This window comes from Salmo salar, chromosome 01 (genome assembly GCF_965601325.2).
Source record: "Salmo salar chromosome 01, fSalSal1, whole genome shotgun sequence".
Lineage (NCBI taxonomy): Eukaryota > Metazoa > Chordata > Actinopteri > Salmoniformes > Salmonidae > Salmo > Salmo salar.
In genome coordinates, this window is record NC_138291.1 from 45,853,476 (window position 1) to 45,914,423 (window position 60,948).

The window sequence follows — 60,948 nt, forward strand, 5'->3', positions numbered from 1 at the left end:
TTGGCAATTTCTGGTGTTTTGTGGTGGAAAACTGAGTGGGTTGAGCATAACACATCAACCCTGTTTACCCATAGATTAACCTAACGTATCAGGTGTAAAAGAAACACCTGAAATTAGATTCCCTACATACACCTGGCCATAAGTATGTGGACGCCCCTTCAAATGAGTGGATTCAGCTATTTCAGCAACACCCATTGCTGACAGGTGTATAAAATCCAGCACACAGCCATGCGATCTCCATAGACAAACATTGGCAGATGAATGGCATGTACTGAAGAGCTCAGTGACTTTCAATGTGGCACTGTCATAAATTGCCACCTTTCCAACAAGTCAGTTTCTGCCCTGCTAAAGCTGCCCCGGTCAACTGTAAATGCTGTTATTGTGAAGTGGAAATGTCAAGGAGCAACAACGGCTCAGCCGCCATACAAGCTCACAAAACGAGACCGCCGCGTGCTGAAGCGCATTAAAATAATCTGTCCTCGGTTGCAATAATCACTACCGAGTTACAAACTGCCTTTGGAAATAAAGTCAGCACAAGAACTGTTTATTGGGAGCTTCACGAAATGGGTTTCCTTGGCCGAGCAGCCGCACACAAGCCTGAGATCACCATACGTAATGCCAAGCGTCGGCTGGTGTGGTGTAAAGCTTGCCGCCATTGGACTCCGGAGCAGTGGAAACGCGTTCCTGGAGTGATGAATCACGCTTCACCATCTGGCAGTCCGACAGACGAATCTGGGTTTGGCAGATGCCAGGAGAACGCTACCTTCTCCAATGCATAGTTCCAACTGTACAGTTTGGTGGAGGAGGAATAATGATCTGGGGCTGTTTTTCATGGTTCGGGCTAGGCCCCTTAGTTCCAGTGAAGAGAAATCTTAACACAACCAAACACAATGACATTCTAGACAATTCTGTGCTTCCAACTTTGTGACAACAGATTGGTGAAGGCCCTTTCCTGTTTCACCATGACAATACCCCCGTGTACGAAGCGAGGTCCATAAAGAAATGGTTTGTCAAGATTAGGTGGAAGAACTCGACTGCCTGCATAGAGCCCACAGAGTTGGTTGTGCGTAAATTAGCTTTTTTAAGGGGGAAGGTGTTACAGGCTTTGGTTTTTCCATTTATATTTAGAGTCTGGACGTTAGCGCGTTGGGCACACCGATTGGTGTCACCTCGTTAGTCAGTATGTGTTACACTTGTGCTGGCTTGTCATCTCAGAAGGTGAACCTGCCAGCATAGGTGATATTTAAGAGCGGCTGGCCCAGTGCGCCAGTTGGCTTGAGAGACATGGAGGGTTAACACCTTTTAGTTGGCGTCTCCCTATTTTGATTTCTAAAAAAACAATCCTTTAACTGATCTTCCCTGTTTTTGTTTTGCTCCACTTTTTGGTTTGCTTCCTGTCTTTAAGTTTGCTGTGGTTTTTATTTTGTTTGGGCAAATGTAGTGGGTGCTTATGTTTTTTAGGGCCCAGTTGTTGCTAGTCAACTTTCAGTGGCCACCCTCATGTCTTTCAGAACCCCTACAAAACGCTCACCTGCTTCGTTTTAGTTAGTGACTTTTTGTTAGTTTCCCCTTCTGTTTGAGTGACCATTTTTGGTTTCTTGCTAGGAGACAACTGGAGGCTGTATGTGGGAAGAACAGTCAACTGACTGGCCAAGAGCAGTATGAATACAATTTCTTTCAAACAGGAAACCAGCTGAGATAAAATGCGGAATAAAAACATTACAAATCTGACCTTTTACAGTAATGATGCAGGAGTCTAAACTGACTTGCTTAGGCAGGGAATTAGAGAAATTACACCAGCTTCAGTGAATGAACAAACGGCTTTCCAGAATTTAGAGGGATCACTGTCAGTAATAGTGCTAAGGAAGTAGTTTGTTTTAGCCTGTTTAACTGAGGCACCTATATCTCAAGTGACTAAATAGCCGCCAATCAGCTAACTAGCCAGTTGGTCGTGGCCAAGGCTCGATTTCTTATCAAGAGGTCTGCGAGTACAGCAGAGTACCATGGGCTAGTTTGGTTTATCAGCCAGAGGTAAAAATGGATGAGAAAATGTAGTGTCAAAACAGGGTCTAGTATGCAGCTAGTAGAAAAAATCTGAATAATGTAGATCACAAAGGAACGCCTGGGGCGAGAATATTTATACATTTCTCTTCACAATTATACTGAGGGTAAGAGTTTTTAATTTGGTATCTTTAATGCAAGCAATAGGGCAAGGGTATGGGGTCAATTTCACGCCATATGTATTGAATTCAAAATAAAATAAATCGTGAACACGAAAAATAAAGTTGAGAATGTAAACATATTTTCGAGGAAACAAAACCCCAAAACTTTTAAAGCAAGAGCAAAACTCTATGACAAATGATAAAAAATATATATTTGAAAACAAAAAATAATTTTTGGTTAAACTTTCCAAGCAACCAATCCTATTGAATACATTTTGCCTAGGCTCTTGCCTGCATGTACAACCTTTTGGTTGCGCTACTCATATCTTTGCTTTCGATGTCTGTTTCTTTGCTTTCACTGAGTCTTTTCGATTGCGAGTTTTGCCATTATTTACCCGTGAAGGGAGGCGTAGACAATGAGTCTCCATTGGTCCGCTAGTTTTGGAGTGACGGTTCGTCTTAACCCAATCAAAGAACATGATACACAGGCTTTTTTTTCTATTGCCTACTTAAGAAGACGGTCTAACGTCACCTCGTTTTAACTAACGTACTTCAAAATTGTCAGTCATGGGTGAATAATGTACAGCTATGAGAAGCATGTCTATCTAATACATTTAATGACAAACCATCTAACTACTTGGGTAAACATATGAATTACCTGTTGCACAAAGTTCGGCACAGGTGTTGGTAAATGGTTCGCCATACACCTGCGCTGAACGTTGTGCAAAGGGTAATTCATATGTTGGCTGTGGGCTACACACACCCATATAGCATAGCCAGATCAGGGCCTTACATACAGTTGAAGTCGGAAGTTTACATACACCTTAGCCAAATATATTTAAACTCAGTTATTCACAATTCCTGACATTTCATCCTAGTAAAAATTCCCTGTCTTAGGTCAGTTAGGATCACCACTTTTATTTTAAGAATGTGAAATGTCAGAATAATAGTAGAGAGAATGATTTATTTCAGCTTTAATTCCTTTCATCACATTCCCAGTAGGTCAGAAGTTTACATACATTCAAATAGTATTTGGTAGCATTGCCTTTAAATTGTTTAACTTGGGTCAAACATTTTGGGTAGCCTTCCACAAGCTTACCACAATAGGTTAGGTGAATTTTGGCCCATTCCTCCTGACAGAGCTGGTGTAACTGAGTCAGGTTTCTAGGCCTCCTTGCTTGCACACGCTTTTTCAGTTCTGCCCACAAATTTTCTATAGGATTGAGGTCAGGGCTTTGTGATGGCCACTCCAATACCTTGACTTTGTTGTCCTTAAGCCATTTTGCCACAACTTTGGAAGTATGCTCTGGGTCATTGTCCATTTGGAAGACCCATTTGCGACCAAGCTTTAACTTCCTGACTGATGTCTTGAGATGTTGCTTCAATATATCCACATAGTTTTCCATCCTCGTGATGCCATCTATTTTGTGAAGTGCACCAGTCCTTCCTGCAGCAAAGCACCCCCACAACATGATGCTGCCACCCCCGTGCTTCACAGTTGGGATGGTGTTCTTCGGCTTGCAAGCGTCCCCCCTTTGCCTCCAAACATAACAATGGTCATTATGGCCAAACAGTTCTATGTTTGTTTCATCAGACCAGATGTCGATATAGGACTCATTTTATTGTGGATATAGATACTTTTGTACCTGTTTCCTCCAGCATCTTTACAAGGTCCTTTGCTGTTGTTCTGGGATTGATTTGCACTTTTTGCACCAAAGTACGTTCATCTCTAGGAGACATAATGCATCTCCTTCCTGAGCAGTATGACGGCTGCGTGGTCCCATGGTGTTAATACCTGCGTACTATTGTTTGTACAGATGAACAATGTACCTTCAGGCGTTTGGAAATTGCTCCCAAAGATGAACCAGACTTGTTGAGGTCTACAATTATTTTTCAGAGGTCTTGGAGGATTTCTTTTGATTTTCCTATGATGTCAATTAAAGAGGCACGGAGTTCGAAGGTAGGCCTTGAAATACATCCACAGGTACACCTCCAATTGACTCAAATTATGTCAATTAGCCTATCAGAAGCTTCTAAAGCCATGACATCATTTTCTGGAATCTTCCAAGCTGTTTAAAGGCACAGTCAACTTTGTGTATGTAAAATTCTGACCCACTGGAATTGTGATACAGTGAATTATAAGTGAAATAATCTGTCTGTAAACAATTGTTGGAAAAATTACTTGTGTCATGCACAAAGTAGATGTCCTAACTGACTTGCCAAAACTATAGTTTGTTAACAAGAAATTTGTGAAGTGGTTGAAAAACGAGATTTAATGAGTTTTAATGACAACCAAGTGTATGTAAACTTCCGACTTCAACTGTAAGTACAACTCAGAATATGTTATTCTGTTCTTTTTATTTAACCAGGTAAATTGACTTAAAACATATTCTCATTTACAGCAACAACCTGGGAAAAAGTTACAGGGGAGAGGAGGGATGAATGAGCCAATTGGAAGCTGGGGATGATTCGGTGACCACGATGGTATGAATTTAGCCAGGACACTGGGGTTAACACCCCTACTCTTACGATAAGTGCCATGGGATCATTAGTGACCACCATTAGCCTCATGCAGCGCGACACCTCTCCTTTGTATAGAGTTGATCAGGCTTTCGATTGTGGCCTGTGGAATGCTGTCCCACTCCTCTTCAATGGCTGTGCGAAGTAGCTTGATATTGGCGGGAACTGAAACAGGCTGTCGTACACGTCGATCCAAAGCATCCCAAACCTTCTCAAATTGTGACATGTCAGGTGAGTATGCAAGCCATGGAAGAACTGGGACATTTTCAGTTTCCAGGAATTGTGTACAGACCCTTGCGACATGGGGCCGTGCATGATCATGCTGAAACATCAATTTTCTGCAATGTTGCAAACTAGCTAGCATATGGAACAACTTTCTACATAATGTGTCCTACCTGGTCGGAAAACAGTGACTAACATAACATGTACCACCCCCTTCAACGGGCGTGTGGGGCACAGGAGGCTGCTGAGGGGAGAATGGCTCATAATAATGGCCGGAACGGCGCAAATGGAATGGCATTGAACACCTGGAAACCATGTGTTTGATGCATTTGTTACCATTCCACCTATTCCGCTCCAGTCATTAGAAAGAGCCTGTTCTCCCCAATTAACGAGCCACCAACCTCCTGTGGTGTGGGGGGAGTGTTCTTGAAATGTAACATACAATCAAAATCTTGCCGCTAGGAGGCAGCGGACCATTCAAACCGTTTTTGCAATACAAAATCCTCCAGACCCCCAAGGGAGGCGTGACAACGATGTGATTTTGGAGGTATGGCAACGTGAGACTACACCTATTTTACCTGCCACTGGTAATAGAACAATGACTGTGTACTGTATGTGTTCACAGATGCATCTATGGACCCAGAACTTGGAGACATGACCGAGAGATAGGCACTTACATCCACAATGTAGGACTGAAGGTAATTACTAATAATACAGGACAGCAGAAATGCCCAGTATTTCAAACTTCCACATAGTACCTGTTTGTGAGTCAGATATTATCTATCCTTCCTGCCATTGGTGATAGAACTGTGACTATGTGTGTATGTGTTCGCAGAAACATGTATGGAGCCAGCACATGGAGACTTGCAAAATGATGTGATGAAGTCCAGATTGACAGACGGGCTTGATACTGATGTCTCTAAATGGAGAGACCTGCCACTAGGCATGACAATTTTACTAGACACAACTTATACTTCAATTATTGAATTGATTATTGATTTGAATAGTATCAGTCAATATTGGGAGGGAGAAACCCTGTGTATTCTGCACCAGGATCAGGGAACTCCTGTTGTATACGGGACACCACACAGGAAGGTATGACCACTCTGACATGTTTGCCAAGGTAGCCCCATTACCACCAGACAAAATGCCGATAGACACAGTATCTGTATCTGCTGGGAATGACAATGAAAGGTGAAAGGTGGACATTGTTATATTAGCTGAAAACTGCTTCTATGGTATTATGTAAAGGGTTGTTAATTCTGCACAGACCTGTTATTACATTTGAAAGTTATCAAAACACTTACTTTAGAATATCTAGATAAATTACACAACTGCATTCTTCTCATATTACTCTGTAGGCTACTGACCTATTCAAAGCTTCCTCTGGCATCTCACCATACATCTTAATTTTTTTATTTAACTAGGCAAGTCAGTGCCAAACCCTAACCTGGACGACACTGGGCCAATTGTTCGCAGCCCTTTGGGACTCCCAATCACGGTTGGTTGCAATACAGCCTGGAATCAAACTAGGGTCTGTAGTGATGTCTCTGGCACTGAGATGCAGTGCTTAGACCACTGCGCCACTCGGGAGCCCCAACTACATCTGCCAGTAGTTATTGAACTCAACCTATATCAAGCCAACTCACGTTCTATGAAAAATGACCTATAATTACTTACAATATGACTGACATTTTTTCCTTAAAAAAAATGGTTTTCCTCATCCTCCTCTAGACCTCTGATTGGCCAGCTCATCCTCCTCATGACATCATACTATATTAGGAAATAGCAAGCATTTTAAAATGGTCTGTTTTCGATACAAGTTTGAGGTGGGGGTTTTTATGTTTTTTCTCCAAATTATGCTTTGACCACACATACGGATGAGTCAACAACATTATTTGGGTATGAGTTAACAGAGTATTAACTTCTAAATGTTAGATTTTCACAGGACAGTTACTTTAATTGTTTTTATCGAGTGAAAAACTAGTGAGATTTTCTATTTACATGAGTGTAGCCAAGCTAAGTTGCTAGCTAGCTAGCTCACTTTTGTATGCAAGTCAATTAGAACAAGATGGCATTTTGGAAGATTTATTATTTTCCATTATAAATGTTTTGGCTATCAAATGTTTTTTTATTATTATTATTTTTTACAAATGAGGGCTCATATTGAGTGTATTTACATGTGTACATATGAACCATGCTCATGATATATATTTTAGAATGCTACTTTTTATGACATTTGTATCTAATGGTCGCATGCTATTTGCTAACTGCTAGCTAGCTTACTAATAGGCGATAGTTAGCCTTCCATTTTGTCCTAACTAGCTATTTTTTGCTTCTGTTATTGTTAGCTGTCCATTGGTTTTTGTTGCATTTAATACACAGGCTGAAAATGAATTTTAATGTATTTGAAAATGTATGAATGTTTGCTATTGGAATAAATGTAAACAGATACTTTAATTGTATGGTCTGAAAGTATTAAAAACACCCAGAAAACATCAAAAATACATTATCTATACAGCTAAAAATGACAATGTCATGCCAAAACAAATTGACATTGATAAAAAAAGTGTGCTTTATCAATTTACCAGATTTTGCTATCCGTTACTTTGAAAAAAATAAAGATGTCAATATTCTTGTAATGCTTTTTATATAAAAAAATATATGAAATTACAGCTCAATTTGAGCAGAATTTTGTATATGCGATTAACTAACATTTTTAAACGTTTGATAATTGAACAGTCAATATTATGAGATTGAGAGAAATGTATAATAGAAAAGAAACCCAGCGTTGGCCCTCTTGGTTTAATGGTCAAGACATTGGCTTCTCCCATTGGAGACCCAGATTGGGTACATGGTAGGCCACGAGATGCTATGCGAGCCAGTCCAAGAGGTGGCCTACCATATACCCATTCAAGGGGTCTCACCTGAGCCTGCCCAAGTGGCTTACTCTGCCATGCCCACACCGCTCCTGACCAACAAGTGGTCCTAACATGGAGAGGCGGCCCACATATGCCAGCTTATCATTGTAAACGCCCACCAGGGTCGCACACCAGAAAGCCACAGAAGGGCCACTTTAGCCATTAGATTAGTCAATAAAGAAAAGGACTGCATTGAGCTTTTACCAATTAGAAATGTGCAACACACATTAGGGACGGCTGTACAAAATCCCTCCGAGTGGAGCAGAATACTGCTGAGATGGACTTGATCAAGCAAGTGGATTTCACCTGTTGACTCTCATGCAATTACACACCTGTCATTAATTATCAGGACTGCCCTGATAGGCTCACCTATTAATAGAACGTCTGATGGGCTGGCTCAACTTCAGAGAGAGATGGATAAAATTGAATCTTAATGAGCACATGTGAGGAAAAGAGAGCAGAGAGGCAAAGGGATAATGGAGGAGAGAGCGGTGAGAGAGATAGGAGAGTGAGAGGGCTATGGAGCGGTGAGAGAGAAGAGTTAAGCTTCAGTTATGTGGTGATGTCTCTGAATGGAATTCCACTGAATGGCTGAGTTGGTTTAGCTCAGCCTATCCAGTGAGCTGTGTGTGTGTCATAAAGTGGAAAAGTGACAAGTTATTTTGGATCTGGGTTTAGCAGGCAGAGTGAAGTAGGCTGAGTTTACATCAGCAGCCCAATTCTGATTTTCATCAATCACAGATCTTTTTCAGAGCTGATCTGATTGGTCAAAAAAACAATTAGTGGGGAAAAAAGATCAGAACTGGGCTACCTGTCTAAATGCAGCCATTCACAGACATCAAGGACCAGTTTCAAACATTTAATAAATGAAGGCATGGTTTACGTAACTGTTCTCAGTCTCAGAATGTGATATGTAATCTTTAGTTTTCTTTTCACACATCAAACCCAACCAATAAACCTTGCATATTAAAGTCTAACCAAAACCAAAGGCACAGGAGGTGGTGCAGCCCAGGAGGCAAGAGTTTGTTCCTCAAACTCACAAGCCTCCATTACAACATGCCCCCTTGAACAACCATACCTCTGGTGTGCGTCACCTCCCTTGCGCACCTCAAACAGAAAACAATGGGGTTAAAAAGGGAAATTAGTCACACCTGATGTGTGTGTTTATGATGAGTAGAATTTCACCATTGTTCAATTCTGTGAGGAAACCGTTCCACAAACCTTCCCATCAAGCACGCACACACACACACACACACACACACACACAAACACGTGGCAGTTTTCAAAACGCTTCTGCGATAAGGAGCTGAGATACACTTGTGCTTCTTTGGTAGGAGGAGGACACTCCTTTGTTCGCCTACTATAAATTGGCACTCTCCTCGACCACTTATCGGTTTCCAGGTCACGGAGCAGAGGAGGACGGAAGAACGGGGAGAGAACAGACTTTTGCCCAATTGGGATTATCCCTAGGAAATAGGCACTCAATTTTGACCCCAATGCAACCTGGGAGCAGGAAATTAGACAACAATGGCTCTCTCCCCAAGAAGCCATTATGGGGTCAGGAGGTTACGTCTCCACAGAGTAACTGATGAGTCCTAGAGGACCCATCTCTCATAGAGGACCAATCTCTCATAGCAATGCATGGGTTGACACAACCTGCAGTCCCCATGGTTATATCCGCAGGGTGGGCGGGTTTAGGGCCCTGAAATATTGTGTGGATAAAGGGTGGGTGGTTTGAATAAAGAGAAACCAATGCATTCAAAATCCATAAATGTATTATTCTTGTGCAGTTCATATCTGTAGGCTACATTGAGGTTTATCTTTTACTATCTGGCGTTAGTGTGTAGCCTTAGCTTAATTTTCAGATTTGTCCTGTTTTTCAATTTTTCAGATGTTAAATACCTTTTCTAAACTTAATTTTTAAGCCCACATATCATAATTATTTATTAAAAAGATCTGTCAGCTGTAGCCTCCTGAGTAGCGCAGTGGTCTAAGGCACTGCATTGCAGTGCTAGCTGTGCCACTAGAGATTCTGGGTTCGAGTCAAGGCTCTGCCGCGACCGGGAGACCCATGGGGCGTCTGGATTAGGGGAGGGCTTGGCCAGCAGGGATGACCTTGTCCCATCGCGCACTAGCGACTCCTGTGGTGGGCCGTGCGCAGTGCACGCTGACACTGTCACCAGGTGTACGGTGTTTCCTCCGACACATTCCTCCTACCAACTGGACACCACAAAATTGGGGAGAAAAAGGGGTAAAACAATAAATAAGAGTATCCCCCTTATCCTCCCTACTAGTAAGTGGTCCTTCCAAGGTGCACCACAGAGCAGATATTCATGTAGACAGTATCATGAGTGGAGAAGGAGAGAGAGTGTTATGAGTGACACACAGCATTTGATTTGATTTTAGCTGCCAGTGATGGCCAGGACTAGCAGGAAGTAAGTTTGTAAATTCATTTGATCAAGCTATGTAGCCTATTGATTCCTTCTTGATGTATAAATACCACATACTGTACATGTTTTGTTGTTTCTTTGTAATACTAGCCACCTAGCAATTTTATGAAGTTGGCATTAGCTGGCCAGCTAGATAGATGGAAGAAGTTTGGAACCACCAAGACTCTTCCTAGAGCCGGCCGTCCAGCCAAACTGAGCAATCGGGGGAGAAGGGCCTTGGTCAGGGAGGTGACCAAGAACCCGATGGTCACTCTGACAGAGCTCCAGAGTTCCTCTGTGGAGATAGGAGAACCTTCCAAAAGGACAACCATCTCTGCAGCACTCCACCAATCAGGCCTTTATGGTAGAGTGGCCAGACGGAAGCCACTCCTCAGTAAAATGCGCATGACAGCCCGCTTGGAGTTTGCCAAAAGGCACCTAAAGGACTCTCAGAGAAAGAAGATTCTCTGGTCTGATGAAACCAACATTGAACTCTTTGGCCTGAATTCCAAGCGTCACAGCTGGAGTAAACCTGGTGGCAGCATCATGCTGTGGGGATGTTCTTCAGTGGCAGGGACTGGGAGACTAGTCAGGATCGAGGGAAGATGAACAGAGCAAAGCACAGAGAGATCCTTGATGAAAACCTGCTCCAGAGCGCTCAGGACCTCAGACTGGGGCGAAGGTTCACCTTCCAACAGGACAACGACCCTAAGCACACAGCCAAGACAACGCAGGACTGGCTTCAGGTCAAGTTTCTGAATTTCGTTGATATTTCCGGGGGGTTTTCAAAAAAAAACTGTTTTTGCTTTGTCATTATGGGGTATTGTGTGTAGATTGATGAGAGAAAAATTTAGTTTTTTATCCATTTTAGAATAAATCTGTAACGTAACAAAATGTGGAAAAAGTAAAGGGTTCTGAATACTTTCCGAATGCACTGTATACGGTATATTTATAGTTTGGGTATAATGTATATATTTATGTTGTATTGTAATGTAGACGCAGGGCGTTAGGAAGCAGGTGCAGTTGGAGAGTTTAATATAAATGAACATGTAAAACAAAAACAACAGAAGCGTCTGGACATGAGAACATAAACAGAGACAATAACGCATGACGTGAAATGACAACGGAGCGCTATATATAGGGGGAGCAATTAGGGAAGTGATAAGGTCCAGGTGTGCCTAACGATGAGGCGCAGGTGTGCGTAATAAAGGGTTGCCAGGTGTGCGTAGTGATGGTTTGCCAGGACCGGTGGTAGGTAGACAGGCTACGTCCTGCGCCGGAGAGGGGGAGCAGGGGGAGCGGGAGTAGAAGGGACAAGTATATTCAGGGCGCATTTGTGAGAGGTCTCAGTATGTCTGCCCTGTTAAAATAAAGGTTAAATAAAAAAATAAAAAATAAAGTAAAAAAATGGATGTAACAACTGCTTATTGCTGTGATAAGAGTTCACACAGCAGCTCATCCTTCTCAGTACTAAAGTCCAGACTATCAAACCTAGAATATAAAGTGCATTCGGAAAGTATTCAGACCCCTTGACTTTTTCCACATGTTGTTATGTTACAGCCTTATTCTAAAATGTATTACATAGTTTTTCCCCTCATCAATCTACACACGAATACCCCATAATAACCATGCGAAAACAGGTTTTTTGACATTTCTGCTGCTAATTTCTTACAAATAAAAAATGGAAATACCTTACTTACATAAGTATTCAGAGCTCAGGTGCACCGACGGCAAAGATGAGAACCGGAGGTAAACTTTGTTAGCTTGCTATTACCATAGCACATTTTGTTAGCCCGTGATGATGTTATTCAATTATTGACCTCACAGTAAACCAGATTTGAGTAATTTATGTTTCGACGTGTTGACTCAAAAGCTGCACTGACAGATAACGTTAAACTAACTAACGCGAGGGACTACCCAGTCTAGCTAGCAACAGTGTTGCTTCATTAGCAACCTAGCCAATTTTATGAGCAGGGTTTTGACAGTTGCTATCTGGACACTGAATCCAACTGCTGGAACTCTGTTCACCACCAAACAAAGTATCACTAACTAACCAATTATTGTCTAATCAAGTACTGTCCAACTAGTAACAAAATGACTAGTAAAGACAGCTAGCTAACATGACGTTAGCTACTTTTGGTAACGTCAGCTCAATTAGCTAGCTAACGTTATCTGTTGAAAAAAAAATGCTGGATAGCAGAGTTAACAATGTTTCCGATTTATAAAAGATGGACAAACGGAAATTATTCTTGAGAGAGATGCAGCTCAGCAAATACAGAGACGGTTGTTGTATTTGCAGGAGTAAGTGAATATATTTTGTGTGTGTGTTTACAATACAATTATTTAACATCTGGCTACATAGATGGGTTGCCAACTGTCCCGTGTTAGCCGGGATGTCCCTCATATTGGGCTAAATTGGTTTGTCCCGTATATTCATCCAATCACAGTATCGCGTAAACGCGCCAATTCCTGCAAAGTCATTTCTGTTGTTTTTCGGTCGGTTTGACATATCAAGGAAATATGGATAAACCCGCAAAAAAGAAAAGACTGTGCGGCTACAACAAACAATGGGAAGCCAAAAAGACGTGGGTTAAAACCGTCGGTGGTGACTCGACGAAAGCTTTCTGTACTTTATGCCGTCGGGAATTCTCAATAGCCACGGAGGGGAAAATGACCTAACTCAGCATGCATCCACCGAAAGGCACAAGAAGGCCACGCTAGCTAAAGGTGCTAGCAACATCGGTGATTTCTTCGTGACGTCAGCTGCGGAAAATGATGATATGCGTCCTACCGTATGCGTCCTACCGTAGGCGAGCCCGTGTATTTCTCATTTGCCAGTGATGCCTCAAACAAGGGAAATAGATAAATGTTTCCAGTGTGCTTGAGATATTTCTGTGTCTGATGGAGTGCAGTACAAGTTACTTGACTTTTATGAAGAGAGTGATGATACTGCTAATGGCATACATCAAGCTCTGGTGAACTGTCGGGAAAAGCATGAACTGGATATTAGACACATCACAGCCTATGCAGCAGATAATGGCAATGTCAACTTTGGAAAACACCACTCCGTTTACCAGTTATTGAACAGTGCCAACATTCGCATTCTGAAAGCTAATTTCCCATCTCACATTGCTCATTGTGCCTTTTGCCTTTCCAATTAAATAATAATATGAATATACACTGTATATTCATTCACACAACACCATACCCACACCGCGGTAGCACCGTGCACTGGCACGCCACCTTTTGCCCCTTATTTCGTAGTACGTCACGAAAACGATGTGCGCGTCCATGGGGCAGAAGTCAGCCTGTCGTGAGCAAGAATGACACTGCCATGTGGGGAATAACTGGCTTCTTTCAGCATGTTTCATCATGTTATTGATACCATGTCTTATTTTGAGGTGTTTTGGCTGATTTGGCAATTATTTTTCATGTCAATGCAAATATGGCTCAAATTCGCTAGCTAGCTAACCAACAACTGTAATGATGTACAGTACCAGTACTATTTTCTACATTGTAGAGTAATAGTGAAGACATCAAAACTATGAAATAACACATGGAATCATGTAGTAACCAAAAAAGTGTTAAACAAATCTGTCCTTTGGTCTGATGAGTCCAAATTTTTGATGTTTAGTTCCAACCACCGTGTCTTTGTGAGACGCAGAGTAGGTGAACGAATGATCTTTGCATGTGTGGTTCCCACCGTGAAGCATGGAGGAGGAGGTGTGATGGTGTGGGGGGTGCTTTGCTGGTGACACTCAGTGATTTATTTAGAATTCAAGACACACTTAACCAGCATGGCTATCATTCTGCAGTGATACGCTATCAAATCTGGTTTGCGCTTAGTGGGACTATAATTTCTTTTTCAACAGGACAATGACCCAACACACCTCCAGACTGTGTAAGGGGTATTTGACCAAGAAGGAGAGGGATGGAGTGCTGCATCAGATGACCTGGCCTCCACAATCACCTGACCTCAACCCAATTGAGATGGTTTGGGATGAGTTGGACTGCAGAGTGAAAGAAAAGCAGCCAACAAGTGCTCAGCATATGTGGGAATTCCTTCAAGACTGTTGGAAAAGCATTCCAAGTGAAGCTGGTTGAGAGAATGCCAAGAGTGTGCAAAGCTGTCAAGGCAAAGAGTGGCTACTTTGAAGAATCTAAAATATATTTAGATTTGTTTAACACTTATTTGGTTACTACATGATTCCATATGTGTTATTTCATAGTTTTGATGTCTTCACTATTATTCTACAATGTAGAAAATAGTAAAAAATTAAGAAAAACCCTTGAATGAGTAGGTGTGCCCAAACTTTTGACTGGTACTGTATTTGAAACAACAAGTGTGCACTCATCTGTTTTGCCCCATGGTTGCACGCATGTTTATTTTTGTTACTAAAGCAAGAACACAAGTATTGTGGACAGTGAAGGGTAAGACAGTTGAATGTTAATCAGGTTTAAGATTGAGTGAACTGCTAATATCATCAAGGAACAGAAATGATCCCAGATTTGACCTTTAGCTCAATTCAGGTAAACATTATTTGCCTGTTGTGTGTGTGTGTATATTACTTCTGTGTGTGTTTGTCTGTTCAAAATACTCCATATTGCTACGATACTGATATTGTGCCGTCTCTGTAATAATATAGGAGATCCAGGAAACAGAACTTCAGACTAGTGATGGGCATTCTGGCTCTTTTCAGTGAGCCGGCTCGTTCGGCTCAGCTCACCAAAAAGAGCTCCCAAACGGCTCTTTAAAAAAAATATGTTTTGTATTTTTTCAAATCAAACAGTTTGTGATAGTTTGACTATGATTGGTGTTAAAACAATTCTAATTAAATTATTACATGAAATCATACTCTACCTTAACCACAATGTATTTAAAAATGCATTTGTTTGTTATGAAAAAGAATGCTATTAAACATTTGCATTTAAAGTATAACGTTTTTAATGTATTTAAACAAAGTGCATATAAATGTAACCATTCCAAATGAATGCAATCTGAACAGCATAATAGAATATTGCACCATATCAAAGAAAAATAAATAATGTTCAAAACTGCAGCATCCCATTTAAAACATTAAACTGGTCCCTCTTTTCTCTCTCTTCTTTATTGCCATGTTATAACCAGCAGCACACAGCAATGCTGACCATATTTAGCTTGTATGAGAAATTTGCATTCAGAAATGCAAGCTGCCTCACTTTCGAGGGGCTGATGTGGTTTCTTCTCTCAGTAATTATTTGTCCCGTTTTCGAGAAGACCCTCTCAGAGGGAATGGATGTGGCCACTATGCAGAGTCTCCCTGTCAGGACTTTAGGAAGTCGTGGGTAGACAGAGGCCTTGTTCTTTCACCAGCTCAGAGAATCTGCAGATCTTTGGAGGAGGGACTCCTACAAATAGGATCGGACCTCCATTATGGCATCTGCTGAGGGATTCCTTCGTGCTGCATCCCCAGTTGCTCTCTTGTCAAACAGCATCCAAACAGCAGACGTTTGTGGCACTACTGCTGGTGCTTCTGCTCCATCTGATCCCTCTTCTTCCTGTTGCCCTGGTGCCTGAGACAGCTGACTGCTGGGGCTGTCCCTCCCTGCTGCTGAGGTTATTCTTTGAAGAGCCTCATCAATCGCTCTGGCATCACTGAAGACTAACTTCTTAAACCTGGGGTCAAGTGCAGCGGTTTCTGATAGCATGTGATTATATTCCATTCTGTGGAACTTTCTGAACATTGATGAACATAGGGTGTCTGTCACATGTTCTGTGGTTACATTTGCATTTGCTTCTCTCTGGCGGCTGGCTGAGATTCGCTGCAGACCCTTACACAGGAGTATCATTTTTGAGGCTGTCACATAGCTGAAAAGAGAGAACAGTAACTTATTAGTTCAAGTTCATGGTTTGTCTACTGATACTACATTCTCATCTACTGCTCATATACATATATAATACTGGATTAAATAATGATGTAGTAATAACTGCTTACTGTACCTCTCTCCACTGATCGCCACAGTGACCTGCTCAAAGGGTTCCAGGACTCTGCACACCTCCTCCACCACCTCCCATTCCTCTTGGGACAGAGCATCAACAGGTGCATTGACAATGGCCAGGGTAGAGATGATGGCATCCTTTGACTCAAGAAACTGCTTCAACATATAAAATGTTGAATTCCACCACGTAGTGTAGTCTTGTTTAGGCCTCAGCCATCTGGCGTTGTGTGGACTTTAGTTTTTCAGCACATACTGTGCTCCTGTGGAAGTATTCCACAGCTGCTTTCACTTTGTCCACAGTGGGCTTCATCACCTTCGGAGCTTCTCTTACAAATCAGGTTGATTGTGTGGGTAAGACATGGATGATGGGTCCATTTTAAAATGTTCATGGCTTTGGTTATGTTAACTGCATTGTCGCTAACACAACAGACCACTTTTCCATCTACTTGCCATTTTCAACAGTTCCTCTGCCAAGTTCTCTGGGGTGTGTCTGTCGCTGAACTCAAAGCAGTCCAGAAGACAGCTTGACATCGAAAAATCGTCAATGAAGTGACATGTAACCGACATGGTTACCCTTGATGTCTAGTAGTCAGTGATGAGGCAAACTGCAGTAGCATTTTGGACTCTTTCCCACACTGAAGCCTTTGTGCTCTCTTACAGTTGTGGAATAAGTGATTTTGAAAGGGTTTTCCTGCCTGGAATTGTGTACATTGGATTTAGACTATTGCTATAATTTCTAAAACCTCTGTCCTCCACGGTGGAAAATGGCTGGAAATCGGTGGCAATCATTTTAGCCAATGCAATATCAATTTGGCCATGTTTTGCTACAGACATAGACTTTGGCATAAACTTGTCCATAGAAGACTGCGTTGCTGTGGGTCACGGAGTAGGCCTACTTGACTGAGAGGATACATCTCTGGCTCCACCACTATCACTAGCAGGCCCGCTAGTTTCTCCAAGCTCCGCTACAGCTAGCTTCACAGTTGTGTGTACAGTTCGTATATGCCGGTGTAGGTTGTGCGTAGAACTGGCTATATATGACATTTTGTTTTGGCAAATTCTACACTGTGCTCTACATTATTCAAATGCATCCAAATGCTACTGTGCTTCCGACTCATTTTCCAGCTGTTATTTTCACAGCTGTCCTTCCTCTCTCTCCTCGGCTGCTAAGTGTGTGACTGAGTGAGTTGGCCTCGGCCCTCCCTCACGCATCTTTGGTTCATTGGTTGACACTGCGTGTCTGATTGACAGGAACAACAGGTGAGGCTGTTAGTCTGATCAGACAGTCAGAACAAATGCGTGTACGCTTGAGCATTTAGGCCTAAAGTTCCCATCACTGAAGGCAATCATACAGGCCACGATGACCATCCCAGTTAGCAGCTGTGAGAGAGATTTGACTGAAGGGAGGGCCATCCATTTTTATTTCAGAGAGATACGATTTTCTCCAGGTGTCCTGCATTATAAATAACATACAGTCCCTTAAAACCGAACAAACTGATGTAATTTGGACATTTTTAACGGAAAATCATTGGCCTTTTTGGGGGGTTGGCATATTCTCCCCGTCCCTAAGCGTCCTTTCTGCGCATATGAGAAGCATAGATGAAAAAGCAAAAAGGGAACAAACTTTACCCATGTCAACTAGATTGAAGGATTCATTCTATCGATTTATGACATTACACTAGTGAGCAAGGGTATTTATTCTATCTATATATGACATTATTCTGGTGAGCAAGGGTTTATTTAGCCTAGGGCAACAAGTAATGATAGAAGAGAAGCTGCATGTAGGCTATCTAATCCTAAAATGTGAACTTTATCACTGTAGCCTATAGTTGGGCGGTTGCGGATGGGTTTATTGGCAATAGCCGGCGGGTGCGTGAACAAACAGCTGACCCGCGCATCTCTAGCGTGCGTGTGTGCGCGCGTGTCTGTGCCCTTGCCTCAGTACGCGTGTGCGTGTCAGCCTCTCCCTGACAACCAATCTGGCGCTCCAGCACAGGGATCATGCTGAGATTGTCTCCTGCTCCCGCTGTTACCCAATACTTTCATCTCTCTCCTGCTCTCCATCCACCCCTCTCACCATCCTTCCATTTCTGCCTCACTCTCCCTGATTTGACTGAGGCCCTCTGTTTGTTCTCTCCTTCCCTATACCACATGTTCTAGTAAGACAATATTGCCATCTAGTGGTCAAAACAAATCATTACAGTGGAACACTACAATAATGTGGTTAAACACACACGCGGAAACCAACACTGAGTATATCAAACATTAGGAACACCTTCCTAATATTGACTCCCCTCACCTCTTTTTGCCAGCAGAACAGCATTAATTCGTCGGGGAATGGACTCTACAAGCTGTCAAAAGGGTTCCACAAGGATGTTGGCCCATGTTGACTCCAATGCTTCCCACAGTTGTGTCAAGTTGGGTGGTGGACCATTCTTGATATACACGGAACTGTTGAGCATGAAACAAACCGGTTCGGCTGGCACCTACCACCATACCCCGTTCAAAGGCACTTAAATATTTTGTCTTGCTCATTCACCTTCTGAATGGCACACACACACACACACACACAATCCATGTCTCAATGCTTAAATATCCTTCTTTAACCCGTCTCCTTCCCTTAATCTACACTGATCGAAGTGGATTTAACAAGTGACATCAATAAGGGATCATAGCTTTCACCTGGATTCAGTTGGTCATTCTATGTCATGGAGAGTGCAGGTGTTCTTAATGTTTTGTATACTCGGTATATATCGCCCTTTGGACCAACCATTGCTCCAACTCTCTGACCAAGCAGCCACACCCTACTGCACCAAGCTTTTCCAACAGAGAGACAAGTAGACTACATTTCCCAAAACAATCAATTTGTTCCAAAGGGAAATTCGTAGCTGTGTAGTCAAAAGAAACATTATAAATGAAGGTGAATGTTGTCGTGTCAGTTATAATGATGAAAAGTAGGTATTGGACCAATGTAGTCTTGTAGTCTGCCTGTGAGAATGTGTGAGTGAGATACTGTATAGCGGCTGCTGGCTGGCGAGGATGAGCGCCCTGCCGTGCACCATTTGCTCGGCAGCGGGTGACATCCATGCTCACAATCCATGTAGAAAAAAGTGCAGTTCGTGGGCTTACACGGGAAAGAGAGGCAGGGGGAAATTACACTACAGAACAGTAGCAGTGCAGCTGCACACACTACTGTCGTTCCCTCCCCGACTGAGTCGTGCCTAGTCAGCTGCAGATACGTGGCATCGCCAGTATAGGGCGGAAAGAGAGCCCTTACATTTAAATTGAGAGAAAGAGAGAGACCGCACTGGACCAGGACACGTCCTCTCCTCGCCCGGAGTTCCACGTGGACCCAGTCATTGACCAAAACACATCCCGTGGGCCAGTTCGAATACTTTCCAAATACATCCTTCCCCCTATATATCGTCCACCTCTGCTGTTACGTCAGATCAGTGAACACTTAAAGGAAAGGAAGAAAAGAAGGATATATTGAAATGATTCGACCGGTGACTTGATCTCGCCCCTGCGCAGTGCAGATATTACCGGGAGGGCTGAACGGTAGAATCTCCCGCTATGAAATCACAACCTCAACTTACAACACGACGTTAGCATGCGTTTCTCTGTCTACTCGTCAAACGGGCCATCAGGTAGGATATGGCAAGATTGCAACTATATAAAACGATGCATCATAACTTATTTGAGAGACGTTTTGAGTGAGCGATTTCTACGTTACCGTTGTAGCATCAGATGGATAGAATGTTGCAGCATTAGCATCACAGCTATCTCTAGTAATAATGGAGATGTTTTAAATCACTAGGCCTACTGTATGTTATAATGATACCGCTTAATAATTCAACGTTGGACACAAATGCCAAATCACTGCAATTGTAAAATAGCCTACGCTCGTCTGGCCTTCCTACGGATGCAGAACTGATGGGCTGAAAGCATACATTATTTCCCATAACCTACGGCTATTGCCTTAGTTACATCTTCCAGAACATAATTCAGAAATGTTTGAATAACAAAATTAACGGCCGAAATGTTACAATACGCCTAAAATGTTTAATGTCGGAGCAGAATGACAGCCCCAGTTATTTTCGTACTTGCAGGTGCATCGTTGGAGACTGGCGCTGACATGTTGGTGACCGGTGTGCTTTCCCTGCTCCTACTCGCGCACCAGTGTGTTTCTGCGCCACAGGTGCCCGGGGACCAAAGGTGGGCCCTGACACACACTCACTTACACACACATCGAAGGTATAGGGTTTGGCCTCAAGTTTTGAATATGAACCAAGATGGATTTTCCAGCAAGTTTAGGTTTCCTGTTGGCTTGGGTATATTTTGTCTTTCATTTGTTGTTTATTTGGTGAACCAGTCAGACAACATGATGTGTAGCCCCCCTGACAGCATTCAGCCATCAGCCAGCACTGAGGGACTAGCGTTGTGTAGGAGTGATGCCACCTGAAGTATAAAAAAAAAACACAAAAAAAAAACACTGATAAGGTCATATTGGAATAACAGAGACAGGAAGTATAATGTTAAGGGAATTACATCACATCCTGTCCCTGGGTGGTAACAGCAACAACAGAGGAGAAATAGGGGTCAGAGTTCCGAGTGAGCCTGTTTATATAGCACCTCAGGTAGAGGTCAAAGGTAATCTTTCCCTGCACTTAATCCTATTAATAAAACCAACATAAAGTATTTGTTCTCACAACAGTCTCTCTCTGTCTCTGTCTCTCTGTGTTTGTCCCACAGAGTAGAGTCAGCAGGAGCCCCTCTCACACTGGCCAATCCCTTTGGCTCTGGAGACGAGGAGCGCAGGTGAGTGGCACCTTTTACTTTAATTATTACAGGGGTGGTCAACTCTACAAAATAAAGGGTTTAATCAGGCCAAATCTGGCCAACCCTCCTCCAGGAGAGCTGCTGGGTGTGCAGGGCTTTGCTCCAGCCCTAATTTAACCCTTTAATCTGACAGGGGCATGTATTATGTTATTTCACACCATCAGCTCTGGACTTTGAGTAGGTGTTATGATGTGTCGCCCAGACAGATAAGATGCTGTATGTAGCTATGTTCAAACACAGGTTTAGGATGCTGTTATAATGTTTGCCTATTTTCACAACAATCTGGTTGAACAAACGAATGAACAAACAAATGACTGAAATAGTTTCTGCTATTACACAATTACCCCATTTAGTTGTGTTCTGTAAAAGGTCAAAGGTTGTCTAGGTGTGTGATCTGTCCAGGCCTCAATTTATATGCAGCTCACACACGCCACTGACTAGGCCTACTGTGTGATTTAAGACAGGTGAGCACAAGGGCATGCTAACTGTACACTAGGGGTTGAATAGCGGATTTCAGTCCGAACCCACTCCCTTTTCCCGGGATAAATAACTGCGAGAAACCGGTAAATTATAATAAATCATTTCTATGAACAGCATGATGTGAAATGGAACTTTAAAATGATATGCAATGTCTAAATCTGTCTTGTCTACGGACTTCTCTCTGCTATCGGCTTGATCAATCATCATCACTCAGGGTGGGGACAGACAGGGCATCTCAGACAGGCCTACAGACAGGCCTACATGTGCTGCAGCATAGCCTATGCTACATTAATAGGCTATAAGTACTGAATCTGCATCTAATTTACACATCTCCATCTGGCTTTCAGGGGTCAGCTTTTTTAAAATGTAATTGCAGCTGCAGAGTTTTAAAACAGCATATAGCTTGAATATTGTTGCTTTAAGTCAGTGTGCACGCAAGCACGATCGCAGTCTTTCTCTCGCCATTCAAATTGCATCCAAAATAGATAATTATGTTCAAGATTGATACTTTTGTATAAATAGTGTATGTGGACACCCCTTCAAATGAGTGGATTCGGCTATTTCAGCCACACTCGTCAACGTTTCCCTTTACTGTGGCAATAGTGATCAAATCAGCGCAATATTAGCCACTTTCATTGCAACATACCGAAACAAAACGAACTATGCAAGAGATTTTGCCGAACGCATCGGAGTAGGAGTCTATTGCGCACGACTCAGCCCAGACCGGCGCGGCATAACAAATCAGAGCTGCAGTAGACCTATATGCAAATAGACCATTGCCATGTATGGGTCTTACTTTGAACTGTACTGCAAGAGCTCCATGTAACCATGTGTGCACATTCTGCTAATTTCCTTTGCTAGTTAGTGAGATATTAGCCTGGTTATAGATAACTTCTAGTCCGCAATAGGGTAGTGACTGCCTACAAGAGCACAGAATGTGTACATTTCTAGACATCTTTGAAAAGCAAGTCAGGTAAAGAGCTTTTTTTTGTCATAAAGGGGCAGTGTTGTATTTTGAGGCAGGCTTGAATAAGCTAAGTAGCCAATAGGCAGAGGGCAACATCATGTGTCTGATTCTCTGTAATAATGATATGGGAACAATAATGCATTTGATTTTGTAAAGTGGTCTCTTGCATCAAACAACACAACAACATTTTTAGTCACCTCCTTGTCTGAAGGACAAGTGGATAAACAAGTTAATGTCAAGCCCTGCATGTATTTTTCAAAAGTCTCCTGGAATGTAGGTCTACATTGAACACCATACATTGGCTGCTACAGGAGGCGGAACGACAGAACAGCTATTTCCATGTTAAAATGTTATGGGATGCATTTTCTCCATTGTTTTTTATGGTAGGGCACTCTGGTAGGCCTACATTATGATCAAATATCCACAAGTAGCCTAGTTAACCACTGTTCAAACTGTAACTTAAAGTGGGTACAGCCTCAGTGTTCACAGTAAACGCGCACTGGAAGTTGCACAGAATTTTCACAACGTTCAAGCTTGCGCTCAGCAGACCTGAAATTTGCTCAGTGACAAAACATTTTGAGGGAACATTGGGTATAGTAGTAGGTGCCATGCGCACCGGTTTGAGTGTGTCAAAAACTCTGCTGGGTTTTTCATGCTCAACAGTTTCCCGTGTGTATCAAGAATGGTCCACCACCCAAAAGACATCCAGCCAACGTCAGACCAGTGGTCGAAAACGGGTCATTGATGAAAGAGGACAAAGCTGGCTGTCACGAATTGTGCGGAGCAACAGACGGGCTACAGTTAGTCAACTGACAGTCCAGTACAACATTGGTGCCCAAAGACCAATAAAAGAATGCACAACTCATCATATCTTGACTCGAATGGGGTTTGGCAGCCGACAACCTTACAGAGTTCAACTTCTTTCAGCATAAAAACAAGAAACTGCGGTTGCAGTGGGCTAAGGAACAAAAACACTGGACACTGGAGAATGTGAAAAACATTGCCTTGTCTGATGAATCCTGGTTCCTGCTGTTTCACACTGATAGGACGACTAGGGTATGGAGAAAACCACATGAGTACATCCATCCATCATGCCTCATCTCAACATTGCAGGCTGGTGGTGATGGTGTGGGTTGTGTTTTCATTCCATACATTGGGCCCCTTGATAAAAGTGGAGCAACGTTTGAATGCCACAGGATATCTGAACAGCATTGACAATCAGGTGCATCCCTTCATGGCAGCAGTGTATCCATCGGCAAATCGATTTTTTCAGCTGGATAATGCCCAATGCCACAAGTTTAGGATTGTCCAGGGAGGGTTCCACTGACATGACACGTAATTCAGCTTACTGCAGTGGCCTGCCCAGCCACCAGATCTCAATCTAATTGAGCATCTGTGGGATGAGACTGAACAAGCTATTTGGAGTAGAGATCCACTACCATCCAACTTGACACAACTGTGGGAAGCATTGGAGTCAACATGGGAAAACACCTTATAGAGTCCATGCCACGACGATTAAGGCTGTTCTGAGGGCAAAAGGACGTGCAACTCAATATTAGGAAGGTTTTCCTAATGTTTTGTACACGCAGTGTACTGTATATATAGATGTCCTAGACTACCCTGTTTCAGGTAATGCATTCAACGCAGTATTAGCCTTAAATGTAGCTAATGAATGATGGGTTATGCATAAGCTTCTAACTTATAGCCTCTGTCTCTTGCACAATATGCACCTTCACTCCGCTGGCTCCTTAACTCTTGGAGTCCCAGGAAAAGCGAGACTAGAATAGCTTGCTGGACTTAATAAAACAAATCTTATACTAATAGACTATTAGCAAACAAGAGCTTGCGTCCCTTTTCTGACTGTTAAATACAGCAGCCAGTAGAACTCCCGGTGAGTGAAAGAATAGAGATCGCGGGATGGCGGTAAGCTATAGCAGTTATTTGTTCAGACCCATAACCATTCAATCTTTGTTAAGAGAAGAGAAAGCCGTCTGCATCTTATTCTAGTCCTATATTTATTCAAGCATGTCATCACAATGATGAAGATAAGGACAACGAGACGTATTTCATTTAACTGTTGAAAGTCGAGGAAGGAATGACGCGACAATGGAGAGAGAAAGAGGTAGGCTAATACGCACGCCGCACAACATTAGGGGAAATATGATGAGAGGTATATATGCGTTGGCCTACTAATTATAAACATGTAAAATAGGCCCTATTATATTTCAAAATTAAAATGAAATTCGCTAGCCTATAATTGTAACTTTGTATTAGTTACGGTATTGTATTGTACTGTGTTATACGGACTGGAATTACGCACCTCGTTCAATCCATGAAGCTGGGGGAGAACATGTGACGCTGATGCAGGACATGCGGCCTACAGTCCACACAAAGATTTAGCCTACTGGAGATGTTTCATTTATTTACCCAAGACAGTATAGGCAGGCATACATCTATTGGCTTTTATGTTTTTCTGTCGTACATAATGTGCGGTAGCCTATATATCATAGGCTATGTATTGGATAACGACAAAATCATTTGGGCTTTTTTGGGCTTAAGGATCTTAATGTCTTTTAATGTATGGCTCATCAGGCTCAGGTAGCATCAGGCTTGAATTTTCATGCTGATCAAAGCTCTAATCAGATCCTGACATATTTCGATGCTTTATACACTGAGTGTACAAAACAATAAGAACACCTGCTCATTCCATATACTGACCAGGTAAATCCAGGTGAAAACGGATCCCTTATTGATGTCTCTTGTTAAATCCACTCCAGTCACTGTAGATGAAGGAGAGACAGATAAATAATGATTTTTAAGGCTTGAGACAATAGAGACATGGATTGTGTATGTGTGCCATTCAGAGGGTGAATGGGCAAGACAAAAGATTTAAGTGCCTTTGAACGGAGTATGGTAGTAGGTACCAGGTGCACCGGTTTGTGTCAAGAACTGCAACAATGCTGGGTTTTTCATGCTCAACCGTTTCCCGTGTGACAACTGGGGGAAGCATTTTAGTCAACATGGGCCAGCATCCCTGTGGAACGCTTTTGACAGCTTGTAGAGTCCATGCCCTGATGATTTGATGCTGTTCTGAGGGCAGGGGGGGGGTGCAGCTCAATATTAGGAAGGTGTTCGTAATGTTTTGACATGACACTTCCGGTTTGGGTGGGAAAATACTTGCTTACACAGGAGAAAAGTGATTTATTCTCAGGATTAAACATTTGAAAAATACAGGGAAAATATTTATCCCTACTGTAGACAGAACAGACCAGGGAGGGAACAGAGAGCTTGTTTGTTAAACCTTGAGACATGTTGAGACTAGATTACAGTGATACTTTCTGTACAGTGAAGTAACGTGCTACCCAGTCAGGTGGGCCTGAGGTTTAACCTTCTATCCCAAGCCCTAACCTCTGTGAACTGTAACTGCTGGCCTCTAACGTGTGTGTGTTAGGCTGCTGCAGAGCTACATCAAGGCCAACCTGAAGGAGGGACAGGGAGGACCAGATAGCACCTGGGAACAAGGTAAAAACACACACACACACACACACACACAAAAAAAAATCATTGACCTAAATAATGAATCAACATCTTCCTATTTCCTGCTGGTCAGAGGTGTTTTTCCTGTTCAGTCTCCATGACTATGACCGCAGTGGTGACATGGATGGCCTGGAGATGATGAAGCTGCTCTCTGAATACAACTCCCACAATACACCTGGAGAACAGTCAGCTGAGCCGGTGAGAGGGGTGTGTGTTTTTGTGGAATATCTGTAGAAAAGATCTTCAGTGTTATGGTTAGGACATACTTTATTGTACTGACTGATTTTGTAACTTTGTCTTGATCTTAGTCAGTTTGGCCAACTAGGTAGCAGGAAATAATATAAGGGTTGTGTATCAGGATTCAAATAGATAATGTAGCCTGTACTGTTGTGTCGGTATGAAGATGTTACTGTTGGACTCACTTTAGCTGTAAGTGAATCTCCACTAATCCTAAAGTTGACTGTACAGTATTTGTTAGTGAATATGTACACTAAGCCAATGTTTTTTGTGTGTGTGCGTGCGTCCCAGGTGGTGGACATGGTAGACTTTCTCCTGCAGACTCAGGATCTAAACATGGATGGTCTAATAGCTCCCCCTGAGCTACTCTCTCCCCCCAAACTACAACAACCAGACTCCCAGGGTGCACCTGAACAGGGAGGGAGTGTGGCCCAGGAGCAGGTAGAGGTCAAAGTGGAAGTCAAAGTTGTTGAGGAACCAAAACAAGAAAATGCAGCACAGAAAGAGGAGATGAATGTAGAGGAACAGCCCAAGGAAGAAGAGTCAAAGCCAGGAGTTGTGAGACAGGAAGTTAAGACCAATGAACATCCGATACAGGCAGAGGAGAAAGGACTGCATATCCCCGAGGCCCCTGCTGCTGATCATGAGCAAAATAGGCCTGCTCCTGTTCATCAGGGGCAGCCTGAAATGTAAACACACAATAACACGCAAACAGCACTCCAACACTACTACAATACTTCCGTCCAGATCAAGGGGGTCAGTCAATAGCAGGAGCCCTTTGACTGACAGCAGAATTAGCAAATCACCTAATCTACCTTGAGGGGAGGGGCTTGTTTGTTTCACATTGAGGGATTTTTCTTTGGTACTGAAGAATTGTAAACTGAGATATCAGCCATATTGTTTAAGCTGCTGTTATATATTTCAACACATTGCAATTCTGAACGAGAATATAATTCAGTATTAAATGTATTTTGCCAAAAGATACTGCTAAATAGTACAGTTTGACCTTTAGTTTATTGATTTTGGGGTAAATAGTTGCTTTGTTGAAGCTATGAAAATGAAGCCATATTGGAATGGACAATCTGAAAAGTTAATGGACTGCATGTATGAACGTGTCAAACGCAATGCCTTTAAATGATACTTGGAGAAAAAGTATTCCCCCTCCAGTGCAATATAAAAAAAAAAACATTGTTCACTCCCCTTCATGGATGCAAAAGGAGTGGTTTGGTTTAAGAAATTCAGTGGGAAAATCCCTTTGAGTTGGGCTCTCTCATTGTCACAGCAGCTGTTGACTAGATTCTCCCTTTTCCAGGTCAAAAACCCCAGGGCTTTTTCACTTGAGACCTATAAACTAAAGTGCCATCTGGTGATTTACACAAATTATATTTTTTGCTTTGCTGCCTGCTCAGCCACAACAGTACTAGAGCCCAATTTAGTCTCACTTCTAGAAGTGTGCACTTGTTCCTTTAAAATCCATGAGGGGAGTAAACAAATACACTTTGGGGAGAAGTGTAATCAATGATTTAGTAACATGGGATGAATATTTGGTTTGCTGTAAATTTCCTGAATTGGAAGGTGTGTATATTTGACAAAAAAAAAGCCAACATGACTGCCACCTTTGTGTAGTTTCTATCACAGTGGTCACTAGGTACTGATTGTGCCTTGTTTGTTTAAAAGGGGCATGTCCACTCACTTTGCTGTTACAACATTTCCACTCAGGGATTCCTATGCCAAAATCCCAATTGGGCCCCTAAGCACTTAGAGCCAAGAGGATCTGACAGCTGTAAGCAATATGGTAATATTCACCACCTTGCCATCTAAGCTACCAGTATGTGGAAGTTTCACCATGTTGCTTACACTATTAAAATCGACAAGTGCGTATTGGTCCACACCTACTAATGACAATTCAGTCACCAGATGGGTCAAAGTAAAACAAAGAATGCCGAGGCATTCATGTATAGAACGTTAGCTGGATGTTTAGAACAAGTCCTGGGGGTGAGAAGAAAAGGATCCACTAAACAAGGACATGACAGTTGAGGCCAAGCATAACATGTAAACTTTTATTTCATCATGTAATTCAAACAAGCATCTCAGAACACTTGATCAGAGTAGGGAGAACCATTAGAAGAAAAAGCATAACCCATCAGTACAAAAAAATAAAATAATCCACATTTCAATGATGATCCAACACAAAATGTGCACAACTGATCACGTTGAATGAAAAATCTCTTCTAAAAAAAGGGGTTTAACACTTTAAAAGCATAATTAAATAAATGCAAACCGGGACAGAAGTATTTTAGCACAGCTAGTGACCTTGCCATCACTGGCAACATCATAGAAACCAGTCACTCACTGGGGGCGGTCTCAATAGTGGCGTATTCTCCCTGCACTGACAACACAACTGGACAGGTGACAGAGATCCTCCATATTGCCTTCACCCATCCTGTGTTGTCAGATACAAGAGGGGGAAGCCACTACAGAGACACCCCGAGACAGTCGGTCATACGTGTAACATGAGCCATAGGTATAACACTGTACCACAGACATTAGTAGTGTTCTGTCCTGTAGTTAAAAAAAAGTGATAAACATTGAACAGACTAAGCCATGGTCCAAAATGAACCCTAGCCACTACTCTTACACACTACTCAGATCTGATAAGCAAATCAGAATAGGACAGGTATGAGCAATATGGTAGCGGCTCCATCTTTCCCTCTGATAGGGTGGAGTTCTCTTAAATTATTTTGGAACTACAGAGTTGCCCCGGGGGGGGGTCTGTCTAGTGGACAGGAAACTGGCGCATCTGCAGCCGCCTCTCTCATCACATCCTGTTACCGCTATGGTTACAAAGGGATGCCAGCCACCATCTCGGACTCGATGCCACAGTGGTCCTCACCTCGCACGATCTTGAAGAAACCTGAGGCACAGGAGGGAAACACATTAGACACCAGAAAAACCTCTATCAACAATAGGTGAGGTCTTATTTGGCCAGAGTGTCTCACCATTCTCTCCCCAATCAGTGTTCCAGGAGTTAGCAGCCAGCCAGTAAGGAATTCCCCCCTCCTCTCCCCAGCCCAGGACCTTAATGGCATGGCCTCCTACTGCACTGCCAGACACATGCCGGTACACACCTATAGAGAGATAAGTTTTAGGGTGTGAGAAATACGAAAATGTTTGATAGAGTGGAAAGTGAGTGGGTAAATGAGAGAAAGAGTGGAAAATGAGTGACCTCACCAGACTTGTAGAGCAGGAAGTCTTCATAGACAGTGAAAGCACCCTCTACAGGCCCATTCTTGTAAAGCTCCTTCATTATCTCCTTCTCGTCTGAGGGCACACTGTACGAACGCTTACCTAGAGGACAGGCGAGAGGGCATGTGCATCTCCATGGGCCACAGCCTTGCTTGAATACACTAACTACAGATTAAAATCACTCATTTTCAAAGTAATACATAATGCATGCGTCTTACCAAAGTGTTTGTCCTGCTTGTAGCCAGGTGTGTATCCGGGCTCACACTGGTTGGTACATTGTGGGGTGTCACCCTCCTCTCCTTTACAGGGGGGTCGTGTGCCATTGACATGGTGCTCACAGGGAGGGATGGAGTAGGGCCTGCAACCTGAGAGGAGACCAGACAGAGAGAGTAAGTGTGTATCACATGATGCTCAGAGGATGGAGTAGGGATGACTGAAAACAGTGAGAAAGTGTGCGCCCTACTCACCGATGTGAGAGTCATAGAGTCCTCCAGAGACCAGCCCCTCTTTAGTCCAGAAGTCCCACGCAGCAGAGGGGTAACCACCATTACATCTAAGAACACACACAGTTAGCAATGCAAGCGCACAAGTCCCACCAACCCCAGGGCACACAGCAGGTGAACGAGAAACATATGCACATACCCCATGCCACAACTTTCACAACAGCTGAGCAGGTCTTCAGATGAGATCTCCACGCTGACTTTGGCATTGCTATGGATACACACGCGGTCTGAGATGGCCTCCGCAGCACCAAACGCCTTCAGAGGAACAAGCACGTCAAACACACACTCAAGTTCACGGATCAGTCAGAGGGATATCTGTGTGTGTTCTTACCCAGCAGCTGCCACAGGAGCCCTGGTCCCTGACCTCCTTCAGAGTGGGGCAGTTGGGCCACTGCAGTCTGGGGTCAAAGTTTTTAGGCAGCTCCATGTCCTCTGTATACTGCACCCTACAAAGGAGAGAACAAGATGGTCCTTAACCCTACCTTACCCTCCAGAGAGACAGCCATGGAGAAAGAATAACAGGAGAGGACCCAGGCTGAACATGTGTACTGTTGGCGGAGTCAACCTGAAGTTGATCCATTTTCACTTCCTTATAGTCTCGATTCAGCACAAACACTAGCTAGTACATTCCCTCAATAGAACCCACACACCGCTGACACTCACATGGTGGAGAGTTTGGGTCCTTTGAGCAGGGTGCCACACAGCCTCTTGACATAGCTGTAGTCCACATTATGAAAGTTGTGGCCAGCCTTCCATGTAGTGTTGGCCTTGTTGATGAAGTTAACCATCTCGTGGGAGAGCGGCGGTAGGTGGGGCCGGGCCCAGCTGATTGACAGCCCAGACCCCAGCACCAGGAACAATGCACACCACATCACTTCCTGTAAGGACAAAGGCATCATGGGAACTGGAGTTCAAACACTAAAGAGTAAGGCAATGTAGTTTGACATTTGCGTGCCTAGATCAAGTCAACCCCGTATCTAGACACCCACAGGTGGAAATTAGACGTAACTAAATGTTGACTGTGGCACATTTACAGAGACGTCGACTGACGATGGGAATTGTCCCACCAACTGTTGAAAGAGACTAGTCTCTCCACTCCATGTGATTCTTGTAAAGGGGAAGGCTAGGCCCTAATCAACACAAGTTTGGTGCGTAATCGCCTAGTTAATAACAAAGATATACCACACGTAGACCTACCACCTGCAGACTGGCGAGCATGCAGTCATGCAGGGACACAAACACTTGAGCTGAACTAAAGCAGCAAGGCCACAGAAAAGACCACTCAGGACAATCAGATCAAGAGGACAGAAAGAAGATATCTTCCGTTTAACTGGAGGGAAAAAAATAAATCAACTTGGTTCAGGCCCACAGATCAATACCAGGGCAGAGAGGGTGTGCAAGGTTCAGATACTGCAGTCATTCTTGGTAAGGAGGGGGGGCTGTGCAATACTGAAGTCACATGGCAGGCATGAGTCAGCAGCCAAATCATGTAAAAAAGGGTAAGTAGTTCAACAGGAAATTCCCCTCAACAACATGACTGCCTATGACTCTCAACTCAGCATAGACAAGATTCAGCCAGGCTGGCAGCCAAGTACCACTTCTCTAAAGATGGTTGCCTCTATTCAATAGGCAGGGCCAGTAGAGAAGTTCCCTAAAGCACAGGACTACTGGTCATATGGTAGAGGAACATATGAATCACCAAGACATTTCAGATTTCATTTTTTTACTTGATGAAAGTTAAGCTACATGCCTATAAGACATTGTTTTTCCATCCTGTCAGACTGGTGCAACAAGCTATCTCACTGGCAATTGATAAAGCAGCACCGTGTCTTCCATCAGTAGGTCAAGGATAGATTAACTCCAACCACGTCTAAACTAGTCTCGAAAGGAGATAAACAGGGCAACGTTTAGTAAGGGGAAGATACCTGAACTTCTGTCAGAACAGGCATTCATGAAGGGCGTTCTAACAGGAATCTGTTCCAAAAACTTCGTAATGTACAAGGACGCCAACAAACAAGGCATACAAAGTAGCATGATCAATTCACCTAGCTAACTAGCTGCCGAATAGGCATCTACTCACCACGTAGTTTATTCTTAAAATGTTTTTCCATTGGCAACCAGAGTGAGGACATACATTTTTTCGGGAATAAACGTGGTAAGTGAAAACGTGATTAAATAGCCCACTCCCTACCCGGAATCTTATTCTGCCGCTATACAACTTTATATGCGTTTGTTATCAACCTTGTTATTTAAGTTTTTTTTGGAACAGATTCCTGTTGCAACGTACCACAAATTGTACCCACCCATTCATAAACCCACAGAGGAAATGGAAAGCGTATTTCTCAGCAGTGGCTTATTGTTCTGCTTTGACGTGAATCACTAGCCTCATCACATGGAAAATTAACTGACAAACGTTGTTTGGTCGGTCTGCAGCACCCGCATATAACGGTCTAGATAGAACCTGTATGTACAGGATTTCGCTCTGGCTAAACACCAACACTCACGATTGAGCTAGCTACTCAATCAAATAACCATCAAGACAATAAGTTAGTTGAATTAGGTATTTGGCTAGTAGACTTGGACAAATGCCTGTACACAGGGTGACCAGGACAGGAGTGAAGAACACCGCGTATGAAATGAGGGTGGCCCAGGTATTTTAGATCACTTGACTTCACGACACCACAAGAGTAACTTTGAGATCCAATTACTAAGGAAGTGTCTGGCTTTCAATTTCTTATCCAGGGCTATCAGACTTGTTTACAATGAAACCAGGATTTCCATTACATACCAGTCGACATGTTGCTTACATAAGGTAGGGAACTTATCCGAGCCCTTTCAGAAAATGCCTTTGAGATAAGGTCTTGAGTTATCTAGTCATTGCACAATTCATAGCACGCACACGCGTATATCGAAGACAAGTTGAGAGACAAGAATAGCATTAGGTTGCTATCAACCAATTTTAGAACTGGCACTTTGAAAGTAACGTAGTGGGCTGACAGACACACCGCCCAAAACAACACCGCCGCGTTTTAAAACTGCATAACGGTAGTCATTCTAAGTAACATTAATATCGATCTGTGTGTCACAACAAAAACGTATATCAGGAAATAAATACTAACTAGCTAACGTTATCTATCCATTGTCGTCTTATCCAAGAGGACAATCTCGCTAGCTTGCGAATTAACGTTAGCGTAGCTACATTTCGCTATTGTTGCCTACAGTAGTTAACGTAAACTACGTAACGCTGTTGCCTGTTCCTGTAGCCAAATTTAACGTTCCTCAAGTGGTGAAATCAGATACGTTACCTGTTGTCTGCTTGTCAGGTGTACCGAAGAACAATTACACTACACATGCACCTTTCTCAAAATGCTTTCGCGTTCCGGAGCCCGGCGTTTAAATCCGGTCAATCACGTGACTTGTCATGAGCCTCTAGCGTTCACGGTCCTCGTGATTCTGGCTGGTGCACGTTAGATTTGGTAACGAGTGAATTGACACAGTAGGCCTGTGATGTAACTACTGTAGGCCTATTTATTTATAACAACTATGATGAGTAGGGGGTATATTCAGGTGAGATGAAATGTGCACCATTTCAGACAGAAATTATTGCTACATGACAGACTGTTCTAGCCCAATAATGTTTGTACCATGTTTTGTGGTGCTACCATGTTGGCTGTTACATGGCTACCATACTATGTTGTTGTTTTAGGTCTCTCTTTATGTCGTGATGTGTGTTTTGGCCTATATTTTTATTTCATTTATTTTTATTCTCAGTCCCCGTCCCTGCAAGAGGCATTTTGGTAGGCCTTCCCCACAGGAGGCCTTTTTCTTTTTGGTAGGCTGTCATTGTAAATAAGAATTTGTTCTTAACTGACTTGCCTAGTGAAATAAAGGTAAAATACAAATAAATACACTGTCCTCCTGAACAGGCCCCTCGATGCAGGTAAAGCAGAAACGTAGGCCTATAGGATTTGCATTCACTAACACACATCAGGATACGTTTAAAGGATCATCTACACAAAAGACTGCATTTCAAGAACAACTTGTGACTGCAAAACAAGCAAAGTCATCATATAAAATAAAGCATCAGAGGGCAAAAGACATAAACCACAGCGAAGCTATTGTGTAACTAATGAATGATCACTCTTCTTTCTGTTCCTCTGTTAGTTTAACTCCGCTGACAAACGTGTTAGATAATCATGAAGAAACAGAATAAAGAAGGTGTGACAGATTGGGCTTTGAACCCTGGTCGTCTGCATGACTAGATAAACAATAGAAACACAGCATCCTTCCATCGTGGTAACGCTAGTGTTTATTCAGGTGTACTTTACACAATTATTAATAACCATTATATTATTTGAATAATGACATTACGATGAAGCAATCAGATGCATCACATTCACCTGGTATAACAATAATCACCAAAACGACAACAACAAGATCTTGTTAATACATTGTCAAGTACAGATATAAAACTTTACCTAGTCAGAACACAGTGAATCACACTACTGTACACATTTCATACAGTAAACAACAACAACAAAAAGAAAGATGTCTACAATGCAAGAAACTGGAAATTGAAGTGCACCATTCCATTCATTGTGATGAGCATATACAGATAAGGCAATGAGACTGACAGCCATTGCAGCTGATGCTGTCGTTTCTACAAGGCAAGCGCTGATTATTTCATTATCAAGCCAGGCATTGAGATAGCGTTCTAAAGCGTGTTTGTGCACCAAGATACATTTAAAAGTCCATACTGATATTAGTAGGCTATATTAGCTAGTATATTAACTTTGCATAGACATACATTCTAAAAGCTGGTTAATGCAATGTGTGTGTAAGTGATTTCTCTTTTCACATCTATCATTAGATACAGTACACTGTCTTTGTCAGGCTGTGTAAAAATAAGGACGAGCATGCAGCAGTACCATTTTCCTCAGCTCTAGGTAGCTCACACATTCCCTTTATATCAACAGAGATAAAACAATAGTTCTGAACTTATCTCGTCCCGAGCTGGCCTCTCTCTCTCTCTCTCTCTCTCTCTCTCTCTCTCTCTCTCTCTCTCTCTCTCTCTCTCTCTCTCTCTCTCTCTCTCTCTCTCGAGCCTGGGTACAAAGTTAGTTCTGAATTCACTATAAACACAATCAAACAAAATAAACAACAGTAAAAAACAATGTAAAAAACACAACATTCTGATAACACTGACCTCCAAACATCCATGGCAGCACATGACCTATAACCTCTAGATAGGCCTAGCTCTATTTCTCTCCCTAGCCCCTTCTAGGAACAAAGGGCCCCCTTAGGGACTAAGGTAAGGGATAGGGATAGGAATAGGACCAGGCTGTAGAGGATCCGGAAGCTCATCAATACTACTAGCAGCTTATTTCAGGCACTTCCACACTGATAGATACAGTCTGCTTTGATGCCACTTGAATAGATACGATTAGTTGGATCTTTCTCCTGTCTCACAGAAGTAGAAATGATTTTTCCCTACAATGGTTCACAAAGATCTTATATCTTCACCATTTGAGGTAAATTCGAGACTTAGAAATAGCACCTATACTGACCGAAATGAATTGAACACGGAACACATTTGAATAATTTTGTATATATTTAAATACTAGTACCTATCAGACTTAAAGGTCTGCTTGACATGTCGGGACTAGCTGTAAACAAATTGTAAATAGGAGTAAGAATATCGGTTAAAATTTCACATAATGAAAGTATTTACGTACATGACCTATTATTGTTAGGTTACCTTTAGATTAAATATCACATTTGAATACTATAATAATGAATGTATATACAGTAGCCTATAATAGTATAGTAAAACCTAACAAGTGATCAGAGTGTCTCCATTGACTAACTATTAGCACCCCTTCAATTATCCCAACCATATCATAATACCTCATAAAAGTGCAAACTGCCTGAAAGAAAGAAACAAAGACAAACATATACACTCTCTTCTCTGTCAAACCTTAATAAACCACAACTTAAGCTATTATGGCCTAATGATGAATCATAACGCTTTATGATGGCACTAATTCAATCCATAGCATAAAGTAAACCACACTGAGGGTTCACTCACAATTTTTATGCCATAGAAATATCATCTAGTTTTAGATTCTAGTTTTAGATTCTATTTCTATGGTATATGCTCTAGCAGAGGCGTTAACCATGTTAAATCTGACACACCAAACACGCTATTACTCTCACGGACATTATCATTCAATGTCAACATGAAACCGCATCTGTTATTAAAATAATACTGCATGGACATTCTGAGTATACTCACAGTGCAGTTTTCTTTATCTGTGATTGATTGAATTGGGGCCTAAGAGCAAAGGACATCCCTCTGTTCCTTCACTAAAGACTACTTCCAGTGCAGTTTCTATGTTAGTGTGTCTGTGTGTGATAGATACATGTGGATTCACAACCTCACACTGGCTAATTAAAATGGACACTCAAGACAAGCTATTGTTATTTAGTGTGAAACACGTCTGGCTAACCTGGGGGTTGGCTAACGAGCTGGTTCTAATTTAGTCAACAAGCCCTTGGCTAGTAATAGACCAGTTGTCTGGCATGACAACGATGTTGTAATAGCACTGTTGAATACAGAACCAGCCTTACACTCAGGCTAACGTCATATATCTTGTAACATACTCTCTATATTTTGGGTTCTATATCATCTCTAGACCTGGGTCAAATACAATAATGTTAAATACTTTAGGCACACTTGATTTAGCTTGGAATAGAATGGAACAGTGGTACAATGGAACCAATTAAATAGTCCCGAAAGTGTAAATCTCACCCACCAAGCAGCACACCGGTCAAGCTAAATCAAATACACATCAATAAGTATTTGACAGTATTTTACATGTATTTGACGAGGTCTGACCATCTCACTCCACCCATTGTCCCCCTTTAGATCAATTTTTCTCTATGGTCTACAAACTGGACCAGTTGTTTTCTAGCATGCATGGTGGTGGTGGCGGTGGTAGAGGGGCTAGGACCTGGTTCCTCTGGAACAGCACGAGGCTCCTGTCTGGGAGTGGAGGTAAAGAGGGGCTCCCTGATGCGGTAGGGGCTCCGGTAGGTGGAGATGGGCGACAGCTCAGAGCCCCAGCCCAGGTAACTGCCACTGGATGGGGAGACTGCATCAGTGCTGAAGTACAAGGCGGTGCCAGACTCCGTGGGGTTAAAGTTCCGCTGGGGGCTTCCCATTCCCAACAGCAGGGACGGTGATCTCTCTGGAGACGAATCACGTCTGACATCCAGTGACCCTGCAGAAGATGACCCTTCGGTGTTCGAGGTGACCACGTTGCTGTCGATGTGGCGGTAGTCTGGGTACTTGGGAGAAGAGGGTGTGGGGGAGCAGTAGGTTGCGCTCTGGAAGTCTTCGTCATCTCGTTCTTCAGAGGGAGGGGGGCTGGAGTGAGGGGGGCTGGAGTTGTCTTGCAGGTTGGAGGGCTCAGAGAGGTGACCTCTGACCTCCTCAACTAGGACCTCCACCAGCGGCGGGTTGACTTCCTGGATGGGAGATGGTGAGGGCAGCACATGTCTCACCTCCCCCTGTCTCACTGCCTGTCTAACCTCACTGATGATGTCTCTGGCGGGGGCTGCCTTTATAACCTAGGTAGAAGAAGGACCGCTATGGTGAATGATATTCTATAATAATAATCATTTGGTTGGTGCTTATATTTGTCCTGTTTTCACATCCAGGAAATAGATAACTTATCAGAGAACATCCAACAGTAGTAGAGAATAGCAAATAAATCCGCACCCTGCTCTGTTTTAAGACAAACAACGCTTCAACCACATGAAAACAGAACATTCAAAAGCAGATACCAGAGTGCGGGTTTATTTGGAAAAGATAGGAGTTCTGAACATCTAAACATGACACAGGAACTTGACAAAAACAACAACCTGTCAAGGGTACACTTCAAGGAGAAGGGGGACAAATGGAATTGGGTGCTCATCTCACCTCCTCCACCTGTCTGACCTGGTCAACCTGGGGAACGATGGGAGAAGATTGTGGAACGATGGGGGGATCTTGTGGAACGTTGAGAGAACGTTGCGGAATGTCTGGGGACCTTGGCAGAGTCTCTTCCTCTAGTCCCAGCAGCCCGACCAATCCCCCTTCACCATAGGCATGGCTTATTCTAGCCACATCACCTGTCTTCATGGCTAGGCGAATCAGCAACCAGTGGTGGTGCTTCCAGCCCTGCCATTGGCTAGGGAGCTCCAGCAGATTCCCGCCACCCACAAGTTGACCGTGGCGATGGCTCTTCTCTTCCAATGAGAGAGAAGAGCCCCGGTCTGCACAAGCTCCGCCCATTCCATGGTGACGTATGCTCTGGAAGATCTCAAAGGACTTAGGGTGGAGGAACCGGTAGTACAGGACTAAGGCTATCACTCCTGTAATAACACAGACCACCATATGAGTGTGTGAGTATGAGTGTGTGTGTGTGTGTGTGTGTGTGTGTGTGTGTGTGTGTGTGTGTGTGTGTGTGTGTGTGTGCGCACGCGCGTCTCACCAATGAGGAAACTACAGAACACGGCGGCTGGGATACCCATGCTATCCCATGATGCAACACTGAAGAAGTCGGAACCTGCCAGCAGAAGAAGAGCGTTCTCGATAAACATGGCCTGCAGGAGAGAGTAGAGAGTTACATATACACACACACACACACACACACACACACACACACACACACACACACACACACACACACACACACACACACACAAACACACACACACACACACACACACACACACACACACACACACACACACACACACACACACACACACACACCAAGTAGAAGCCGGCCATGCGGCATCTGGAGGCTCCGTCTTTGACGTTGAGGAAGAGGAAGATGTGAACAGCTCCCAGAACCAGGTTGAACAGGCGCCAGCGCAATGGCGTTTTAATGATGTCACTCTGCTGCGACACCAACCAGAACGTAGCACCCAACCAGTGAAGACCTGAGACACACAGGAGCAGGACAAACATCACTGAATGTTCACACACACATATATCTATCTACAAACGCACACTAAAAGAGACACACACACACACACATATATATATATATATATATATATACACACACTCACCAATAACTCCAAGTACCCACTGGCGGAACAGGCGTGTGAAGAGCGTGAGGGTGGCGAGACGTGCTCCCAACATACTGACCTAAACACAATACAATAAGTCTGTTACTATCACACACACACTCCCACACACACAAACACACACCCAGTCCAGCCAGCCCTCCTACCCTCCAGAGCAGTCTACAGGCGATAGCAGCAGGGGTCATGGGGAGATGTCCAGGTCTGATGAGGGAACAGGCTCTGGCATACAACACTAAGGCCCAGGCCAGGGAGAGCAGGCACACCGCAAAACACACGGACACTGAAGAGAGAGAGAGTAAGAGGTTGGGGAAAGAAAGAGGGAAGGGGGAGGGAGGTGGAGGTAGAGATAATATGAATACTCTGTAGGGTGATTGTATCCAACACACATACAGACACAGACACACACACAGACAAGTGGTACCTGGTGAAGAGAGTCCTACATCGGTACAGATGAGGACATATGTCTGCAAGACAGTCTGTGGCAGAGTTACCACCAGCGCCTCCAACAGGCGGAGAGCTGAAACATCAGCCTGCTGCATTATCTCACTACACCGATCCACTCCAGTGGATGTCATAGTCTCCCATAACCTGGAACACACACACACAACACATAGTTAGAGGGAGTGAGACACTTCAACACAGAGTTCAGCTCACTGTTTTTGTTTCATCGCTGACCTCTCACCTCTGACCCCTAACCCTAGAGGTACTACAGTAGCACACAGCAAAATTTGCAGTGTTAAATCAACACTTAAATAGTCCATTTTAACACTATCTCTGATTATAGTGTTAATGTAACACTCCGTACTGTAGAAAATGTACACTGCATATATATATACTTGCCAGTGTTACTCATATTTAACACTATGGCGTAATTAACACTCACACTTATTTATATTCAATCCTAGTGTTGAACCACTATTAGTGTTAAACAAAAACACTGTTACAGTAAGTCATTTTGGGTGTTGTTTTAACACTGTATGGCAGGGATCATCAACTAGATTCAGCTGTGGCCCAATTCTTTCTGGAGCGGATGATCAGGGGGCCGGAACATAATTAAAATAATTTGTAGACCGCAAAAAGTCCAAACAGATATAATATTTGACTAAAACATAATAATTTCAAACCTTGCTTACATTTTTATACAATCACATATATCTCTCTATTATTTGTGGGAATACTTTAGAACAGATTTCCAAATTAAAATCACTGAGCTGATTTGCTGGTGTTTTTACAGTGTTTTATGTCCCCAAAAATAAATATATACAGTACACTATCTTTCAAAAGTTTGGTGTCACTTAGAAATGTCCTTGTTTTTGAAAGAAAAGCAAATTTTTTGTCCATTAAAATAACATCAAATTGATCAGAAATACAGTGCAGACATTGTTAATGGTGTAAATGACTATTGTCATTTACACCATCCCTGTAGCTTAGTTGGTAGAGCATGGTGTTTGCAACGCCAGGGTTGTGGGTTCGATTCCCACGGGGGACCAGCACAGAGAAAAATTTATGGAATTAAATGTATGCATTCACTACTGTAAGTCGCTCTGGATAAGAGCATCTGCTAAATGACTAAAATGTTTTAAAAAATGTAGCTGGAAACGGATGATTTTTTATGGAATATCTACATAGGTGTACAGAGGCCCATTATCAGCAACCATCACTCCTGTGTTCCAATGGCACGTTGTGTTAGCTAATCCAAGTTTATCATTTTAAAAGGCTAATTGATCATTAGAAAACCATTTTGCAATTATGTTAGCACAGGTGAAAACTGTTGTTCTGATTAAAGAAACAATCAAACTTGTAACGGTTGTCGTCGGATTTAGACCAAAATGCAGCAGGGAAATGTGCACTCATCTTCTTTATTATAAACGGACAAGAAGGAGAACCAAAACAAACACAAAGAAAACACAACGACCAATCACAGGCTGGTCAGGCACAAAGCTATACACAGCATAATCTCCCACAAAGTACTCAACAAACACATACCTATATATAGGACTCTCAATCAGAGGCAACTAGAAAACATCTGCCTCCAATTGAGAGTCCAACCCCAATTAACAAAACATAGAAATACAAAAGACTAGACAGAACATAGAAATACACTAACATAGAACAGTGCCCAAAAAACCCCGGAATACATAAATCAAATACCCTACTAAACAAACCACCACCCCGAACCACATAAAACAAATACCCTCTGCCACATCCTGACCAAACTACAATAACAAATAACCCCTATTACTGGTCAGGACGTGACAAAACTGGCCTTCTTTAGACTAGTTGAGTATCTGGAGCATCAGCATTTGTGGGTTCGATTACAGGCTCAAAATGGCCAGAAACAAAGCACTTTCTTCTGAAACTCATCAGTCTATTGTTGTTCTAAGAAATGAAGGCTATTCCATGCGAGAAATTGGCAAGAAACTGAAGATCTCGTACAACGCTGTGTACTACTCCCTTCACAGAACAGTACAAACTGGCTCTAACCAGAATAAAAAGAGGAGTGGGAGGCCCAGGTGCACAACTGAGCAAGAGGACAAGTACATTAGAGTGTTTAGTTTGAGAAACAGATGCCTCACAAGTCCTTAACTGGCAGCTTCCTTAAATAGTACCCGCAAAACACCAGTCTCAACGTCAACAGTGAAGAGGCGACTACGGGATGCTGGCCTTCTAGGCAGAGTTGAAAAGAAAAAGCCATATCTCAGACTGGCCAATAAAAAGAAAAGATTATGATGGGCAAAAGAACACAGACACTGGACAGAGGAACCCTGCCTAGAAGGCCAGCATCCCGAAGTCGCCTCTTCACAAATAGTACTGTTTGTCCATCTTGAGACGACGTAGCCAGTATACACTCCCTCAAAATAGTGAGAATTAATCTACGATAACTCAAGAAATCTGTCATATATTTTGACGTTTTTGCAGAGGAAAGCTTAGTTGTGTAATTGTACATCCAACTAGGATGTTTGGTGCAGTATTTCTCAAAGAAAAAAAAAATCATGAAAACGAGTCGTCTATCGTTGAATGACAACAAACACTTTATTAAAGAATCCCTACTGTTGACCAATCACCGTCGAATCGGCGTAGACTTCGGCTTCCGATCTTCGGCGTTGCTGATAGAAGAATTTGTATGTTTAAGATAATGACTAAAGTATTCTACCCTGAAACCATATAATTGTATGAAATGTGTTAGAGTCATAATCCAATAATGTGTGTGACTAGGCCATTGTGTTACTATTTCGCAATATGAACTGGGTATAGTTGAGACATTCAAGGACAACTGAACTGTCGACTTGTGATAACGGTGAAACTAATAACTGGAAAGAGGCCTCCCCACCCTAGGGAGGAGAAAAACTGTTAGAAATGGCTAGGCTTGCAGAAGATAATGAAACATGTTGCAGAAGGGTGATAAACAATGTATGTGAACTTTGGAAAAATACAGCCCACCTAAAGAGAGGTGGAGTTTCTACTGATGTGAGTTCATTTGTGTGTGTGTGTTATAAAAAGATTGTGTTCTCATTTTGAAGACAGAGCGCTCTCTGAAAAAAGTATTGATCTATTGCAGAATCTGAGACTTTGTCTTCATTAACCAGAGCCACCAGAGCCTTACAACCTCTGGGAATTGGTCAAAGCTTGAGTGATAGTTGAGTTCAACCATTGAGATAGCAAAATTCTCGTGACAGTTGCCTCGAGAATTTTTCTTGTCTTCACAAACCCTTGCCGAAGGCCAAAACGAACAAAAACGTCACAAAATGTCATAATATATGCACAAACTGTTTCGAACTGTTTCAGAGGGGAAGGATGCGGACGCCTTAACACAGTGGTGTTAGGAAACTCCAGGTTTACAGGCCACATCAGGCCTGCAAGTCACATTATGCTGGCTTGCAAAGTGATGTGTAATTCCTATTGAAATCCAGAGTTACGATATCCAACCGTTTTTATTCACCCGCAAACTGCATTCAGAATGGCTGCCAGGGTTAGAAAACTTGATGAAAAATATGACCTAAAGACGTAAACCATTTAAATCAGTAAACGGGTGCAGTAAATCTAACTAACTGATTGGATTTGTTTTAAAAAATGTATGTTATTTATCTTAGTGTATAAGATGAATCAATGTACATGCAAATACAGATATTAAAAACAATCCTAAAAATTCTACCTACAGTAGAGCATGCTGGGAAATATAATGATGTGTATGGGACTGTTTTACTCTCCACAGTGTAAAACAATAACTCTGTTTATTAACACCAACACTGGGGGCTCTTTTATGCCACTGAGTGTTAATTTCACACTTGCAGCGTGAATTTAACTCCTGAATCAACACTAGAAATGTTACACTGAAAAATCAACACTGTTCAATTTTCTGTGTAGTACATTACCTTCTAAAGATGCCCAGGTGCAGGATGTGAGTCCATTTGAGATCTTTGCTGCATATACGTCCATCTGCCTGGTACCACAGCCAACTTAGCAACTGGGGGCCCCATCCAGGGAGGAGAAACAAGGCTGTAAGCCCCGCCCAGTGGCCATAGCAATAGTTATGCCCCACCCACAGGTAGTACACAAAACAGTAGATCACTGTGGAGACAAATGCACAGGTAATTGATTAGAGATGACATACAGTACATCTACACACATGTACACTTTTTTTTGTAGTCTACTTGCTGATGGTGTTTATGTACAAATGTGAACAGGCAAAATGTAATCAATATGTAATTAACATCGAACTAATGTGTAATTAATATCCAAATTAATATCTGTTCTGACTCGAGACCACAAACGTGTGCTAAGCATTTGAACAAGGGCAGTTTCAGCATAGTATGTGTGTGTGCGAACTCCATCACGACTATAGGCTGAGGCCAGGGTAGGGTCTGGGAGATTCTGCGCTGTTTCCGTATCTCTAATTGGCTACAAAATGCACGCTCCTCATGTCTGGGAGAACCATTGAATGAACGATGCAGTGCTCTCTCCCTTCAGATCCGCATTTTCTTTCTCCTCCCCTCCCCTCCCTCTTTCTCCCTCTCCTGTCCCAGTAATATGAACCATCTGCCGGACCAGATGGGCGGTATAGGAGAGAGGGTAGAGTAGGGTCCGTCCAACCCGCTATCCATTCATGGCACCCAGAAAAAGGCGCTCGAATATGACAAAAATGCGCCACTTTTCTATTAGCATGACTAAAGCTACAGCTGCAACGTGTTCGCGGCTGTGCTGCTGCATGGTTTCATAATCACCTGGGTAAATATAGAAAAACAACACAAGTGATGCACGCACCTATAAAGATTCGAATGTATCTGCAAATGCAGATTAACATTTTTATACTTTAGGAAATATGAATGAATTAAACCTTTATGCATGCAGCTTTTCGTGGTATAACACTGTACTGATATGATTTGACGTGTAGCCTAGGTGTGGTGAGAGATATAACAGGCCTATCTCCATCACCGGAGGGGTGTGTTTCGGTCGTTCTCGGTAACAGCAGTGCTAAACTTACGCGCAGTCCGCTCAGCCACAATGAGAAATGCAGTAAACGCGAAAACGCAAACTTGGCAGCAGGCCACGCAGGAGCCTCCCCTCTCCCGGGAAGTGGTGTATTGTCTCATCACGGATATGTAGAATCTTTAACTGTTGTGTTGTTATTGTGATGAGTCCCATGCAGCATAATCCGGTCCAAAGTAGGGAGGCTACCCGGCTCTCTGCTCGGATCCGTAGTCCTTTGAAGATGGCTTCTGACGTCATGTCCCGTCATGGCCCATTAAAAAGTCAATCTGCAGATGCTACATCTATTTTGGGACGTATAAATTAATGATATGTACCCATTGATTCTTGAAGAATATACCTTATAAATATCTCATGAGCTTAGTACAACTGTCTATCCCCCATCAGAATCCAAAATATGAGCTTGTTTTTTAAATTCCAATGTTTGTAAACCAACATTATATAGCCTCAAACATGGTTACAATTATAATGTTCATATCATGGATGGTCAGTCCTTGCATTCATAGCTCTGTCTATGAATTTGAGAGTGGTTACACTTATCCAGTCCCGTCCCTCAGCTTTTTACTGAAAGGGGAGGGGTGTGGCTTTGTTATTGTTTCAACTAGTGATTGCCCCTTTAAAAAGGCAAAGTCTCAGATTTTTGTCATTTCAACTAATGAATAACATTGGTAAAGCATGACTTTTATAATAAATAGTTAATACATTATTTAGTGTCCTGTATTAGATAGTTGATACAATATTTATCTCGTGATGGCATTTGTTACCAAATAACTAAGAATTGTACCAAATATTTGGAAAGGAAGCCCCTTCATCCATCCCATCTAGTTTTGGAGGGATTGAACAAGTGGTGTAGTACATTACAGTTAACATCAGATGGTAGTATATTCCCACAGGACAGACCAAAACAGGCAGACCATTTGTTTCTAAAGGGTTTTATTATTCAATAAAAGGTCAGTGTGTTGGTCTCAGTCATTCACAGTCCTTGTTTGAGTGCTAAATTAAAGTATCCTTCAATGCAATCTTTATTTCCTTCTTTTCTCCCTTCCTTGAGGAAATCACGGATCTGTATTGACTGGATAAGTGAGAACAAGGCCTCTATCCTACTGTTTTCACCTATACACCTCTCTCAGATCCGTGATTCCCTCAAGGAAGAGAGGAAGGAAGGATGCATACAGAACCTCTCTCTCAGACAGACTTTTCACTTCACAGACAGCTTTTCTAATACAGACGACAAGCTAGGGGGAAACACCCAGAAACACTGCAGAGATAATAACACTGTTGTGTTGCGCCATTTACCCGATTAAAAACATCACAAGGTAGTGTTGCACCACCCCGCGTCACTCCATAAGCAACACATATAGTAGAGACTCTAGCTACCTCTTCAGTGTTTCACATCTGAAGGGAAAAGATAGGTGTTAGCAATATGGTGGTGGCTTCTTTTAGGGCTGTACGGGGACCGTATTGCACTTGTTATCTGAAGGGCACTGCTTCAGGAGCTGACTGAATTGGAGCAGTCGTGACTACATTTAAGGCACACAGCCGCGCTAGTTACCTAACGAATGCACACTCCTGCTGACAAACCAAACTGACGCGGTTTTATAGTCACAGTCTCTCTAAGGAATGATTGTTGCTTCATCTTCAAAATACAAACATTTCCCCAACGACAACCCTTAAAAGCATCCCTGAGACAAACTAAGAAAGTGTTGCTATTTTATAAAAAGGAATTAATCCACAAGGTACAACAGTGAATCAATGAAATACACATTAAGATTGAGGGAAGGTAAAAAAAATGTCATTCCAGTTGACAGGTTTTCTCTGTGGTGCTTGTCCTTGTAGTGAACTGTGCTGTGTAAGTCAGTACCAGTCTGGAACAAAGTACAAAAACGAGAACGTTCAGCCAGGAAAACAGAGATTTCCATAGATGTGAATTGTGGGCCGTTGTCAACGGTGATGGTGATGACGTCAGGAAGGTCACAGTTTACACACAGGTTGATGACAACATCCACCTCAGGTCTCGGGCGGGGGCTGACTCCAGAGGAACCATTCTGGGCAACTATTAGGCTGCTGCATTCTCATTACCTACTTCTTTCCTCTAGTGTGAAGTGTGCACTTTCTCCCTCCCCATCACAGCTCCCAAAAGCCTTAGATTGGCGTAAGCCTGGTGTCATGTCAGACCAGTGGTGTGGTAGAGGGTAAACGCACGTAAAAGACGTTTACGCACCATTTTTATTTTTGCGCAAGTTTTGTGGAAAATGCATTGAAGGAACGTTACTTTACTCACTGCGAAGGTGATCAGCGTAAACCCACTTATTTCTTTACCACTACATCACTGTGCCAGACACACCCTAAACCTCATGGTTCTGTGCCCAGTGTCAGAGGGACTGGATCGAGGTCATTGTCCTCTCCCTCATCCATTCCCATTTGTCTCTATCCACAACTACTGAACACAAGCATTTCGCTACACCCGCAATAACATCTGCTAAATATGTGTATGTGACCAATAATATTTGATTTGAAGGCTTCACGCACCCTTCAATGCGACATTGTCTAAAATTGCATCCTTTCCCTATCCTTTCTTTTTCTCTTATTCCATCCGTATGTGTATCCATCACCCTCTTTGTCTCTCTCTTCCTCTCTCTCTCTGTTCCTGTCAGTAATATCTGTTGAGGCTGCGTGTGACAGTGTTGACGTCAGGCTGTCCATTCATCCAGATCTCTCGCATGATCCTCTCTCTCTCCTCAACCCTCTGAGCTCGCTCCAACTCTTCAGAACAAAACAAAACCATCTTTATTTCAACTGCTTCCAGAACATTTTAATAATAAACTGTACACTTAACAACAAAAAAACAACAAAGCACTTCAAATGTTTCCACAGTGTGTGTGTTACCTTCTGCGGAGGTGAAAACGCTGGTTTGCAGCAGCGTTCTCTCAAAGCGCCTTCGTCGTCGAGCCGTAAGGTCAGAGTTCCTGTCGTCCCAGTCCTCTGAGTCGCTGTCTTCACTCATCTCCGTGGTTACGCCAGGGTTGCCTGTGTTAGGGTTGCCAGGTTGGTGATGGTGGTGACAGTGATGGTCCCCATGGTGATGGTGGTGAGTCCTGTTTCTATGCTGATGGTGATGTCGCCGTCGGTTACTGTAGTGACAGTCGGTGCGACAGTGTATCTGGACCACCAGGGCACAGAGGGTGAGAAGGAGACCCACACACACACCACTAACAAACACAAGAGCTGCTCGCTCCGGCTGGTCTGAGACAAGAGGGAGAGGGAGAGGGAGAGAGAAAGAGAGACAAACAAAGAGCATGAGAGCAGAAAATATATTTTTTAAATGTAACCTTTATTTAACTAGGCAAGTCAGTTAAGAACAAATCCTTATTTTCAATGACGGCCTACCAGGGAACAGTGGGTTAACTGCCTTTTTCAGGGGAAGAACTACAGATTATTACCTTGTCAGCTCGGGGTTTTGATCCAGCAACCTTTACGGTTAGTAGTCCAACACTCTAACCACTAGGCTACCTGCCGAGATGAATAAGAGTAATCTTCTTTATATATGCAGGTAACACTGGCAGACACCTGTCGAGCTCCCAAGTGGCGCGGTGGTCTAAGGCACTGCATCTCAGCGCTAGAGGCATCACTACAGACCCTGGTTCGATTCCAAGCTGTATCACACCTGGCCGTGAGTAGGTTAGGGTTAGGGTTTGGCTGGGGTAGGCCAACATTGTAAATAAGAATTTGTTCTTAACTGACTTGTCTAGTTAAATAAAGGTAAAAAAGTATATGTTTTTCAATCATCATTTGTAACAAAAATATATTCCAAACAATAGTAATAACACATGTACAATCCAGGCACCTTAATTGGGGAGGATGGACTCATAGTAATGGCTGGAACGGAATCAATGGAATGGTATCGAACACTTCAAACACGTGGTTTCCATGTGTTTGATACCATTCCATTCACTCAATTCCAGCCATTGTTATGAGCCTTCCTCCACTCAGCTCCATCCTGTGCTGTACAACTGTTGTATCAGTCAATATTTACCTGCTATGAAGGTGTAGGCCGCCAGGGCATTGCTAAACAACGCCATCTCCTGGGAGACCACCTTCACCTCCATATTTGGGCTGGGACTTCCTGTGGGCGGGGCATTCATGATGATGTCACTAACTGTGTCTTTGGCCTCTCTGGTCTAGGCTAGTATCTTCTGTCTATAAGTCAGACTCGGCTAACTCTGGTCTTTAATCCTATATGGTTTTATGGAAACAATATTTGAACCCTTAGGGCATCATCAGATCTTCTGGCTACCCCCTTCCATAATGTCTGAACTGAATTCTCTCTTGTCCTCAGCTGAGAACAGCACAGCAGTCTTCTATGTCACTGTAGGCTTCAAATAGGGGGGAGGGAGAGAGGGAGGGAGGGAAGGAGAGTAGTGAGTGACAAAGTAAGATCATTTTATATGATCTCATAATTATTGCATGATTTACAAGAAAGTCTGAGAAATGTCCCTATCCTGGTATCTCCTCATTAGCCACGTGTTAAATAAAAGTGTCACATAAACATTGAGCAAGCGATGAACCCTGTCTCAAACTCTGATGGCTCTGGATGATTGAGGGACTGTCTGACGAGTCTAGAAAAAATTGCAGAGCCTGAGATAATCATTGGTTTCCACTTGCCCCCCTTGTAAACATGCCATTGCAGTTATGTAGTCAATAAAGCACTACAAAATGCCCTAATTTACACCAGACATACCACTTAGATGTTATCCAAACACAGTGGCCTTCCACCCAATCAGAAGGAGAGGACACAACGATAGTATTTAGTGAAGGGAAAAAATGTGTAAACACTGTAAAGTTAGAAAGGCAGCGCTGCTTTTCTTTTTGGTTTGGCAAGCCTCGTTGTGATAAATAAAAATATATACCAATTTAATTTAATGAACAAAAAATTGACAGCTGTGCCTTATAAATTGCAAAATTGTTGGGAAGAGATTTTCGATGTACCGATTCCATGGCACATGGTTTATGAATTGACACGCAAATTGACGCCGGATTCAAAACTTCAAATTTTTCTGTTTAAAACTTCTTATGGATGGGTGGCAGTATTTAGTAGCTTGAATGAAGAAGGTGCCCAGAGTAAATTGCCTGCTACTCAGTCCCAGAAGCTAAGATATGCATATTATTAGTAGATTTGGATAGAAAACACGCTGAAGTTTCTAAAACTGTTTGAATGATGTCTGTGACTATAACAGAACTCATATGGCAGGCAAAAACCTGAGAAAAATCCAACCAGGGAGTGTTGAAATCTGAGGTTTGTAGTTTTTCAAGTGATTGCCTATCCAGTATACAGTGTCTGTGGGGTCATTTTGCACTTCCTAAGGCTTCCACTAGATGTCAACAGTCTTTAGAACGTTGTTTCATGCTTCTACTGTGAATGGGGAGAGAATAAGAGCCATTGGAATCAGATGACTGAGAAAATGACATGAGCTCAGTGGTGCGCGCTCCCGTGAGAGTTAGCTGTGTTCCTTTTCATTTCTGAAGACAAAGGAATCGTCCGGTTGGAATATTATGGAAGATTTATGATAAAAACATCCTAAAGATTGATTCTATACATCGTTTGACATGTTTCTACGAACTGTAATACAACTTTTTTGACTATTCGTCTGAACTAACTGCACGAGCACAGTGCATTTGGATTACTCGACGGAACGCGAACAAAAAGGAGGTATTTGGACATAAAAGATGGACTTTATCGAACAAAACAAACATTTATTGTGGAACTGGGATTCCTGGGAGTGCATTCCGATGAAGATCATCAAAGGTAAGTGAATATTTATAATGGTATTTGTGACTTCTGTTGACTCCAAAATGGCGGGTATCTGTATGGATTGTTTTGATGTCTGAGCGCTGTACTCAGATTGCAAAGTTTGCTTTCGCCATAAAGCTTTTATGAAATCTGACACAGCAGTTGCTTTAAAGAGAAGTGTATCTTTAATTCTGTGCATAACACTTGTATATTTTATCAAAGTTTATGATAAGTATTTCTGTAAATTGATGTGGCTCTCTGCAAAGTCACCGGAGGTTTTGGAGGCAAAACATTACTGAACATAACGTGCCAATGTAAACTGAGATTTTTGGATATAAATATGAACTTTATCAAACAAAACATACATGTATTGTGTAATGCACCAATTTCTAAGTCGCTCTGGATAAGAGCGTCTGCTAAATGACGTAAATGTAAATGTAATGTAAATGTGTAACATGAAGTCCTATGAGTGCCATCTGATGAAGATCATCAAAGGTTAGTTATTCATTTTATCTCTATTTCTGCTTTTTGTGACTCTCTTTGGCTGGAAATTGGCTGTATGTTTTTTTGTGACTAGGTGCTGACCTAACATAATCGTTTGGTGTGCTTTCGCTGTAAAGCCTTTTTGAAATCGGACACTGTGGTTGGATTAATGAGAATCTTATCTTTAAAATGGTGTATAATACTTGTATGTTTGAGAAATTTTAATTATGAGATTTTTGCTGTTTTGAATTTGGTGCTCTGCACTTTCACTGGCTGTTGTCATATCGATCCCGTTAACGGGATTTCAGCCGTAAGAAGTTATTAAAATATTATTAAAAAATCTTGCTACCAATAGAATGTTATATATATACAACCATCCCAGCTCTGCAGATTTTGCTGTGAGGAGGCAGAGTCATTATATCATTTGTTTTGGTACTGTCCATATGTAGCTTGTTTTTGGTCACAGGTCCAGGAATGGCTGAAGAATTGCAACATTTACCTAGAACAAATGCTGCAGATAGCAATACTGGGTGATTTGAAAAGTCATAGTCAATCAATCAATCAATAATATAATAATTATTTTAGCAAAAATGTTTATCTTTAATTTCCAATCTGTAGAAACTATAAGAATAGAAAGGTTCAGGACTTTTGGGAAGCATCACAGCACAGTTGAAAAATATATGGCAAATAGAAATCCAAAATGGATGGTGTTAAGCGATAGATGGGAGGGGTTGAATGGAGCTGAAGGGTGGGACTTCTAACAACAAGATAACCCATGTAAAACATACTGGGTCTGTAAAATGCATATAGGTTCAGAAATGTTGTGAAATAGCACAGTTACAAATAGAAATCAAACTGGATGGACATCAGAAATCGAGGAAGGACTAAAAACAAACAAAATATAACTATTGTTAAATGGATTGTGTCTGTAAAGTGTGTAACTTATGATATGTATAAACTGAAGGTAGAAGCCTAAGTGTTATTGTTTATTAGTTTACTCCAATTGGGGGAGGGGTGGTAGGGTTTGTGGGTAATAATAAAGGTACAGTTGAAGTCGGAAGTTTACATACACTTAGGTTGGAGTCATTAAAACTCGTTTTTCAACCACTCCACAAATTTCTTGTTAACAAACTACAGGTTTGCCAAGTCAGTTAGGATATCTACTTTGTGCATGACACAAGTAATGTTTCCAACAGTTGTTTACAGACAGATTATTTTACTTATAATTCACTGTATCACAATTCCAGTGGGTCAGAAGTTTACATACACTAAGTTGACTGTGCCTTTAAACAGCTTGGAAAATTACAGAAAATTATGTCATGGCTTTAGAAGCTTCTGACAGCTATTTGACATAATTTGAGTCAATTGGAGTTGTACCTGTGGATGTATTCCAAGGCCTACCTTCAAACTCAGTGCCTCTTTAATTGACATCATGGGAATATCAAAAGAAATCAGTCAAGACCTCAGAAAGAAAATTGTAGACCTCCACAAGTCTGGTTCATCCTTGGGAGCAATTTCCAAACGCCTGAAGGTACCACATTCATCTGTACAAACAATAGTACGCAAGTATAAACAGCATGGGACCACGCAGCCATCATACCGCTCAGGAAGGAGACGCATTCTGTCTCCTAGAGATGAACGTACTTTGGTGCGAAAAGTGCAAATGAATCTCAGAACAACAGCAAAGGACCTTGTGAAGATGATGGAGGAAACAGGTACAAAAGTATTTATATCCACAATAAAACAAGTCCTATATCAACATAACCTGAAAGGCCGCTCAGCAAGGAAGAAGCCAATGCTCCAAAACCACCATAAAAAAGCCAGACTACAGTTTGCAACTGCACATTGGGACAAAGATCATACTTTTTGGAGAAATGTCCTCCGGTCTGATGTAACAAATATATAACTGTTTGGCCATAATGAACATCGTTATGTTTGGAGGAAAAAGGGGGAGGCTAGCAAGCCGAAGAACACCATCCCAACCATGAAGCATGGGGGTGGCAGCATCATGTTGTGGGGTTGCTTTGCTGCAGGAGGGACTGGTGCACTTCACAAAATAGATGGCATCATTAGGACGGAAAATTATGTGGATATATTGAAGCAACATCTCAAGACATCAGTCAGGAAGATAAAGCTTGCGTCTTCCAAATGGACAATGGACAATGACCCCAAGCAAACTTCCAAAGTTGTTGCAAAATGGCTTAAGGACAACAAAGTCAAGGTATTGGAGTGGCCATCACAAATCCCTGACCTCAATCCTATAGAAAATTTGTGGGCAGAACTGTGCGAGCAAGGAGGCCTACAAACCTGACTCAGTTACACAAGCTCTGTCAGGAGGAATGGGCCAAAATTCACCCAATTTATTGTGGGAAGCTTGTGGAAGCCTTCCCAAAACATTTGACCCAAGTTAAACAATTTAAAGGCAATGCTACCAAATACTAATTGAGTGTATGTAAACTTCTGATCCACTGGGAATGTGATGAAATAAAGAAAAGCTGAAATAAATAATTCTCTCTGCTTTTATTCTGTTAGGGAGTGCGTAACTGGCAGCAGGGAAGTCAGGCGCAGGAGAGCAAAACTTGGTAATCAACGGAGCAGTTTTATTCATAAAACCACCGGAAACCAGAACCACAAACAAATGGGTACAAAACCCGTCACGCACCAGAGAAAACATCCACATGCACTTACAATAAACAATTCCGCACAAAGACATGGGGGAACAGAGGGTTAAATACACAACATGTAATGAGGGAAATTGAGACCAGGTGTGTGAGAAGACAAGACAAAACAAATGGAAAATGAAAAGTGGATCGATGATGGCTAGAATAAGGAGAGGAACCGACTTCGGCAGCAGTCATAACAGTACCCCCCCTTGACGCGCGGCTCCAGCAGCGCGCCGACACTGGCCTCGGGGACGACCCGGAGGGCGAGGCGCCGGGCGATCCGGACGGAGATGGTGGAACTCCTGCAGCATTGAAGGGTCCAACACGTCCTCGACCAGAACCCAGCACCTCTCCTCCGGACCGTACCTCTCCCACTCCACGAGGTACTGAAGGCCCCTCGCCCGATGCCTTGAATCCAGTATGGAGCGAACGGAGTATGCCGGGCCCCCTCGATGTCCAGAGGGGGCGGAGGAACCTCCCGCACCTCAGACTCCTGGAGCGGGCCAGCCACCACCGGCCTGAGGAGAGACACATGGAACGAGGGGTTAATACAGTAATCGGGGGGAAGCTGTAACCTGTAACACACCTCGTTCACTCTCCTCAGGACTTTGAATGGCCCCACAAACCGCGGGCCCAGCTTCCGGCAGGGCAGGCGGAGGGGCAGGTTTCGGGTCGAGAGCCAGACCCGGTCCACCGGGGCCTCACTGCGGTGACGGTCTGCTCTGTTTTTCTGGCACAGCACGGCCTGCTGAAGGTGAACACGGGCAGCTTCTCATGTCTCCTCCGCATGCCTGAACCAGTCGTCCACCGCAGGAGCCTCAGTCTGAATCTGATGCCAAGGCGCCAGAACCGGCTGGTACCCCAGTACGCACTGGAAGGGAGAGAGGTTAGTGGAGGAGTGGTGGAGCGAGTTCTGTGCCATCTCGGCCCAGGGCACGAACGCCGCCCACTCCCCCGATCGGTCCTGGCAATAAGACCACAGAAACCTGCCCACATTCTGGTTTACTCTCTCCACCTGCCCATTACTCTCGGGGTGAAACCCCGAGGCTGATCGAGACCCCCAGACGTTCCATGAAGCCTTCCAGACCCTCGACGTGAACTGGGGACCTCGACCAGACACTATATCCTCAGGCACAAGGCCTCCGCAGTCTGTAGGGCCGTAGGGAGACCGGGCAGAGGGAAGAGACGGCAGGACTTAGAGAACCGATCCACAACAACCAGGATCGCGGTGTTACCCTCTGAGGGGGGGAGATCAGTAAGGATCCACTGACAGGTGCGACCACGGCCGTTGTGGAATGGGTAAGGGGTGTAGCTTCCCTCTGGGCAGGTGCCTAGGAGCCTTACACTGGGCGCACACCGAGCAGGAGGAAACATAAACCCTCACGTCCTTAGCCAAGGTAGGCCACCAGTACCTCCTGCTCAAACAGCGCACTGTCCGACCAATCCCAGGATGACCAGAGGAGGGTGACGTGTTGGCCCAATAGATCAACCGGTCACGGACAGCAGACGGGGCGTACAACCGCACAGCGGGACACTGGATGGGAGCGGGCTCTGCTCAATGTCCGCGTCCAGCTCCCACACCACCGGCGCTACCAGGCAGGAGGCCGGAAGTAAGGGAGTATGATCCATGGGCCACTCCTCTGTGTCATACAGCCAGGACAGTGCGTCTGCCTTCACGTTCTGGGAGCCTGGTCTGTAGGACAGGGTGAAAACAAAACGGGTGAAAAACATGGCCCACCTTGCCTGACGAGGGTTGCCCTTGCCTGACGAGGGCTGCCCGGATGTACTCCAGATTGTGGTGGTCAGTCCAGATGAGAAAAGGGTGTTTAGCCCCCTCAAGCCAATGTCTCCACGCCTTCAAGGCCTTGACGACAGCCAACAGCTCCCGGTCCCCCACATCATAGTTTCGCTCCGCCGGGCTGAGCCTCTTCGAGAAGAAGGCACAGGGGCGGAGCTTCGGTGGCGTACCCGAGCGCTGAGAGAGCACAGCTCCTATCCCAGCCTCGGACTCGTCCACCTCCACTATGAACGCCAAAGAGGGATCTGGATGGGCCAGCACGGGAGCCGAGGTTAAACAGAGCCCTCAGGTGACAAGCCCTGTCCGCCTCAACCGACCACTGCAAACGTACCGGGCCCCCCTTCAACAGTGAGGTAATGGGAGCCGCTACCTGACCAAAACCCCGGATAAACCTCCGGTAGTAGTTGGCAAACCCTAAAAACCGCTGCACCTCCTTTACCGTGGTGGGAGTCGGCCAATTACGCACGGCTGAAATGCGGTCACTCTCCATCTCCACCCCTGAAGTGGAAATGCGGTACCCTAGGAAGGAGACGGACTGCTGGAAGAACAGGAATTTCTCTGCCTTTTCAGCCTATTCATAAAACCACCGGTAACCAGAACCACAAACAAATGGGTACAAAACCCGTCGCGCACCAGAGAAAACGTGCACATGCACTTACAATAAACAATTCCGCACAAACACATGGGGGGAACAGAGGGTTAAATACACAACATGTAATGAGGGAAATTGAGACCAGGTGTGTGAGAAGACAAGACAAAACAAATGGAAAATGAAAAGTGGATCGATGATGGCTAGAAGACCGGCGACGCCGACCGCCGAGCGCCGCCCGAACAAGGAGAGGAACCGACTTCGGCGGAAGTCGTGACATATTCTGACATTTTACATTCTTAAAATAAAGTGGTGATCCTAACTGACCTAAGACAGGGAATTTTTACTAGGATTAAATGTCAGGAATTGTGAAAAACTGAGTTTAAATGTATTTGGCTATGGTGTATGTAAACTTCCGACTTCAACTGTATATGTATATGGGTATGTGTATGTATGTATGCATGTATTTAGATATATTTACCCCCAAAATATATGGGGGATTGGAAATGATGCAGACAATTACATTGATGGAAGCAACAATCTATCCGCAATATTAAAACTGATACTCCCTCTAAAAAAAAGATATGTTTTTATTTTTTATAAAGCCTTGTTCCTTGGGTTACGGTTTTCCAAGGAGAGGGAGAGAGAGAGGAGAGAAAGAAAAAGAGCGAAAGAGAGAGAGAAGAGGGAGAGTGTGAAGGTGTGGTAATATAGGGTCCATGAGTCATTGTCTGATCAGAATAGCAGACCTGCAACCCTGAAGAAAACACCCCTCTCTTCCATTTCCCCTTCTACCCATTTTCTCCTTCTCTCTCTTTCCTCCGCTCCCCCTCTCATTCTCTTCCCTCCTACACACATAGGACTCATATTCCAGAGAGAAAATAAAGTTGCATTGGTATGTCTTCTCTCCTTTTCTCACATAAACTCATGCAATCGCCCGCGTAGGCACAAGCACACACATGCACACACACTCAACAGAAAGAAGGAAAGAAATAACTTAAATAAGGGAGAAAGCCCTGTGTAAATTTATGACAGGTACATATTCATCTATCTTCCGTGGAGATGATTTGGACAGTACTGAAAATGAGGAACAGGGAACTGTAGACTACACAGTATCACAGCTGGTTGTGTGTGTGTGTGTGTGTGTGTGTGTGTGTGTGTGTGTGTGTGTGTGTGTGTGTGTGTGTGTGTGTGTGTGTGTGTGTGTGTGTGTGTGTGTGTGTGTGTGTGTGTGTGTGTGTGTTTGCGTGTGAACTTAGCAGAGGTGTGGACTCGAGTAATATGACTTGGACTCGAGTCAGACTCGAGTCACAAATATGATGACTTGCAACTCGACTTTGACTTTAACACCAATGACTCCTGACTTGACTTGAGCCTTATGACTCAACCTGACTTGATACCCTCCCCAAGCCCAAATATTAAAAATGATGCTATTAAAAAAAGTGTGCAGCGCATCAACTCTTCATTTAACAGATTACAGTTTGAATCGGACAGCAGCCAATCAAATTGTGCCAGCTGAGAAAAAGTTGTGCGTGGCAGTGCAGAGGAACGTCGGCTCTTGGAAAGATGATACCCAAAATTATTATTTTCGGAAATACAGACGACGCTGTATCAACAAAACAGCTATATATTTTATTACTTTACAAGTGTATCATGTAGGCTAACGTAACGTTAAATCAATAAGCCTCCACACAGTCAGTCAGTGAGGGAACGTGATCATTGCACCCAAGATTGAGCTACAACTGGCTAGGCAGTTGGCAGCCTAAATCCTGCCTGATGTTACTGCTGTTCCTAAAACCATTGACATACGTTAGCCTACTGTAACCCACACAGAGAGAGACAGAGAGAGACAGAGAGAGACAGAGAGACAGAGAGAGACGGAGAGAGAGAGAGAGAGAGAGAGAGAGAGTGTGTTAAGGTTGGGCGATTGTGTACAAGCCTACATCGCCCGATTGCGCCCCATAGCGATCCTCGATAGTCGATCACTATTGGGGGGGTGTATCTTTCTCATGGCTACCCATGTATTTCCATGGAAATATGACGTTTATTTGGAAAGTAATAAATATATAGATATTTTTAAAAGCATTCATGATTTGCGTGAATGTAATATACTATTACTCTTGTTAAAAATATGAAATGGTATTACATTTGGTGAAGAGCACATTATGACTTGTTTAGGACTCGAAACTCAAAGTTTAGGACTTGAGACTTGACTTGATACTTGACGGTCTTGACATGACACTTGACTCGGACTTGCCTGTCTGAACTTGGGACTTGAGTGCTAAGACTTGAGACTTACTTGTGACTTGTAAAACAATGACTTGGTCCCACCTCTGGAACTCAGACTGAGTTTAGTTGGCTGTCAGTGAAACAATCCATGAAGGCTGCTTTGTGATGGATGGGGAGAGAGAAACAAAGAGAAAAAGAGGGGAACAGAATAGGTCAGCTAAAGGTGAAATGAAATCTATTATCCAGGCATGGTTTGTCTGATGTCCGTATCAAACAGACTGTACTGATAATGACAGGTGAGTTTTAGAAGAGTCAGACTTGGCTCACACACAGCTCGTTAAAACTGGTTACAGCTCGTTAGACCTCATTAGAACACTCAACTCAATGGATTACAGTCTAATACAGTTAGAATGACTCGACTAAACACAGTTCATGAACTCTCCTTCTTTTTAGCCTCTCCTTTCCTCTCTCGTTCTCCCCTCTTCCTCCTTTCCATTCGTATGTCTCCTTCTTCTCTCCTGTTTCTTCTTCTTCTACTCTGTTTCTGTGAGACTGCAGGTGCAGACGAAAACCTATTTCTTGGTGATAGACAGAGATGTGTACAGACAGAGACAGACAGACAGTCTTACAGCACAATAGTCCATTGTAGTGCAGAGTCCCTGTGCTGTTTTAAACTGGGCTCCTATTTCTCTCCTATAATGCTCAACTCCTACCCCACCTTGGCATGACTCCGACCAGTGTGTGCAGAATTCTGACAAAAATAAGCCCCCCCCCCCCCCCCCCCCCCCACACACACACAGAGCTCTGGCCATTAATATTCCAGAGAAGTCATGCCTCTAGCTTTCAGACCAAATTTAGCCAAAAAAGCGTGCATGTGCATGTGTGTGTTGACTCTGAGACGATTGCAGAGTGACACTGGACTTTCCTCCCTGTCTGCTTTTAACATACAACCATCTCATTAACCTGCTTAAAGAACAAATGGGAATACAGAGAAAAAGAAATGGAAACAGAGAGAGGATATTGTAGTTAGAACATGCTACAGTTCAAACACAGCAATACTACAGGCCACCAGTTTTTTCAAAGCAAATATAGATCACACCTTTTGACTGAACGAGAGGGCGAGACAGTTGGAGAGGAAGATGGAGAGGGAGAGCAAGAAAGAGAAAGAGTCTGCACTCCCCCCCCCCCCTCCCCTCACAACCACACTGTAGGAGCCCCCCATTCATAAATCAACTCAACAACTCTCTGCTGGTGCCAGTGTGTGTGTGTGTGTGTGTGTGTGTGTGTGTGTGTGTGTGTGTGTGTGTGTGTGTGTGTGTGTGTGTGTGTGTGTGTGTGTGTGTGTGTGTGTGTGTGTGTGTGTGTGTTCCCTACACACATACAATCCTACGCATCCTGTAGCCAAACCAACAGACCAGCAGTGGAGTCACAATGTGACACACTAGATTATTATGCTTCTCGAAATGCCACACATTATCCAACACACACACACACACACACACCAACACACAACTTCATACACACACAAAGACACATGCTATATGTCCCACTCATCCATCAGAAACGTTAAGGGAACATTAACGTCAACAAATAGGCTACTGTTCATACTTACACATCCATGATCCAGATTATTCATCCATTCCACTGAAACACTTTTTAAATTTCATGTTCTCCTTTCTTCATCTGCCCTCTTCTTTTTTCTCCTCCGGTCCTGTTTTTGAGCCGTGGTAAGTGCAGCACCAGTGAAACCACTATCCAAAGCCCAGAGACCCAGCAGCAGAAACAGAGCAAGTGGAGAGTAGAGAGAATCCCTCCTTCAACAGATTAGTATTTTCCCGAGCGAGACCAGCAACAGTTCAAAGTCACAGAGAGGTACAGGTTTTCAGAGGTTTTACAATCACACAGTTTTCCAAGAATGATTTTTCAAAGTTTTCCAGGTCCGTCTCCCGGTAGACAGGGGTCGAGCCCTGGAAGCTGGAATGCGACACGCGAGCAGCTCACCCCCACGGACACTCACTCACACACACACTCACAAACACACTACCCTCACTCACAAATACACACACTCTCTTGCCCCACACTCGTCTTCCTATAACCCCCTCACACTCTTCTTCCTAAAAACCCCTCACACTCTTGTCTCCCACACTCAGTAAGACCCTCAGTCTCTGCCATACATTCCCCCTCCTACCACTCAGCCTGACTATACTGAACAGAGAGAAAGCAACACTGGGGCACAAAGAAAGACAGAGAGAAACAGAGAGAGAGAGAAGCCAAGGGAGAGAGGGGAGAGAGAGAAAGAGAAGGCGAGAGGGAGGGAGGAGTGAGTATGACATGGGAATTTCATTCAGCTTTGACTGGGAATTTGCCTGCTGAATTTTCCAGAGAACATTCCCTTGGGACATCAGATGCTATAACACACACATACACACACACACACACACACACACACACACACAACACACACACTAATCTAGTAGACAAAATAGTTATTCCAGATGTCTTGCCCATGTCTGCTTAAAACCCTGAGTTATCTGTTGTTGTCACCTGATCCAGTGGGCTGATCACCCACCCCCACTGCCCCGACCACACACACCTGGGAGCAGAACTACTTTGACCTCTAACCCTTGTGAACCTTTTAAATATGCTGTGAAAAACTCTCCTACTGAGATACTGTGTGTGTGTGTGTGTGTGTGTGTGTGTGTGTGTGTGTGTGTGTGTGTGTGTGTGT

The 60,948-nt window shown here is 43.2% G+C and overlaps 4 protein-coding genes across 7 annotated transcripts; 1 reads left to right on the forward strand and 3 right to left on the reverse strand.

Moving 5' to 3' along the window:
* Window positions 1-11,939: 11,939 nt before the first annotated feature.
* On the forward strand, window positions 11,940-27,290 carry LOC106603201 (cell growth regulator with EF hand domain protein 1). 3 transcript variants are annotated; one of them, XM_014196558.3, is made up of 6 exons: window positions 11,940-12,003; window positions 20,343-20,448; window positions 20,986-21,051; window positions 25,971-26,041; window positions 26,130-26,263; window positions 26,585-27,290. In XM_014196558.3, the coding sequence occupies exons 1-6, from the start codon at window positions 11,991-11,993 to the stop codon at window positions 26,984-26,986; spliced, it is 792 nt and encodes a 263-aa protein (XP_014052033.1). In that variant the 5' UTR covers window positions 11,940-11,990; the 3' UTR covers window positions 26,987-27,290. The 3 variants fall into 3 exon arrangements, with proteins under 3 accessions (XP_014052033.1, XP_014052013.3, XP_014052023.3); XM_014196538.3 differs by lacking the exon at window positions 11,940-12,003 and adding an exon at window positions 19,484-19,880; XM_014196548.3 differs by lacking the exon at window positions 11,940-12,003 and adding an exon at window positions 19,484-19,880 and having other exon boundaries at window positions 26,130-26,254.
* A 1,049-nt stretch (window positions 27,291-28,339) lies between these two features.
* On the reverse strand, window positions 28,340-33,398 carry catb (Cathepsin B). Its single transcript, NM_001140522.1, is given in 9 exon segments — window positions 28,340-29,207; window positions 29,293-29,421; window positions 29,525-29,641; window positions 29,758-29,904; window positions 30,007-30,092; window positions 30,182-30,297; window positions 30,374-30,488; window positions 30,706-30,920; window positions 33,348-33,398. Coding segments are annotated over 8 exon segments (993 nt in total). The 5' UTR covers window positions 30,915-30,920; window positions 33,348-33,398; the 3' UTR covers window positions 28,340-29,133.
* A 935-nt stretch (window positions 33,399-34,333) lies between these two features.
* LOC106603195 (XK-related protein 5) lies at window positions 34,334-44,928 on the reverse strand. The gene is made up of 9 exons (XM_014196525.3): window positions 44,666-44,928; window positions 43,557-43,752; window positions 39,605-39,771; window positions 39,330-39,463; window positions 39,166-39,244; window positions 38,864-39,033; window positions 38,580-38,691; window positions 38,027-38,460; window positions 34,334-37,674 (listed from the first exon to the last, which is right to left on the reverse strand). Exons 1-9 carry the CDS (start codon window positions 44,772-44,774, stop codon window positions 36,967-36,969), a joined length of 2,109 nt encoding a protein of 702 aa, XP_014052000.1. The 5' UTR covers window positions 44,775-44,928; the 3' UTR covers window positions 34,334-36,966.
* Window positions 44,929-45,586: 658 nt separating this feature from the next.
* On the reverse strand, window positions 45,587-60,481 carry LOC106603178 (protein eva-1 homolog A). Of its 2 annotated transcripts, none has more exons than XM_014196510.3 (5): window positions 59,833-60,481; window positions 58,291-58,375; window positions 48,704-49,043; window positions 47,557-47,913; window positions 45,587-47,433 (listed from the first exon to the last, which is right to left on the reverse strand). In XM_014196510.3, exons 3-5 carry the CDS (start codon window positions 48,810-48,812, stop codon window positions 47,321-47,323), a joined length of 579 nt encoding a protein of 192 aa, XP_014051985.1. In that variant the 5' UTR covers window positions 48,813-49,043; window positions 58,291-58,375; window positions 59,833-60,481; the 3' UTR covers window positions 45,587-47,320. The 2 variants fall into 2 exon arrangements, with proteins under 2 accessions (XP_014051985.1, XP_014051976.1); XM_014196501.3 differs by having other exon boundaries at window positions 58,291-58,378.
* Between the last annotated feature and the right edge of the window lie 467 nt (window positions 60,482-60,948).

Bases quoted from the DNA above. Each gene is read 5' to 3' on its own strand.
- LOC106603201 (XM_014196538.3), top strand. From the start codon at position 19,844: ATGCGTTTCTCTGTCTACTCGTCAAACGGGCCATCAG. The intron at 19,881-20,342 runs GTAGGATATGGC...TCGTACTTGCAG, and splicing joins CTCGTCAAACGGGCCATCAG to GTGCATCGTTGGAGACTGGC. The intron at 21,052-25,970 runs GTGAGTGGCACC...TGTGTGTGTTAG, and splicing joins TCTGGAGACGAGGAGCGCAG to GCTGCTGCAGAGCTACATCA.
- LOC106603195 (XM_014196525.3), bottom strand. From the start codon at position 44,774: ATGAGACAATACACCACTTCCCGGGAGAGGGGAGGCTCCTGCGTGGCC. The intron at 43,753-44,665 runs GTAAGTTTAGCA...TTGTCTCCACAG, and splicing joins TGTGGCTGAGCGGACTGCGC to TGATCTACTGTTTTGTGTAC. The intron at 38,461-38,579 runs GTGAGACGCGCG...GTGTTATTACAG, and splicing joins GTTCTGTAGTTTCCTCATTG to GAGTGATAGCCTTAGTCCTG.
- LOC106603178 (XM_014196510.3), bottom strand. From the start codon at position 48,812: ATGAATGCCCCGCCCACAGGAAGTCCCAGCCCAAATATGGAGGTGAAG. The intron at 47,914-48,703 runs GTAAATATTGAC...CTCTTGTCTCAG, and splicing joins GGCCTACACCTTCATAGCAG to ACCAGCCGGAGCGAGCAGCT. The intron at 47,434-47,556 runs GTAACACACACA...TTTGTTCTGAAG, and splicing joins CGTTTTCACCTCCGCAGAAG to AGTTGGAGCGAGCTCAGAGG.